Source organism: Aegilops tauschii, chromosome 1 (genome assembly GCF_002575655.3).
Source record: "Aegilops tauschii subsp. strangulata cultivar AL8/78 chromosome 1, Aet v6.0, whole genome shotgun sequence".
Taxonomy (NCBI): domain Eukaryota; kingdom Viridiplantae; phylum Streptophyta; class Magnoliopsida; order Poales; family Poaceae; genus Aegilops; species Aegilops tauschii.
This window is the reverse complement of record NC_053035.3, coordinates 7,436,798-7,508,886: the sequence shown is the minus strand read 5'-3', so window position 1 is coordinate 7,508,886 and position 72,089 is coordinate 7,436,798. Positions and strand designations below refer to the sequence as shown.

The 72,089-nt window shown below is 45.1% G+C and overlaps 3 protein-coding genes and 1 non-coding gene across 4 annotated transcripts in view; 3 read left to right on the top strand and 1 right to left on the bottom strand.

The window, feature by feature from the left end:
* The first annotated feature begins 27,814 nt into the window (after window positions 1–27,814).
* On the top strand, window positions 27,815–28,589 carry LOC109757808 (defensin Tk-AMP-D2). The gene is made up of 2 exons (XM_020316641.2): window positions 27,815–27,978; window positions 28,075–28,589. Exons 1-2 carry the CDS (start codon window positions 27,909–27,911, stop codon window positions 28,251–28,253), a joined length of 249 nt encoding a protein of 82 aa, XP_020172230.1. The 5' UTR covers window positions 27,815–27,908; the 3' UTR covers window positions 28,254–28,589.
* A 10,711-nt stretch (window positions 28,590–39,300) lies between these two features.
* LOC109757814 (multiple C2 domain and transmembrane region protein 6) lies at window positions 39,301–42,067 on the top strand. Its single transcript, XM_020316648.4, has one exon. It carries the CDS (start codon window positions 39,419–39,421, stop codon window positions 41,789–41,791), a length of 2,373 nt encoding a protein of 790 aa, XP_020172237.1. The 5' UTR covers window positions 39,301–39,418; the 3' UTR covers window positions 41,792–42,067.
* Window positions 42,068–47,902: 5,835 nt separating this feature from the next.
* Window positions 47,903–48,041, top strand: LOC120973011 (small nucleolar RNA Z247). The gene has a single exon (XR_005767139.1). It is a non-coding gene; the product is annotated as a small nucleolar RNA Z247 (small nucleolar RNA).
* Window positions 48,042–70,432: 22,391 nt separating this feature from the next.
* Window positions 70,433–72,089, bottom strand: part of LOC109757809 (arginine decarboxylase) — a 2,938-nt gene continuing 1,281 nt past the window's right edge. The window contains exon 2 of the mRNA XM_020316643.4: window positions 70,433–72,089. This exon is cut by the window's right edge and continues 505 nt beyond it. Within this exon, the coding sequence (XP_020172232.1) occupies window positions 70,751–72,089 (1,339 nt within the window). The 3' untranslated portion in view covers window positions 70,433–70,750.

Genomic DNA, 72,089 nt, shown 5'->3' with positions numbered 1-72,089 from the left:
CAACCAATAACAATATAGCAGCAGCAACCAAGTATTACCTTTGCCTCGGTCCATAAAGCAAGTTTTTTAGACAGATCAGCCTTCCTCCAATCATCAAATTCAACCGGAAAACCCTTGGTTCTTATTTGTGTTCCAACAAAGTTGGCGAACCGTGTAGCAGATTTACCACAAGGCTGACCATACTCATTGATTTCCAACTTGAGTTTAGGCTTGTTTTGCCTTCCCCATATGCTTTTCATAGCAGTAACTTTCCTAACCTCCCTTTCCTGGACTGATATCCAATAAATGCAGAAAATAGGTTTAGTACTACGAATGCATTATCATTCAATTGCTAATCTTGAAGGTACACACATCAAAGTAAAAAAGCATACCTTCAGGTTCATTCAATACAACCTCAGGTTCAGTTGAAATTTCAGTATTTAATCTTGAAGAAGACCGCAATTGCCGGTCTGGAGCTTGAGTTTGTGAAACATGAGTTCTCTTTTGTCTCTACAATTAACCACATAAATCAGTGTTAACTATGCAAAAAGGGATAGCAAATAGTGTGCTGGAAATAGTGTATATGTATGTGTGGATGATGTAATAGTTTTAGTAGTATATGATGCAAAGCTATAATCGAACACAAAGAAATTGAAGACATGTGTTTTCTTTTAGTTATATCATGTCTAGCAGCAATACCTTTTTCTTCTTTTGGGGAGCAGGTTGGCCTTCCGCCTCAAATGCATCTGCTAGACCTTTAAGATTCAAAGTTCTCTTCATGTTCTCATTTTGTCTTCTACGTACATCAAGTACAGTTCTGTTCCTTTCGAGTTCATATTCAGGAGTTCTTTCTGCGCTTCTTGCTGCAGCTGCCATTTTTGCTCCTGCTCCTGTAAGTGCTTACAGATGAGTTAGCAATCCATAGAACATGCAAGTATTTCAACTGAAGTAACAACCAAATTTTACACATCTACCAAATAAAATGCGAAAAATCATTATCACACTTACTTCCTCTTTGGTGCAGCAACAATTATTCCATCTATATCAGTCCTTACATGAGAAAATTTGGTATAATCAATGTCGGGATCAACATTTGTGTGTAGATCTATTAATAACCCCTTATTAGCATTCTCAAGATCTACATTTTCATCATCCACATTTTCATCATCCACAGCGGCCATAGAATAGGTGCCATGTGGTTTCGTGTTCTGGACAACTGCACACCAGCCTTTATCATCAACCTATGGAACATAGAAAATTTGTGCGGCTTGTGATGCTAAGATGAAAGGTTCATCTGATAACTTGTCTAACCCCTGCAGATACTCATTTGTGTGCCTACATGTAATTGTTATTTTTAGATATCAGAACAGTTCATGACAAAATTATACCGTTTATGAGTTTGCAAAAAAGAAACTTGATGTACCTAGGCTTAGACAACCAGGTTTTGTCCATGATGCAACCTTAACATCAAAGTTGCCAAGTATCTGAATATGGCCAGTGCGGTAGTGTTAGCTTTGCATCGGTGAAGCGACAATCATTATTCAAGCAATAGAAGTACAAAACAATAACCATTCAAGCAACAAATACACATTCTTGTCCAGTTGTCTACTGTCACAAACAACTGCATATGATTCAGATACAGAGAAGGTAATCTAGGGAGGAGTTGATGCTTACTCGGGGCACAGAGACGGAGCTGCTGGAGTGGAGCAGAGATGGAGCTTGGCCGGAGTGGAGCCTGACAGCAACAGAGCAGAGATCCGGCAGCCGCACTGCAGAGGTCCGGCAGTAGCAGGCCCGGAGATGGAGCTCCAGCAGCAGCAGAGCAGAGGTCCGGCAGCAACAGGCCCGGAGATGGAGCTCCGGCAGCAGCAGAGCAGAGGTCCGGCAGCAGCAAAGCAGAGGTCTGGCAGCAGCAGAGCAGAGGTCTGGCGGCAGCAGGAGCCCAGAGATAGAGCTCCGGCGGCGGCAGGAGCCTGGCAATGGAACCCCGCTGGCAGCAGGGAGCCCAGCTATGGAACCCCGGCGGCAGCAGGGAGACGGATCCCCGGCGATAGCAGGGAGCCCGAAGATGGGTCCCCGACAGCAGCAGGGACGGGTATGGGATTGGCGAGGACGGCGGCTACATGTCAGGGGGGAGGGGGCAGCGGCGGTTGGATGTGAAGCCCGACGACGGTGAGTCGATCTAGGGCTGGAGCTTGGGGGGAGGGGGTGCGAGGACGACGATGGAGCTGGGGAGGAGGGGCGCGAGGACGGGGTGGAGCGCGAGGGAGGCGGTGATGGCGGCAGCCGATGGAGTGGATCGAACGCGAGGGCGGCGGCGGCGGCAGGCACGGGTTAGCGTTGGGGTCGATTTGGGGTATTTTGCGGGGGAGGGGAGTATTTTGCGGGGGATACTTTGCACGAACAGGCAAAAATTTCGCTCGCGCGCCGAAATTGCGCGCCAAGGCAGTCGATTGACACGTGTCCCTCTATGCCGACACTTACTCTGAGTCTATACACCCTATATACGCCGACACATTTTATATCGCTAAATACGTACCTACACCGACTGATAAACTGTCAAAGATCATACATATGCCGACACATAACATGTTATTAAGCGATTACTGACAAATACATAGTTATTTAGTGGTTGCCGACACATAATGTGTCTACAGTGATGTACCTTTGCCTACACATGTTCCGAAGACAAAACTTAAAAGCTACGGTGACAGATATTTTGTGAAGATTAGTGGACCTTTGCCCACATAAATATGTCACGTAAGCTCTACCGTGGTGTAGTGTAAGTTTGAATTTTTTTGAATTTTTTTGCCTCTAGATCTTGAAAGCCCCGTATCTTTTTTTCTGTTAGGTTTTTGAGGATTTTGAAAATGTTTAACGGGGTTCCCCCGGTTAAATTCGGATGTAACTTTTCGAGTAGATGATTTTTCATATAAAAAACTTTTAATCCGAGTTCGTATGCAAAAGTTATGCCCATTTTACAAATTCCAGAGAGATTTTGCAAATAAAGTCGAAATTCATATTTGTAAATTTTTCCAACAACTAGACGACATATCACATGGGAAACTTATTTTATTTTATTTTTTTGACATTTCCATAATTTTCTTTTGTTTTTTCTAAAACTAAAAAGGCGGTCTAGGGGGGGTAGAGTTTGAAAATGGGACCTTTAGTACCGGTTCGTGCCATGAACCGGTACTAATGCCTCAAAGCCCATTAGTACCGGTTGGTGGCACCAACCGGGACTAAAGGTCGAACCTTTAGTCCCGGTTGGTGCCACCAACCGGTACTAATGGGCATCGCACCCTTTAGTCCCGGTTCGTGGCACCAACCGGGACTAAAGGGCCCAGGTGAACGGGACTAATGCCTTAGCCGCACGAACCGGGACCAATGCTCACATTAGTCCCGGTTCATGACTGAACCGGGACTAATGTGAATATTGCTGTGTGACCAAAGCCCTGTTTTCTACTAGTGGACGTGCTCGTCCTCCTCCCTGACACGACGACGCAACACCTCCGACGGGGCCGGCTCCCTCTGCACCGAATGTGGCCCACGCGAACGCCACCAAAGGAGATCAGGGTCGACGACGGGACCCGAGGCCGGGTTCCTCACCAAGCGGCGCGCCCCTCCAGGTAGCACCTCCGAGTGCCAGCCCGGCGGAGCCCAATCCCGGACATGGGTCAGCCGGACGTCGTCGCGAACGGGTCGACGGCGAGGATGCGGGCCGGGCATCGTCGAGAACAAATACTATATGCCCGCAAAAAGTAACATTTTTTAAATGATTGGATTGTGATAACTAAAATTATAAGAAACTGAAAAAAAACATCGATCATCGTCTAACAATTTGACATTAATCTAATTCATCTAGCTAAAACTAATTCTAAAATTTCTAACATTTCTACATATATAACTAACATTTCTAATATTTCTATAACCAAAAAATAGAAAAATTGCTAACATTTCTATAACTAAAATTATAAGAAACTAAAAACTACCATTTCTATAACATTTCTAACATTTCTATAACAATTTGAAATTAATCGAATTCATCTAGATAAAACTAACATTTCTAAAATTTCTAACATTTCTATATACTATTTGACATTAATCTAATCTAATTAATTAATTCATCTAAAACATTTGTATAAAAACAGAATCGTGTGTGTGTTTCTGTGTGCGTGTGTGTGTGTGTGCGTGTGTGTGTGTGCGTGTGTGTGTGCGCGCGCGTGTGCACCCTATGGCGCCGGCGGCACGGTGGCTTCGATTGGAGGGAGGAGAGGGGCCGGGGAGAGGGGCTCACAGCGCGGGCGACGGCGACGGCGACGGCGAGGCAACGGGACGGCGAGGCAGAGGGGACGGCGACGGGGACGGCGACTGGGGCGGTGGCGACGACGACGGGGACGGCGACGGGGGCGGCGACGAGGGGCAGCGACGGGGGGCGGCGGCGACGGGGCAGAGGAGAAGAAGCAGAGGGAGAACGAACTGCCGAATTTTTTTGAAGTGTTTTCTTATATAGAACCCACCTTTAGTTACACACCTTTAGTACCGGGTGGTGGCTCCAACCGGTACTAAAGACCCCCCTTTAGTACCGGTTGGAGCCACGACCCGGTACTAAAGGGGTGCGGTGGCGCAGGTGCGGTGCGGGCAAGTTTAGTCCCACCTCGCTAGCCGAAGGGCGCCCGCACCTGCTTATAAGCCCCGCTGCGGCAGCTGTCTCGAGCTCCTCTCATTGCAGGCCTTCTGGGCCTACCTGTTCTATGCTGCCCTGTGGGCCTATTGGGCCTTTGCGGGCCTGCATCCTGGCCCAACAACAGGTCGGGTTTCTAGTCGTATGCAGGTCGCTGTGGCGCAGTAGGCGGGCTTTTTTATTTTCTTATTTTTTCGCTTTATTTATTTTTGAGTTGTTTTTTGCTGTATTTAGAGTTTCTTTGTGAATATTTTTGCTTTAGGTACAAAAAATTACAAACTTTCTATAAGTGCCGGTAGTTTACAAATTTGAATAGTTTACATTTTGAATTATTTGAAATTTGTGTGAATCACTAGTTTGTGAATAACTTAACTTTGAAAATAGATTTTCAGTGATTCTTTTTTCTTATGTTTAATATTAGTGTGTTTTATCATTATATTCAATTTGGTAATGCTTAGGTTATTTAAAAAATGAAATGCCTTTGTAACGGATGAGTTTTCGTCCGAAACCCTGATACTTCGAAAGAGATTGTCCATTTTATACACGAAGTGCATCCAGTTTTTGCGGTAACCCTCTCTACTTTTTTGCACATGCTATGTGGGTGAAATTATGATACCATGCCAACTTTCAACCTTTTTTGAGTTCATTTGAAATGCTTTTCAATTTCAGGGTCATTTAGCTGAAAAAATCAGTAAATGCATGAAAGAATTTGTTTGCACATAAAATTTCTTCGCGTTTCAAATGCCAAAACACATAACTACCCTAACTATTACAGAGATTCCCTCCTGGGTGTGAAACACAGAAGAAATTGATGATAGTGAAGCTGATCACATCCCAGATCTTTGGGTGTGAAACTTTTTCTTCGCGTATGTCCCTTTGCGCCGTAGCCATGGAAAATTTTCATCATTTAACTGGATGCTCGGGTCAATATTCACTGTGAATGGAGCAATTTCATCAAACTTTTCATAATCTTCTGACATGTCTGTCTTGTCATCCACTCCCACGATGTTTCTCTTCCCAGAAAGAACTATGTGGCGCTTTGGCTCATCGTATGATGCATTCGCTTCCTTATCTTTTCTTTTTCTCGGCTTGGTAGACATATCCTTCACATAGAAAACCTGTGCCACATCATTAGCTAGGACGAATGGTTCGTCTGCGTACGCAAGATTGTTGAGATCCACTGTTGTCATTCCATACTGCGGGTCTTCCGTTGCCCCATATCGTGTCATATTGACCCATTTGCACCGAAACAAAGGGACCTTCAAATCACGTCCATAGTCAAGTTCCCATATCTCCTCTATGTAACCATAATATGTTTCCTTTCCCGTCTTGGTTGTTGCATCAAAGCGGACACCACTGTTTTGGTTGGTGCTCTTCTTATCTTGGGCGATCGTGTAAAATGTATTACCATTTATCTCGTACCCTTTGGAAGTCATTATATTCGAAGATGGTAACTGGGACAGCGAGTACAGGTCATCTTCAATAGAGGCATCATGCATGGTACGTGTCTGCAACCAGCCGGCGAAACTCCTGGTTTGTTCACGTATAATCCAGTCATCAGACCGCTCCGGGTGTTTGGAGCGTAGAAAATTCTTGTGTTCGTCCATATACGGAGCCACCAAGGCGGAATTCTGTATAACGTGTAGTGTGCTTCAGTGAGAGAATGTCCGTCCATACATATTTTTTGATTCCCTCCTAGCGTGCCTTTTCCATCCAGTCTGCCCTTATGCCGCGATTCAGGAACACCAATCGGCTTAAGGTCAGGAATAAAGTCAATACAAAACTCAATGACCTCCTCATTTTCATGGCCCTTGGAGATGCTTCCTTCTGGCCTAGCACGGTTATGAACATATTTCTTTAAGACTCCCATGAACCTCTCAAAGGGGAACATATTGTGTAGAAATACAGGACCCAAAACGCTAATCTCTTCGCATAGGTGAACTAGGACGTGCGTCATGATGTTGAAGAAGGATGGTGGGAACACCAACTCGAAACTGACAAGACATTGCACCAAATCATTCTCTAACCTTGGTATGATTTCTGGATCGATTACCTTCTGAGAGATTGCATTGAGGAATGCACATAGCTTCACAATGGCTAATCGAACGTTATCCGGTACAAGCCCCCTCAATGCAACCGGAAGCAGTTGCGTCATAATCAAGTGGCAGTCATGAGACTTTAGGTTCTGGAACTTTTTCTCTGCCATGTTTATTATTCCCTTTATATTCGATGAGAAGCCAGACGGTACCTTAATACTGAGCAGGCATTCAAAGAATATTTCCTTCTCTTCTTTGGTAATAGCGTAGCTGGCATGACCCTGATGTATGCCGTCTTTTCCATGCACACGTTGCTGGTCCTCCCGTGCCTTAGGTGTATCTTTTGTGTTCCCATACACGCCCAAGAAGCCAAGCAGGGTCACGCAAAGATTCTTCGTCACGTGCATCACGTCGATTGCAGAGCGGACCTCTAGATCTTTCCAATAGGGCAGGTCCCAAAATATAGATTTCTTCTTCCACATGGGTGCGCGTCCGTCAGCGTCATTTGGAACAGGTTGTCCGCCAGGACCCTTTCCAAAGACTACCTTCAAATCCTTGACCATATCATGTACATCAGCACCAGTACGGTGGCGAGGCTTCGTCCGGTGATCCGCCTCACCTTTGAAATGCTTGCCTTTCTTTCTTACGGGATGCCTGCTCGAAAGAAATCGATGATGTCCCAGGTACACATTCTTCCTACAATTGTCCCAGGTACACATTCTTCCTACAATCATCCAAACATTGCGTGCATGCGCGGTATCCCTTGTTTGTCTGTCCCGAAAGGTTACTGAGAGCAAGCCAATCATTGATGGTCACGAACAGCAAGGCCTTTAGGTCAAATTCTTCCCCCATGTGCTCATCCCACGCACGTACACCTGTTCCATTCCACAGCTGTAAGAGTTCTTCAACTAATGGCCTTAGGTACACATCAATGTCGTTGCCGGGTTGCTTAGGGCCTTGGATGAGCACTGGCATCATAATGAACTTCCGCTTCATGCACAACCAAGGAGGAAGGTTATACAAACATAGAGTCACAGGCCAGGTGCTATGGTTGCTGCTCTGCTCCCCAAAAGGATTAATGCCATCTGCGCTTAGACCAAACCATACGTTCCTTGCGTCATCTGCAAACTCCTTCCCGTACTTTCTCTCAATTTTTCTCCACTGCGACCCGTCAGCGGGTACTCTCAACTTTCCGTCTTCCTTACGGTCTTCTCTAAGCCATCACATCGCCTTGGCATGCTCTTTGTTTTGGAACAAACGTTTCAACCGTGGTATTATAGGAGCATACCACATCACCTTGGCAGGAATCTTCTTCCTGGGGCGCTCGCCCTCGACATCACCAGGGTCATCGCGCCTGATCTTATAGCGCAATGCACCGCATACCGGGCAAGCGTTCAAATCCTCGTACTCACCGCGGTAGAGGATGCAGTCATTAGGGCATGCATGTATCTTCTGCACCTCTAACCCTATTGGGCAGACAGCCTTCTTTGCTTTGTACGTACTCTCGGGCAATTCGTTGTCCTTTGGAAGCATATTCTTTATCATTACCAGCAACTTTCCAAATCCCTTGTCAGATACACCATTCTCTGCCTTCCATTGCAGCAATTCCAGTGTGGTGCCCAACTTTTTCTTGCCAGCTTCGCAATTCGGGTACAACAATTTCTTGTGATTCTCTAACATGCGCTGCAACTTCTTCTTCTCCAAATCACTTGCGCAGTTTCTCTTTGCATCGGCAATGGCCCGACCTAGATCATCAGCGGGCTCATCTGATGCCTCTTCTTCAGCTTCTTCCCGCATTGCCGGCTCAGCTTCTTCCCCCATTGTTGTATCATCGTATTCAGGGAACCCATGGCCAGGATAGTTGTCGTCGTCCTCTTCTTCTTCATTGTCTTCCATCATAACCCCTCTTTCTCCGTGCTTGGTCCAAACATTACAGTGGGGCATGAAACCGGACTTAAACAGGTGGACGTGAATGGTTCTTGACGTAGAGTAATTGTGATCATTCTTACAGACTAAACATGGACAGGGCATAAAACCATCCGCCCGCTTGTTTGCCTCAGCCGCAAGCAGAAAAGTTTGCACGCCATTAATGAACTCGGGAGAGCATCGGTCATCGTACATCCATTGTCGGCTCATCTTCATTACACAACACCGAATAGACCAAATTAATACAAGTTCATACATAAATTTCATACAAGACTTAAATGCAACAAACAAATAACTCTCTAACTAAAGAATTTAAATGCAACAACAAATGCGATCAAGATCGCAACTAAGGTAACAATTGATCCAACAGCATAATGATACCAAGCCTCACTATCAATGGCATATTTTCTAATCTTTCTAATCTTCAAGCGCATTTTCTCCATCTTGATCTTGTGATCATCGACGACATCGGCAACATGCAACTCCAATTCTATCTTCTCCCCCTCAATTCTTTTCAATTTTTCTTTCAAATACTCGTTTTCTCTTTCAACTAAATTTAACCTCTCGACAATAGGGTCGGTTGGAATTTCCGGTTCACAAACCTCCTAGACAAAAATATCTATGTCAACTTGATGGGCATAATTTGTCATAAACACGAAATGCAACAACTAGTTTCAAAAGAGAATATACCACATCCGAATCATAACAAGGACGAGGGCCGACGGGGACGGATATCAAAACCATGGCACTATGTATAACAAACAACGTACGGGTAAGATAATTATACGAGTAACTATATATCCAAATCACACAAACATCAATTTGGTAATGTAAAACATTCATGAACAAAAGGCTCACCACAAGGTGGTGCCGGCGACGGAACGGTGCGGGCGATCGACTGTGGTTACGACGGAGATTTAGAAGGCACTAAGTAAACCACACCTACATATGCAAACTAGGTGTTAGTTTTGACCACAAATTGCATATAAATCAAATACTAGCACATATATTTTCTACCAAATTACTAAACTCATAAATTAATCACTATACAAAGCATTGCAAGAGCTAATCTAGCAATGAGAGTTGAAAGGACAAAGTTGCTAACCTTTGTGATCATTTGAATGGATGGGGGCCTTCAAATCTTGACAAATTTTGGGCAAAATGTGTGATGAGCTCGAGAGGAAGAGGGGAAGAACAGAGAGGAGAGGGGAAACGGGAAGAACAGAGCGAGCTCGGGTGGACGAAGGGTTTATGTAGGACGACCTTTAGCACCGGTTCGTGCCATGAACCGGTACTAAAGGTGCTGGACGGGCCCCGAACTGACAACATCCTGCCACCACTCACTTTAGTACCGGTCCGTGGCACGAACCGGTGCTAAAGGTCGGCCACGAACCGGTACTAATGAAAGCGGCTGGCTAGCCGTTGGAACCGACATGTAGTGTAGGTTTGGTTTTAGTTGATTTATGTAGTATGTAGGTTTTTTCTTTTACATGTTTTTTATGGATTTAAGGTTCAAAATATATGGTACTCATATGTAGAGAAGAAAATTTGAGGATTGCCCAATCAATCTCCGCAAAGCGTCCGGACACGCCCATTGGAGTTTGAGGGGCTGGATTTGATGTCTATAGTTGTAGATATTCTTAGCTTATATATGTTCGGTAGCCATATAAATTTAAAACGAAACGTGTCATGTTGATACGTCTCCAACGTATCTATAATTTTTTATTGTTCCATGCTATTATATTATTCATCTTGAATGTTTTCCTTGCATTTGTATGCTATTTTATATGATTTTTGGGACTAACCTATTAACCTAGAGCCTAGTGCCAGTTTCTGTTTCTTTCTTGTTTTTGAGTTTTACAGAAAAGGAATATCAAACGGAGTCCAAATGACCTGAAAATTTATGGTGATTTTTTATGGACCAGAAGAAGCCCCCGAAGCAAAAGAGTTGGTCCAGAAGAGTCCCGAGCCAACCACAAGGTTGGACGGCGTGCCCTACCCCCCGGGTGCGTCCTCCGTCCTTGTCGTTGACTCGTGGTCCCCGTGACTTGTTCTCGACGCCAAAAACTCCTATAAATATAGAAACCCATAGAAATAAACCTAGATCGGGAGTTCCGCCGCCGCAAGCCTCTGTAGCCACGAAAAACCAATCGGGAGCCCGTTCCGGCACCCTGCCGGAGGGGGAAACCATCACCGGTGGCCATCTTCATCATCCAGGCTGTCTCCATGGTGAGGAGGGAGTAGTTCATTCTCGGGGCTGAGGGTATGTACCAGTAGCTATGTGTTTGATCTCTCTCTCTCTCTCTCTCTCTCTCTCTCTCTCTCTCTCTCTCTCTCTCTCTCTCTCTCTCTCTCTCTCTCTCGTCTTCTTGATATGGCACGATCTTGATGTACCGCGAGCTTTGCTATTATAGTTGAATCATATGGTGTTTTCCACCCTCTACCTTCTTGTAATGGATTGAGTTTTCCCTTTGAAGTTATCTTATCGGATTGAGTCTTTGAGGATTTGAGAACACTTGATGTATGTCTTGTATGTGCTTATCTGTGGTGACAATGGGATATTCACGTGATCTACTTGATGTATGTTTTGTTGATCAACTTGTGGGTTATGTGACCTTGTGAACTTATGCATAGGGGTTGGCACACGTTTTCTCTTGACTCTCCGGTAGAAACTTTGGGGCACTCTTTAAAGTTCTTTGTGTTGGTTTGAATAGATGAATCTGAGATTTTGTGATGTATATCGTATAATCAAACCCATGGATACTTGTGGTCACATTGGAGTATCTATGTGACATTAGGGTTTTTGTAGATGTGTATCTTAACGTGTTATTTTAATATGAACTCTAGGGCTGTTTGTGACACATATAGTGATAGCCCAATAGATCCATCAGAAAGAATAACCTTGAGGTGGCTTCGTACCCTACAATAATCTCTTCGTTTGTTCTCCGCTATTAGTGACTTTGGAGTGACTCTTTGTTGCACGTTGAGGGATTGTTATATGATTCAATTATGTTATCATTGTTGAGAGAACTTGCACTAGTGAAAGTATGAACCCTAGGCCTTGTTTCCAAGCATTGGAATACCATTTTTTCTCACTATTGTTACTTGCTACCTTGCTGTTTTTATATTTTCAGATTACAAAAACCTATATCTACCATTCATATTGCACTTGTATCACCATCTCTTCGCCGAACTAGTGCACCTATACAATTTACCATTGTATTGGGTGTGTTGGGGACACAAAAGACTCTTTGTTATTTGGTTGCAGGGTTGTTTGAGAGAGACCATCTTCATCCTACGCCTCCCACAGATTGGTAAAGCTTAGGTCATCTACTTGAGGGAAATTTGCTACTGTCCTACAAAACTCTGCGCTTGGAGGCCCAACACGAGTCTACAAGAAGAAGGTTGCATAGTAGACATCAAACTTTTTTCTCGTGCCGTTGCCGGGGAGGTGAGTGCTTGAAGGTATATCTTTAGATCTTGCAATCGAATCTTTAATTTCTTGTTTTATCACTAGTTTAGTCTATAAAAGAAAACTATAAAAAAATGGAATTGAGGTTGCCTCATATGCTTCATCTTTTCAATGTCTTTCGTGAAAATAAGAATTCCGATAATTGTGCTCAATTGCTAGAGAAAGAATGCAATAAAATGTTTGACATACAATCTTTGAATGATGAGCATGATTGCAATGTTGTTAGTATGAATTCTTCGAATATCCATGATGCTAATGATATGCAAAGCTATAAGCTTGGGGATGCTATGTTTGATGAAGATGATAGTTTTTGTCCCCCAAATTATGTTGAGAAAATTTATTATGATGATAGCATGCCTCTTATTTATGATGATTATATTGATGAAAGTGGGTTTGGAAGAGTGTCAACTCTAGGTACTAATGATCCCACTATTTTGGAGGGTGTTGAATCTTTTTATAATATTGATAAAGTTGATTTGGAGAGGTCATGACTTTATTTAGTGATGACACTATTTTGGAAGAGGTCCCAATTGATTATTGGAAGAAAGTTGCTATCTATGATGATTATTGTGATGACATGTATGCTATAAAGAATAATGATAACCATGAAACTTGTCATCATGATTTTAATTTTCAATTGGATTATGCCTCACATGATAGTTATTTTGTTGAGTTTGCTCCCACTACTCCGAATGAGAAGAATTTTGCTTATGTGGAGAGTAGTAAAAAATTTATGCTTGTGCATCATGAGAATAATGCTTTAGGTGATGGTTATATTATTCAATTTTCATTCATGATGCTACTGAAAATTATTATGAGAGAAGAACATGTGCTTTTACATATATTAATAATATCAAGTTTCCTATCTATATGTTGAAAGTTTTGAAGTCATTCTTGTTTTTCCTTCTTATGCTAGTTGATTCTTGTTCCCGTAAGTTGTTTGCTCACAAAACCCCTATGCATAGGAAGTGGATTAGACTTAAATGTTCTTGTCATATGCTTCATGATGCTCTCTTTGTGTTTCAATTCTTATCTTTTATGTGAGCATCATTGAAATCATCATGCCTAGCTAGAAAGGCATTAAAGAAAAGCGCTTGTTGGGAGACAACCTAAAACCCAATATTTACCCCTACTGTTTTCGCACGTTCACATGATTAAGCTATTGTAGTAATCATGTTTTATAGGTTTTGTTTCAATAAAGTGCCAAGTAAAGCCTTTGGGATAGTGTGGATGATAGCTGATTCAATTCTGTCCAAAAACAGAAACTTTTGCGCCCAGTCACAGAATTGTTAAAACTCACTAGAGCGTCTAAAATTTCTGCATTGTTTACAGTATATTTATATACAAATTGTCCAGGTTGTCCTAATTTTTCAGAATTTTTGGAGTTACATAAGTATGATTTCAATTTAGATCTTTACAGACTGTTCTGTTTTTTACAGATTCTGTTTTCGGTGCATACTTTGCTTGTTTTCTAGTTTCTATGGCTTATATTGCTTAATATAAATTGTAGAAATGATAGGGTACAGTAGGCATCATGTGAGAAAAATTATGAATCTTGTCTTGACAGTACCAAAGTGAATGATTTTTTTATTATATTAACGGAGCTTACGAGTTTCTATGGCTTATATTGCTTAATATAAACGGATTCTTCACATAGTTACATAATTATTCGACTACTCATTGATCTTCACTTATATCTTTTGGAGTAGTTTTCAGTTGCTCTAGTACTTCACTTATATCTTTTTAGAGCACGACCGTAGTTTTATTTTGAAGAAATTGTTGAACTCTCATGCTTGACTTATATTATTTTGAGAGTCTCTCGAAATAGCGTGGTAATTTGCTTTGCTTATGAATTTAGTCCTAATACGATAGGCATCCAAGAGGGATATAATAAAAACTTTCATATAAAGTGCATTGAATACTATGAGAAGTTTGATCCCTTATGATTGTTTTGAGATATAAAGATGGTAATATTAGAGTCATGGTAGTGAGTAATTGTGGATTGGATAAATACTTGTGTTAAAGTTTGTGATTTCCGTAGCATGCACGTATGGTGAACCGTTATGTAACGAAGTCGGAGCATGATTTATTTATTGATTGTCTTCCTTATGTGTGGCGGTCGGGGACGAGCGATGGTCTTTTCCTACCAATCTATCCCCCTAGGAGCATATGTGTAGTACTTTGTTTTGATTACTAATAGATTTTTGCAATAAGTATGTGAGTTCTTTATGACTATTGTTGAGTCCATGGATTATACGCACTCTCACCCTTCCACCATTGCTAGCCTCTCTAGTACCACACCACTTTCGTTGGTACCATACACCCACCATATACCTTCCTCAAAACAGCCATCATACCTACCTATTATGGCATTTCCATAGCCATTCCGAGATATATTGTCATGGAACTTTCCACCGTCCTGTTTATTATGACACGCTTCATCATTGTCATATTGCTTTGCATGATCATGTAGTTGACATCATATTTATGGCAAAGCCAGCGTTCATAATTCTTTCATACATGTCACTCTTGACTCATTGCACATCCCGGTACACCGCCGGAGGCATTCATATAGAGTCATATTTTGTTCTAAGTATCGAGTTGTAATTCTTGAGTTGTAAGTAAATAAAAGTGTCATGATCATCATTATTAGAGCATTGTCCCAGTGAGGAAAGGATGATGGAGACTATGATTCCCCCACAAGTCGGGTGAGACTCCGGACAAAAAAAAAGAGGCAAAAAAATGAGAGAAGGCCCAAAAAACAAAAAAAAATGAGAGAAAAAGAGAGAAGGGGCAATGTTACTATCCTTTTACCACACTTGTGCTTCAAAGTAGCACCATGATCTCCATGATAGAGATTCTCCTATGTTGACATTTTCATATACTAGTAGGAATTTTTTCATTATAGAACTTGGCTTGTATATTCCAATGATGGGCTTCCTCAAATTGCCCTAGGTCTTCGTGAGCAAGCGAGTTGGATGCACACCCACTTAGTTTCTTTTTGAGCTTTCATAAATTTATAGCTCTAGTGCATCCGTTGCATGGCAATCCCTACTCACTCACATTGATATCTATTGATGGGCATCTCCATAGACCGTTGATACGCCTAGTTGATGTGAGACTATCTTCTTCTTTTTGTCTTCTCCACAACCACCATATTCTATTCCACCTATGGTGCTATGTCCATGGCTCACGCTCATGTATTGCGTGAAAGTTGAAAAGATTTGAGAACATCAAATGTATGAAACAATTGCTTGGCTTGTCATCGGGGTTGTGCATGATTTGAATAGTTTGTGTGATGAAGATGGAGCATAGCCAGACTATATGATTTTGTAGGGATAAACTTTCTTTGGCCATGTTATTTCGAGAAGACATAATTGCCTTGTTAGTATGCTTGAAGTATTATTGTTTTTATGTCAATATTAAAATTTTGTTTTGAATCTTATGGATCTGAATATTCATGCCACAATAAAGAAAATTACATGGATAAATATGTTAGATAGCATTCAACATCAAAAATTATGTTTTTATCATTTACCTACTCGAGGACGAGCAGGAATTAAGCTTGGGGATGCTTGATACGTCTCCAACGTATCTATAATTTTTTATTGTTCCATGCTACTATATTATCCATCTTGGATGTTTTACATGCATTTGTATGTTATTTTATATGATTTTTAGGACTAACCTATTAACCTAGAGCCCAGTGCTAGTTTCTGTTTTTTCCTTCTTTGTGAGTTTTACAGAAAAGGAATATCAAACGGAATCCAAATGACCTGAAAATTTACGGCGATTTTTGATGGACCAGAAGAAGCCCTCGAAGCAAAAGAGTTGGGCCAGAAGAGTCCCGAGCCAACCACAAGGTTGGAGAGCGCGCCCTATCCCCCGGGCGCTTCCTCCATCCTTGTCGTTGACTCATGGACCCCACTCACTTGTTCTCGACGCGAAAAATTCCTATAAATATAGAAACCCCCAGAAATAAACCTAGATCGGGAGTTCCGCCGCCGCAAGTCTCTGTAGCCACGAAAACCAATCGGGAGCCCGTTCCGGCACCCTGCCGGAGGGGAAACCATCATCGGTGGCCATCTTCATCATCCCGTCGGTCTCCATGACGAGGAGGGAGTAGTTCACCCTCGGGGCTGAGGGTATGTACCCTCGGTGACAATGGGATATTCACGTGATCTACTTGATGCATGTTTTGGTGATCAACTTGCGTGTTATGTGACCTTGTGAACTTATGCATAGGGGTTGGCACGCGTTTTCGTCTTGGCTCTCCGGTAGAAACTTTGGGCACTCTTTGAAGTTCTTTGTGTTGGTTTGAATAGATGAATCTGAGATTGTGTGATGCATATCATATAATCAAACCTATGGATACTTGTGGTGACATCGGAGTATCTATGTGATATTAGGGTTTTGGTTGATGTGTATCTTAAGGTGTTATTTTAGTACGAACTCTAGGGCTGTTTGTGACACTTATAGGGATAGCCCAATAGATCGATCAGAAAGAATAATTTTGAGGTGGTTTCCTACCCTACAATAATCTCTTCATTTGTTCTCCGTTATTAGTGACTTTAGATTGACTCTTTGTTGCACGTTGAGGGATTGTTATATGATTCAATTATATTATCATTGTTGAGAGAACTTGCACTAGTGGAAGTATGAACCCTAGGCCTTGTTTCCAAGCATTGTAATACCGTTTTTGCTCACTTTTGTTATTTGCTACCTTGCTGTTTTTATATTTTCAGATTACAAACACCTATATCTACTATCCATATTGCACTTGTATCACCATCTCTTCGCCGAACTAGTGCACATATACAATTTACCATTGTATTGGGTGTATTGGGGACACAAAAGACTCTTTATTATTTGGTTGCAGGGTTGTTTGAGAGAGACCATCTTCATCCTATGCCTCTCACGGATTGATAAATCTTAGGTCACCCACTTCAGGAAAATTTGGTACTGTCTTACAAAACTCCGCACTTGAAGGCCTAATACGAGTCTACAAGAAAAAGATAGCATAGTAGACATCACATATAAACTGAAAATAATTGTTTTTGAAAATGATGCAAAGTTATACGCACCACCAAATCCAGTTTTTACCCATCTAAAAAACAAATAATCTAGCTTCTATTGTAATTCTCGTTTGCAAGTAACCTGAGTTTCTCCGAGAGACGATCGATCCTATCGTCTAGAGCTAGCTAGCTTCACGGCAAGCAGTAAAAATCGATCAGCCTACTTGCTAGCTAGCTTTGCAAGCCGTGCGTAGGTCATCAAGAGTAATCTATATCTATATCTATCTATCTATCTATCTATCTATACCTATATTAATTAGGCACTTCTTAGAAATTCCCACATTAATTAGATTTTACGAGCTGTTAATCTGGTGGGACTGAATTATTACGGTGTAGATCAATTCATAGATAGAACAAAAAAAAACTCATGTGTCTAGATTTCAATAAAAAAAACTCTCTCAATCTAATCTCTCACGTACCTAAAGGACTCTCTCACGTTGAAAATCCTTTTGTTTACATGTTAACGGAAGAATCATGAGCAGATGCTATACGCAGCCTGTCTCTCTAAAAAAATATGCTAAAGAATCCTGACTAAATGCTACACGCACGCAGCTTCTCTCTCAAAGAAAAAATAACACGCTAGCGGTGCTTCTCGCCTTCTTCTCATCGTCATCCTCGCCAATCCCCATGGCATCCTAGACTCTAAACAGAACTGCCCAAACCAGTCTCTCCCGAATCCCCTTCTCTCAAACCTTTCAATTTTCTGTGCGCAACCCTGCTGCAATCCGTTTAGCTTAGGTTATTTGTTTTGTTTCTCATAGGAAAGAAATTTCGTATGTAGATCATCTTTGGGCGTATAATTAGGGGATTTTATATGTTCATTCATTATATATATTTTTATTTCAGGCATATATGGTGCACTCTGACCATGACGTTAACTTTTTTGCTCTTAATAAGCAGGTTTATTTAGGTACTATCTATTCAGCTGATTCCCATGAAAATGAATTTGTTCGGAACGTCTCTTGAATGCATCGCCGGGAAAATTCAAAGTGTTCAGAGTTGTTACGCCTACAAAAAAGAGATGTATTGTGCAAGGCACATAAATTGAACCTGAATGCTAAGGTGAAGCCATACCAGCTTTATTGAAATTGCTAAGGTGAAGCCGTATATACCAGAATGCCATGCATGTGGATGTATCACAAAGAGCCCGATCCTAGTGATGGGGCTGATGATCTAGTCCCGAAATCTGGAGACAAGATGGAACTGAAGACAGAGTTGTGGCCATGTGCTTTTGTATGTTCAGGTACTACTTTGTATCCCTACTATTCCTGTTCATCTACTATGATTGTAATTGTTGTTTTGGGTTTTTATGCACATTATATTTTATTTTAAGCACTAAAGAATGCAATAAGAAGGGAAAAAATTGCAGTCACAGACCAAAACTAAACACAAGATGACATTTTTCCCAAGCAATGCTAGAGAAAATACTACTCCCTCCGTCCCAAAAAAAAGGCTCAACTTTGTACTAACTTTAGTACAAGATGGAGGGAGTACACGGTAAGCTGAAATGACAGTAGTTCAGTATCGCGGTCCACTTGCTGCTGCTTATGCAGGGTCCGCTGTATCTACGTAGCGCTTCCCTGATGCTGCAGCCGTCGAGGTCGCCTTCGAAACCGTCCACCCTGAACGATGTGCCGATGTACACCATCAGTTTCGACAGCATCTAAATACCACCGTGGCTTCCAGCGACATTCCAGCCATAGCTCTCGAGTTTGTTCATCGCATGTCACACATGTCAAACACTAAATTTCTCTGAATTACGAACCTTTATCTCTGAACTAAGCTTTGAGAGGTATGTCAGAGGCTAACCTTTCATCGGTTTGTATACTAGTTTACAGAGGTAGTATGTCAGAGGCTAACCCTCGTCAGTTTGTTGGCATGATTTTTAGCGTCTCCTTTTGGCGTGATTCTTCAGAACCAACAGTTATCTATAAGTGCATTTCAATGTGCGATGTGGTCAGACTCTGGCTTGTCAAAATATCCTCCCCTTCGAACAAAAAATACTTGGGAAAAAATGTTCGATCAAGGAAGGATCATATAAACAAATGTTATAAGAAAACCTGTCCATTACACAATGTGGTTTTCCATAGGTCGAGCTACATGGTACCCCTTATCTTAGCCATCCATTTCTGCATCGCGATTCGTGCATGCACATTTGTCTTTTTTGTTTCTCTCAAACAAAACGACATATAAACTTCAAATTTTGCAGAACAACAAAACATTCTAACTACAATGTGGGAAAAACTTTCGGATTTTTTCATGCATTTAAATACTTAAAAAATTAATCAAACAAAATCTCATTTTGTATATTTATGTCGGACCAAAAAATCTGAAAGTTTTTCACGCATCAAAGTTCTAAAGTTTGTTTGATCTGCAAAGTTTGAAGTTCATATGTTATTTCATTTTTGAGAGAAACAAAAAAGTGAAATTTTAGTATAGTAAATTAGTTGGACAACACACATCTGAAAGCAATGTTGGAGGGTTTCTAATCTTGAATAAGAGGTCCCATGTAGCTCAAGCTACACATGAACTTTCTAATCTTGAAGCCCGGATCCACATTTGTTGGAAGGAATCGTCAATGTTTTCGCGTTCTTGGCGGCGATGGAGAAAAGAAAGGGAAAGGCGCCTTGTTCCCACATAAAGATATGGACTAGCTTGTTGGATATACTTGAGCACAACATTGGCATTGGAGCTTGTCAGCCAAGACCATTCCAGTTGCTCTGAAAATACTCCCTGTTTTTTGGAATTATCCACAATGTTTATTCATAGCTAATAGATCGAAAAGAGCAAACGCGAACAGATCAACAATCAGTTGATGCCGACACAATCTAGATACAGCTGGGAGCGATGAGCTACGGATGCTAATATTCCTATAAATTTGATTAAAATTTAAGTTAAAAAGAAGCAAATGCACGCTATACTGTGAGATGGAGGGTGTATTTGGTTACTGTATAAAGTATAAACAAAGTAACAAACACATAAGCGTAAGATCAACATTCGGCAATTGGCGATCAAGAATAAGCACAGTACATACGTAGATCTGCAGATCCACAACGTTCATTGAAGCTAATATTACAAAAAGAGCAAACAAAGTTTGGGACGCCATAGAAACGAGCTCAGCTCACGACGACAAATGGCTATTTTGCAAAAGAAGACACGCCATCGGCGCGATGCTTGTCGACATTGTTGTTGATCTGTTTGGTGACGTGGGGGTTTTCCTCACACCAAACCATGCAGCCGCTGTATTTGCCTGGAAATCTCCAGGCGTTCCTCACGCAGAACTCGGAGCACGTCATCTCACGCGTCACGCGCCGCGCCTCCTCCGCTGCCGCCTGAGCCAGGACGGCGGCGGCTACTCTTGCTTCCCCAAGTTGGACGTGGACCGCGGTGGCCTCTTGTCGACGCTTCTGGTTGAGGAGGCGGCCTTGACACTTTCGCATGCAGGCATCGTGGTCCTTGCTGTTATGACAGACCTTGAAGCAGTCAGGGACCACACCTGCCACCGTCATCGCCCCAAGCTGGACCTCGACGGCGGCAGCGTCCTGGCGATGCTTGTCATTGATGAGACGGGCAGGCTCGCTGTCCCTGCCCGCCGCCGTGGCCAGGAGGAGCCCGACGACGAGCAGGCCTACGCACCACGCAACGCTACGCTTGTTGGAACCCATCCCCATGACCACCATTGCTTGGTAGCTATACTAGTACTGCTGGCTATGAACAACTTAACAACACTGTTTTGGTATTTATAGTAGTACAACCATGGAGTGTCCTGACCACCATCGATGGAGGATGAGGACATGCTCACATGCATGCATGTATGCATCTCCCCGATCCGATATTTGCGGGTGAGCACGAGCAAGCTTAGTAATAATCTCAAGTTTGTTCAAATCGATGCATATGGAGGTGGAGGTGGATGCATGGCCTTGTTATTAGGCCTTGTATACAATGCAAGGCGCTTAGAAGAGGTGCTTGGATAAATAGACCAGATTTTTCTTAAGCATCGGTGCTTATTTGTACAGGATAAACGCTTAATTAGACGTCTCTCCTGTAATAATAGGCACTGGTGCTTTAGAAAAATCCGGTTTGTTTTTCTAAGCAACTCCCTAAGCATCTAACATTGTACATGGCCTTAGTATATCTCTACTCCATACTCCTATGTACATCCACTTGTTGTGGCGCAACTACTATAGTTTAGACGCCTGTTCCATACATATATATACAGGGGCGGCCAAGTGGCTCTGCACACAGAAAAAGAACAAATCAAGTTGCTCCATCTGCACATGCATGCATGTGATCTACCTACCATTTGAGTAGTGCAGGCCATGAGGTGTTTGGACGCTTCCAATATAGCATATCCTCCATATCAGAATATAGTATGTTAGCATTCATGCTGTTTGACCAAGTTTATAGGAACAAACATAAACATCTATAACACCACATAAATATAATATAAAGGTATATTTTATAATGAATCCAGTGTTATTATTTTGGTATTGCAAATATTTATAGTCTTTGAGAAAATACATACTCGCTTCTTTTAGTTGCTGTAAACTTAAAGATTGTAGCACATAACATGGTAAATATTTATTTTTCATATATAAGTACAGATTAAAATGAGTATCAAATACATGAACATTTTATTCTTGTGTACGTGCACAATTTTTGGCAACACACATCAATAGTTTACTTTATTCACGTACAAGAATATTTAAAAAAATATTAAAGCACTTGACATGACTACAATCATGTCAAATATTTTATTTGTAATACATAAATTCTTATCTTATCGTTAAATCAATTAAGTAAATAGGTAAAATAAATAAATAGTTGTTAAAATTTAGGGAAGTTTAATGGGCCACACCAAATGTCAGGGCATGTATAAATATCTAGGGAAGTTTGGACTACTGGCCCGGCCCATCATGCTGAGCTATACGTCGGCCCCTGCATGGGCTCTTCAATAGTGCTAGTTGGCACTACCACCATTCCATTTTCACTTCCCTTATTCTCATTTTCAATTATATTTTTCTTTCCTATTTTCAATAACACTCCTTAAATAATAACACAAATGTGTAAATACATTCTTTAAATTACATGAACTTTTCTAAATACACAAAAACTTTACAAAAATACCTAAACTTTTTTCAAATGTGTGAAAGATTTTTGGAAATACATGAGAATTTTTTTAATACATGATGAAGTACTTTCTAATAGTGAAAAAATATTTACACAAGAACATTTTTCAATATGACATGAATATTTGTAAAATAGATTATGAACATTTTCTAATAATACATGGTTAATATTTTTAATGCACCACAAACATTTTCTGAATGCACGGTGAACATTTCTAAAATACATGATGAGCAATTGTTTATGCACATTGAATAGTTTTTAAATAGACGATAAAATTTTCTTAAATACATGTTGAATATTTTTTAACATACATGATGAATTTTTTATGCACGATATAACTTTTTTAAAAGACAACGGCATTTTCTATATGCGTCATAATTTTCTCAAATACCCGGTGAAATATTTTTCTAAACAATGAACATTTTGTAGACATATGATGGATAATTTTATAAACACCAAACATTATTAAAATACATGATGCAAATTGCTCATATACACTGAGCATTTTAAAATACATGATAAACATTTTCTAAGAACATATTGAAAATTTTATTAAGTGCATGATATTTTTTGATTAAATATGCGATAACTATATATACGCTTTGAATATTTTAAAAATACCAGATGTAGGATTTTGTTTAAGTACACAATGAAAATTTCCTATAAAACATGATGAGAATTTTAGAAATACATGAGGAACGTTTTTAAATTACACATTGCTCATTTTAAATGCACTATACACATTTTTTAATTACATGATAAAAATGAAACATAAACCATGAAAATAAAATATGAAATCAGAATAAAAATATAAAAGCGAAAATAGGATATAGGAAAATCAGAATCATGTTAGGCTAAGACCTTCGTATTGCGGTACTGTAGAGACAAGATGCCACATAATTACTGTTATGGACCAACAGCGCAAGGAGGATTACTCACACATGATCAGCGGATCATCAAAGTTGATGACGAAGGCTCTTTGCCCCCTCCGACAGATTAAAGGGAAAGAACTACAGACTGAACCACTTCGGACCATGACGGAAAAAAAAAAAGCGATAAATGCCCTTGAAGGTATTGAGGCTATATAAAACTAGGGGCAAAAAGGTTACAAAGGGGAAGGACAAGGGGCCCACACGCTGATCCTTGAGGTGGGCATGTGGGGCCTACCTAACCGACCCCTCCCCCTCTGGCCCATCTTTTTCTTCACTGGCCATCTGGTGATAAAACTTCATGACGGGATTTTTCTTTATTTTTTGGTCCTCGGAAAATACTTTTTTCCGGATGCACAAAACAGCAAAAAAGAAAAACACCAAGTGACACTTGGCACTGAATTCATATATTAGTCCCGGAAAAAATGGTAATATATGCCAGAACTATGTATTGATATGATATAGCATGAACATAACAACAAATTATAGATACGTTTGAGACATACCAAGTACCGTAAGATTGGTGAATCTATGCCCTTGCAAGTTGCTGCAGGTAATGGTGACCATCCTTGAAGTGTCGTCAGGGGTTCGCTTCTCGTGATGGCCTTTTCTTCTCTTTGTTTGCTTGTTCCCTTAGTTCTCTCTGAACACATGGGTCTATGTCATCTGTTGGTGTCCTTGGCCACAAATCAGGGCCACAACGAAGGAAAATTATTTCATAATAGGCTGCCAGGTACACTTGAATAAAATCATGGAGAGAGTCATCGTGGTGTTGTTTTGCCTTGTGTATTGTCGAGATGGTGTGGTTGCAATGAATTCTTGTCATATCCGATTGTTAAACCACAAGTCCTAGCATTCAAGTTGACACAATATGTAGAATTTCCACTTGTCACTTGCCGGAGCTCAGGATTAGACATTAATTAATTACAGTGCCTAGAAACCTCTGCCTTTGTCTGAGTAGGTAGGTGTGATCTGCTATCTAGAAACCTCTGCCTTTGTCCTATTCCCATTGAACTTTTCCTGATAGCTAACGTCCCTCGACATTTTATTCATTAGGCGAAATCTTCTCTGATTGCACAATGTCATCCAGAACGCCATGGATTACAACCCCTAAAAATTACTAGCAAGCACCTTCATCTCACATAAAAATATGGAAGCTAACATTTTTGTGGAAGCTAACAAACCTCACGCCCATCTTTGACTCCCACATACTCGATTATGACCAGTCGAAATCCATTTTATTGAGCAGGTATAAGACCAACTCTGCATGCAATCAACTCTATGGACTTCGGTTCGGTGACGCCAGCATAGCGAGTGCACCTTCCTATTATGAAAGCACCAATTTGATCCCTTGCCACAATGCATGCACCTCCCCCCTCCCTCGGCCCGTTAGGTGATGAACTGTACCATCAGAGTTTAGCGTGACCCAACCTACATCTGGCATCCTCCTCTTCGTAACATGGACGGTAGGTTGTGTCAACACACGGGCTGGGATCTCCAGAGCTCGAACAATGTCTCCATTACCGAAAAAGGGTTTCCCCCAGCTTTGTATACAAAGCAACCAACCGAACCATACAGGGATAGGTACTGGGGCGGAAGCAGCACAAGCACGCCCAAAAGAAACGACAGAGAAAGAGCAAAAGAAATAAATGCCGACAACGGCGGATCAACAAAAACATAGAAGCCTCGCGATCGCTGTGCCCACCGGGATCTTCCACTAGGCTCCAAGACTCCCAAGCGCCGGCACCTATCGACACCTCCAAGAAGGATCACGACGATGACGACGCTGCTGCCAAGGGTTTCCCCCGGTACACGATGAGGCGAGAGGAAGAGTAGCCCCCGACGCCCTCCCGGAAGGTCAGGTGGCACCCGCAGGCGCCACCGCGCCGGTGTCGGCCATGCCGACAGGGGTTTCCCACGATCCCAACCCGCACCTCGGGCGCTCCGGAGCCTGCCATCAAACCAACCACCACCCTGCGCCAACGCGGTCATGAGGCCCCCACGCCGTCTCACCACGGCACCGCGAAGTGAGGACAGCACGGCGAAGAATCAGAGCCGGGACTCGGGGATCAGCACTGTCGGCACGCGGGAGGGCCCCACCTCCACTATCAGCGACGGTAGCCGTCCGGACGCAATAGCAGGAGCACACCAGGCCCGGCCGAGCCCTCATGGGCCCGTAAAGCTCCCGCCCTCACACTGCTGCCGGCACGCCGTCGGCGCCACCGCCCCATATCCGAGCCGCTCCTCCTCACCACGCCGCAGACAACGAGGCCACGCCGGGGGCGGCCCGCTAGGACCCAGATGGGGCCCGCCTGGCCCAGATCTGGGCCGGGGGCGTGACGTCGGCCTCCCAGCACCACCATGCCGCCCCGCCGCCAAGGAGCGGCGCCGACACCACTCCTGCCGCCGCAGGGTCGCCGGACCGCAGCCAAGCCGGGCTGCACTACCGCCGCCTCCCTGCCCCAGGAAGGGAGCACGCGCGCGCGTGGAGGAGAAGGCCCGCCGCCGCCGGCACCACCTGGGCCAGCGCTGGGGGCGACCGCCGGTGGCGGCGGGGGGAGACGGGGGAGGAGGGGGGCCCGCGGGAGAGGAGCTCGAACTCCGCCCCGGCCACCTCCCGGGGAGGCGGCCCCGAGGTGGATCTGGACAGGGAAAGGGGGAAGGCGGAAGGGGGCGGAGGCGGGGCGCGAGGCCGGCGGCCGGCGGCGGCGGGAGGGAAGGAGGGGAACCCTAGCCGCCTAGTCGTGGGAGGGGGGACAGTTGTGAGACCTCTGTTTCAACTTTCCAACAATGTCTCCATTCAAGATCACGTTACGTCTAATACTTTTCCTCCCCTTGTGTATAACTATTCCTGTTGTGCAAAACTATCCACATCGCCGTGATCATCGCTACAACATCATCCTTGGAAAAAAATGTCGGGTCCGGTAGATGAAATGACCACGTCATTGGATGCAGCCTATGTGGCTTCAGGTTGAAAGACTTCTGTTGAATCCCAACAATTCTTGGCATAATGACACAATACCAAGGTATCAGATCAATTTGCCTCCTCATGGCCGGGCAAAGAGTAAAATACCGTTTGCATAATATGTCTTATGTGGTGTTCTTGAAGGTCCCAAATTTCTGAAACGTAACCCTAGGTGCAGTAGAACTCACGCCATCATTCATGGCGTCATCCAGCAAAGTCGTTGGTCTCCGCATCGCTCCACGAGACCATGGCGGAGCCGGGCGGCGGAGCGCGGGGAGAGTGAGGAGATAGTGGGAGAGATGCGCGCACGGGGCCGCTTTAACCGACGTGTCGTTAAAGGCTGTCAGGTGCCGCACATTCTGCCTATTGGGAATAAGCCACAGTGAGCGCAGCCTGCGTGCGTGGGGGCACGAGCTGGCCGCGTCGGGTCCGTGGCGGTTGTCTCTGGGCATAGTCTGACCTTTGTATGGACATGGTCCGACTAGCTAGGTTATAGGCATAGTCTGGGATGTGTCCAACTAGTGTACATGCTGTGTGCGTGCGTGCTTGAGTGTGTGTGTCTGCTAGCAAGATAGACCGCGTCGCCGCACTGGAAACGGCCGCAATGATCGTGTTGGAGCGCGACGGGTGTGCTGGCTGGGAGTGCGGAGCGTGGCGAATGCAGCGGAGGAGCGAGGCGTGGAGACCGAGTCCCCTGGTGGAACTCCTGGCTCCATGCACGAGGGCGGATGACTCGGCAAGAAAACGCTTACGTGCGCGTAGAGCTCGCTGGAGCTCGTTTCGTGGGGCGCTGCGTCGCTGAGAGGCTTTTAGTCACGATGTACTTCTCGTGTGTGTAGTGTGGGTTGAGTTCGTGCTCAAGGGAAACGCCGTTGTCGCGGCGGGCGTTCGTGCGCCAGGAAAAACCATCCTATCCTATGCCTTCTTCTTCCCTCCTTCCTCCCTGGTTTGAGCTAGAGAGAGAACTGTGCAGGGAGACAGAGAGAGGTAGTGGTAGAGCTAGGGCCAGCTACGGCAAGGGCTCGGTTCCAACACTGCCCATTTTTAGCGTCTGAAAATGGTCCTTTTCTGTCAACTTCGAGGACAAACGGACCAAACAAGCGATCGACATTATTTGCAAAAAAGAAAAAAGATTAATATTTCATGGTGTACGATTTACAATTGAATTTTCTTGGATGTTTTTTGCAATGTACTAAACCATAAATGTGGTGGTTTAATTCTTGTTTTTTTACTCCGACGACAAGGTACTGATTCGGTGACCACATTTGATCGGGCCCACCAATTGATCGTATCCATGTCTATCCGCTTGTCGTCTTGTCAATGCATCAAAGAGAAATTGAGTAGGCCGGCAAAATAAGTAAAGTTGGCAGAAAGCAATGAATCCCAGCTCTGAGCGTCGCAGGCAAAAGCATCGGCATTCAGTGCTCTGCCGACGAGCTCCACTCACTCAGCCGTGGCCCTGGCCTGAGCTGAGCAGCACATGTCGGCAGGCATGCATGCAATCGACTGAATTATTGGACACCCCTGGCCCTGCTGCCATGGCAAGGTGGAATTAATATATCCCACCAACCACCACTAATCTCTACTGTACATCTCTCTCTGGCTATATAAACCCCTGCCTCGTCTTGTAGTTGTATCCACAGTTCCACAACACCTTGGCTTTGCTAGACAAGACAGACTCCAACTCTCCCGTGAAGCGAGCAAGCAGAGAGATGGCGTCCCCAAGTCGCACGGCCGCCACGCCCGCCGTCCTCCTCCTCCTGCTCCTGCTCGTCGCCACAGGTACGTCGACAGCGTGCTTCTTTCTTGCCGGTGAGAAGATGCATGGATAGACGGTGACCGATGCATAATTACTATGGTTCGTACGTGTGCATGCAGAGATGGGGACGACCAAGGTGGTGGAGGCCCGGACGTGCCTGTCGCAGAGCCACAAGTTCAAGGGCACCTGCCTCAGCGACAGCAACTGCGCCGGCGTGTGCCGCACCGAGAACTTCCCCGACGGCGAGTGCAACTCCCACCGCCTCGAGCGCAAGTGCTTCTGCAAGCGGACCTGCTAAGCAAGAAGTCATCCGATGGATGCTACGTATCAGAGCATCCATGCGTGTGCCGGCCAGTTAGATCTGATCGTCCCTGCATTTGTTTCACGTCCGTCAGTAGTTTCTTCGTGTGTTTCGTTTACAATAATGGTTCATCTCCATGCATCCGGAGGTACGCACTTTAGGTGACAATCGGTCGGCGTTTCGGTAGTGTAGTTAGTTCGCCGGCCGCCGTGTGGTGATGTAATATGGTCATGGGATCCCTATGGTCATTGCGTTGTTTCAGCCTTTCAGCATGGACGGACACCCATATGCAATGAATCCGTTCGTGGCTTTAATTTGAAAAATATTTGTGAATTTCCAAAAGTATAGACGAATTGAAAAAAAGTTCTTGCATTTTAAAAATGCTCACAAGTTTAATAACCGAAAGGAAGAAATGAAAACCGACAAAACGAAACATAGACTAAGCGGCCTCAATATGGTCATTGCGTTGTTGGAAATATGGATAGGCTACATGGCTAGTCTATGACAACGATGAAGATAAAGGTTGGCCAATTTTATAAAAGAGTGGAAAGACAACCCATAAAACTATCTCACATATTTAATTTAGTCAAACTCCAATACTTGTTCAGCAGTATAAGTTCGGTCAAACATTAGTAATTGAGCATCGCAATGCATTCAAATTGTAAGTTTTTGCACTGTAGGTTGTATCTTCTATGTATCAGCAGTACAACGCATCAATTATTTATGTGTCTGAAAATCATATGAAATTAAACCATAGGTGTGTATATAGCCCTTCCTCGTGTATATAGCCCTTCCTCTTAATCAGATGTTTCAGTGGTGCAAGTGCAAGCACTTTTCTTTTGTTCTAGCGATGAATTAACCAATGTATTTAATCTGTATGTGAAGATCAAGCAAGTTTTCTATTCACAGGTTAGTGCAAAATAGATCTCTACTTAGGGACATGGAGTATTTGATCCCGAGCTCATATGCTTCCGCATGAACAGTAAAATCGAAAAAATAGTAAAAAATTCTGAATTTTTTTGTGATAAACATTGATGAATGTTCTAACTGCGTGTAAAATTTCAGGTCGAAATGACATTCGTGGAGGTCTGAAAAAAAAAATCGATGCTCCAAAAAGACTTGTTTGTAAATCCACAAGGACTCATTAATTACCTTGGTAACAATGCCTTTTCTCTTTATTGCAGACTACGTCAGTTGTAGTGTTTTCTTTATTGAAAACATGTTTGAGTCTTTAGGCAGCAGCAAAAATGCAAATGCATGTGAATGTAGTTAACCAATTGGTAGGTAGAATTTACATGTTAAAGTAGCACATGATACAAAATGCTTAGGTGTTTGATCAAAACACAAAACATTGAGACTAAGAATCCATATGCTTACGAAGTAGCACACGCTCGGTAGTTTAGTTAGTTTGTCTGCCTCCGTGTTCGTGGCTCTTAAATCTGCGTGGTGATGTAATATGGTCATGGCGTTGCTTCAGGCTTTAAGCATGGATGGGCATCCGTATGCAATGCCTCTGTTGGTGGCTTCAATTTGAAAAATATGTATGAATTTTAAAAAATACTGTATACATGAATTTTAGAAAATGTTCGTGAATTAGAAAAAAATGTTCAGAAATTAAAAAATGCTCATGAATTAAAAAGGAGTATAAAAATAAAAGGAGAAATATTAAAAAAATCTCAAAAAGAAAAGCAGTAAACCAGAAAGTAACAAAGAAAAAAAAAGCAACCGGTTGCAAGGTTCCCATAAAGGGTGAAAGGGAGCCAACATGGGCGAGCCCACTTACCGAACATACCTGATTTGGGAGGGATGTGCGCTTTCTACGAAATGATATTATTTCCCCTAAAAAAATAGAACTGATATTATTCTATTATAAAAAAGAAAACAAAATGTATATTATGTAACGCGTTCCACATCAAATATTATATTCCGCGCATGTATCCCTTGCTTGTAGCGAGTCGGCAATCTGCCTCGTCCAAAGACTTGACCGTCCACATATATAATATATCCAGTACATCACGGGACACTCTTTGGCAAGTTATGGTTCCGGCAAAGCTGAAAGTGTTCTTGTGGAGGTTTGCACGACATTCTCTCCCCACTGAGGATGTACGCAAGCATAGGAACATGTCCACCGGTGACAGCTGCAGTGTGTGTGGTATGCTAGATTTTTGGAGGTATGATCTGATTGAATGCACAATGGCAAGATGTGTGTGGGCACTGGTTGACAATTTGCTGCTAGAACACATGATTGCTACCACTGAACCAATGGCGAGGATTTGGTTATTTTAAATGTTGAATGTGCTATCTCATCACGAGATCACGCGACTAACCTTGTGTGGGCAATTTCAACTGCTAGAGGAAACTCATTCATGAAGGGATCCACCAAAGTCCGCTTTCCACTCATCTTTTTATTACCAGATATCTCAGAGCTGCATCAAATAAAAGAACCCACCCTACAGGCTGGAACACCTTCGGTTCGGAGGAAGCAGACCTGGATCCCCCTCCGGAGGGATTCCTTAAAATTATTGTTGATGCTGGTGTCTCCATACACCACAACATGGGGGGAACGTCATTTATTTGTCGAGATCGAGATTTTGCATATCTGGGCTCTTCAGTCTTGGTTATTCAGGGGATGTTGGACCCCTCACTAGAAGCACTTGCTTGTAGAGAAGCTTTATAATTGGCAGAGGACCTGAATCTACAACGCCTACACATAGCTTCAGATTGCAAAGTGGTAGTGAATGGTATTCAAGGTGGAGCTGGTGGATCCAATGGAGGAATCAATAGGGAGATACAGCAGAGTAGAAGGTCTATTATTTCATGTGATTTTGTTCATGAATTTCAAGCTACTAATCATGAAGCTCATGATAGCTTGGCTGGGTATTTATCTTCCTCGGTAAAGACATATGTGGTTGGGTATGCCCCACGATGATTTTGTAATACCCATGAACATTACAATAGATCAATAATGCCCGGTTGTCTTTGCTCAATTTTCTTTGGCTTGCATGGTCATTGAGAATATTTAGTATACTTCTAGTCATATCTGAACTAATTTATCATGGGTCTGTAGCAGCACACGCTCCTTGCTAGTGTTTGTGTGAAAAAAGAAATCGAAAAGGGGAAAGTTGTACCGGCCTTGCATCTTACGATGAACACAATCATTTTTGTTAATAACAACTGCTGGTCTTTTGGTGCATTATTATTGTTGCGGTTTCAGTAAAAATCAATGCTTCAAAAGAAAAAAGGGACATCGTGGGTTATCCATGTGACTACGGGCTCCCTCCATATGTGTTGTCCTGCATACAATCAGCAAACCACGAATACGCCGACGGGGAAAGCCGTCAGCAAAGGCCTGATCCCCGTCGGCATAGCCTATGCCGGCGGTGGCCGCCGGCACAGGTAGCGTCGGTAAACCTCCAGCACCCATCGGCGTAGCAGAACCGTCGGCATAGAGGAACTATGCCGACGATGGCCGTAGGCATAGTGGGACTTGTGTTGCCACTAGTAGAAAATTGGGCTTTGGTCACAGGGCAATATTCACATTAGTCCCGGTTCAGTCACGAACCGGGACTAATGTGAGCATTGGTCCCGATTCGTGCGGCCAGGGGCCTGCCGGGCCCTTGGTGGCATTGGTCCCGGTTCGTCCGGCCTCTTTGGTCCCGGTTGGTGGGACAAACCGGGACCAATGGGCCTCGCTCCTGTCCCACCACCATTGGTCCCGGTTGGTGGCTTGAACCGGGACCAGAGGGTTGGTCCTAGTTGCGGTCAGAGTTTAGTCCCACCTGGCCACCCGAAGGGCGCTCACACCGGTTTATAAGCCCATCCCTCTCTGCCTTGTTGAGCTCCTCTTAAATTGAAAATAGATGCCCTTATACAGGAAATTTGACCTAAATTCAGAGTAAATTTCTTTGAATTTCATAGAAATTTATTATGAATTTAGGTTGAATTTTCTCTATAGGCGCATCTATGTTCATTTTTTAATAGTAAATAAAATAAATAAACCTTAATAAAATAAATAAAAATAAATAAACCTTAATAAAATAAAATAAAATAAACTATAGTAAATAAAATAAATAAACCTTAATAAAAATAAATAAAAATAGCAGCAGTAAAATAAATAAAAATAGCAGCAGTAAAATAAATAAAAATAGCAGCAGTAAAATAAATAAAAATAAAATAAATAAAGTAAAATACATAAGTAATTCGAAACAAATTGGAATAAAATAAATAAGTTTTTTGTTTTAAGCAGAAACAAAACAAAATAAATAAAGCAAAAGAGAAAACAAAAAGCAGGGAAAAAATTATGCCACCTACTGGGCCACCACAGCCTGAATACGACTTGAAACCCATCCATGGGCCAGGATTCAGGCCCGCAGAAGGCCCAATAGGCCCCACAGGCAAAGGGAACGGTTAGGCCCGAAAGCCTGCAGTTGAGAGGAGCTCGAGAGGGTGGGCGCAGCAGCGCTTATAAACCACTCTCGAGCTCTCTCAACTAGCGAGGTGGGACTAAACTTTTGACGCGGGACAGCACAAGGCCTTTGGTCCCGGTTGGTGCAACCAACCGGGACTAAAGGGGGGCATGCGTACCAGTTCGTGGCACCAACCGGGACCAATGCCCCCCTTTAGTCCCGGTTGGTGCCACGAACCGGGACCAATGAGTTGCCTATATATACCCCATCACCACAGCAGAGCACTCCACAGTGCTCTGTTTTTTCTGGCCGGCGAGGGGAGGGCATTTGGGTGCTCTAGCCCCCTGTGTTCGATGAAATGTCGGAGCCACACTAGTTAATCTTTCTCCTCTCGAAACTCGACCTCCGAGCTCCATTTTCCCCGAGATTTGTCTAGGTTTAGCGGTCCATCACGTCCCGTCCCCGTCTTCACCGCCGTCGATCGCCCGCGCCGATCTCGTCGCCAGCACCACCGTGGTGAGCCTCTTGTTCTTATCTTCTTTCTGAAAGAAAAAAATTCTTACTTTAGATAGATACTAGTCTAATTTTGTTACTTTTATTATTCCTTCTTATTACATAGTGCGATGGTTTTGGTATCCGCCCCCGTCGGCCCTCGTCCTGTCTATGATTCGGATGTGGTATATATTATCTTTTTATAACTATTTGGTTCATTTATTGTTTATGACAACACTAGTAGGAAAAGGGGCTTTTACCCCGGTTTGTAAGGGCCTTTTGTCTCGGTTTTCGAACCGGGACTAAAGGGTCGTTACTAAAGCCCTAACCCTTTAGTCCCGGTTCTTACACGAACCGGGACAGAAGGTCCTCCACGTGGCCGCTGCTGCCAGCCCAGGCAGGGGGGCCATTGGTCCCGGTTGGTGCCACCAACCGGGACCAATAGGCAGGGCCTTTTGTCCCGGTTGGTGCCACCAACCGGGACCAATAGGCAGGGCCTTTTGTCCCGGTTGGTGTCACCAACCGGGACCAATAGGCATCCACGCGTCAGCATTTCAGGGGCTGGGGTTTTTGTTTTTTTTGAAAGGGGGGGGGGGGGGGGTTGGGGGGTTAATTTAGGTGTTTCATATATTGTGTTAGCTAACTAATTAATAGAGAGAAGTGTCCTCTCTTATCTCCGTGCTTGGTCGACGCTACATACTATATACGTATGGAGAGGACTAGACACGCTAGCTAGTAATCAAATGAAGGAAACAGAAGATCGTCATGAACATATGCATACAGAGAGAAGTGATATCGACCACCTCTCCTTCTCCGAGAGATTGGTCGAACAACAAGTTCTCGTATATCTATCCGACACTACCGGCTACATATATACAATAATTATCTCTTACAATACAATCTCCTAATTAAATTGTAAGAACACAGGGTCCACATAGTATTCTCCGTTTTCAGTGATCACGTGGTCAAGGAAGAATGCCGCCAATTCCTCTTGAATTCCTCGCATACGATCTGGTGCTAGGAATTCATCCCGCTTCCGAAACATCTAATTTGAAGAAGGGGGTCAATACATATATATATGAATAAATGAAACTCAACACAAATGATGGTAATAAAATAAAATTGTGAATATTATTGCTTACGCACTTCATATTGTTCTTCAGTGTAGCCCCGCTCACAGGTCGTGTAGCGGATGGACTCGCAAACTTAGTATCCACAGTAATTATTCCCGGTTCCTGCCACAACCACTTTACAAGAAATAGAGGTCAATCAAACTGATAAGCAAGCATGCTAAATGGTATTGATGAAACTAGCGCTTGAATCACTAGGAGATGCGCGGAACATGCTACTATAGTACTTACTTTCGGGTGTTTAAATTGCAGCTTCTTCGGCAGTCCCGGAGCTTTTGTGGTGAATTTTCTCCAAACCCTGCCAGACAAAGAAAACAATTACTTGATATCAGGAAATGAACAAAGTTGCTGATATGATGGATAATGATCGATTTAACTTACTTCTCGAGCATTTGAGTCATGTTCGCATAGTCCTGGGGATCTTTTCGTCTCGAGTCTAAGACGGTTACTACTCCCTGCTCAAGCTTAATCTCTAGGAGAATATAGTGGAAGCTGCGCATGCATGCATAAGTCATCAATTACATTACCATAACCTGGACTAATAAGGGAAACCGAATATGCACAAGACAGTAACACTCACTTGAAGTTGTAAGGAAAGAGTATTATATCTTTGTTTTGATTTAATACCAACGATTGTAGCAAGTTGGCCTCGGCTTCTTTGGGATGTTTTTCAACCGTATATGCATCTATGAGATTTGTGTTAATGAACCCAATATCACCGATTTGTCTTTTCTTCAATTCGGCGATCTTCAATCTGCATAATATAGTGAGGATAATTATAAATACATGCAATGAAAGAATTGACCTATATAGAGAGACTTAATGACAGAAGTAGTACTACTTAGAGACAGTAGCAAGTGATTTTTGTTTTATCGAGGGCCTTTTGATTGTAAAACTGGAAGAAATCCTCAAATGGAACATTCAGCAGTTCAATTCCAACGAGGTCATGCTCCGGCTTAACTCTCAGCGTCAAAGTACTCGTACCATCAGACTCTCTGCAGGTTTTCATGTACCAATCATTTAATCTTCGCATCATCGTTGTTAGAGATCTTTCATCTTTGACGAGAGGCTTCCCGTAATGGTATTTGTGTTCGTTCACCTCCATGATTTCATAATGTACATCGTCGGGCAGGTAATCTCCAAGATTGCTATAACCGGGCACCATCCTCGGATCATTAGCGACGATGTCTTTTGACACCTTGAGCGGGGCGCACGATTGGTTCGCTTGTTCGCCGAGCTGGGCAATTTTTTTCCCAGCTCGTCGTTTTTTTAACCTTTGATCACTGACAGTACTTCCCGACCGCTCCGCTTCGGCATATGTCTTTGCAAGAATGCGCTCATAGTTGCCTCTCGGCGGAGACTTTGGTGGTTTTGTCAGGGCAGCCAGAGTGCGCTTTGCTTTCACCGGATCTACCTTCTCCTCCGGAGGTGGATGTGTCTTTGCTTTCACCCCTTCAAAGAAGTTTGTCACTTCGGCTCGCACGATCTTCCTAATTTCCTCCTCGGTCCTCTCGTATGGTAACTTCTCTGCAGTCTTCAGAGAAGGACCGAATCTGTATTGCCTCAACCATGTACCTTCGCCAAAATAGAACACCGGGATGTATTGTATCTGTCGGTAGAAACTAGTAAAAACTATAATTAAATGCGTACACTATATGGAGTTCAAATGCACATATATAGCGTGTGTGCCCACATGTATATCCGTGACATAGGACTTGGGATGGCCGCCGACGGCACGTACATGGTGCCAAAATAAAATCGTCATGTTCTGTTATTCTATTTTGGCACAGTGATCATTTCATTTTACTTCCAGGCATTGTGTTTTGGTATAGTTAAAATATTTTCTGCATGTAAGTATCACCTAGAAATTCATAAGATCAACTTATTTGATGCTTCACACTTATGCTTCATGTGACACTCCTTTTCTTTCCTGTTGCACCATGACATTGTCGTGTTTCATTTTGTTATGTTGCAATAGAAAATGATCTTCCATTGTTCTCACCGGGGGCTTGCAATTGTCGATGAATCAATGTTCATGGGGTGTAACAAATCCATTTCTCGCAAGCAAACTTGTTTTTCTTAATGAAGTTTCAGCAATATATATTGGAATTGTCTTCAAAAATAAGAGTCCGAATGGATTTGTCTAAACAAGAACAAGCTTGAACTAACACCCCCCCCCCCCCCCCCCCCCCCCTATCTAGGAATTAGGCAGCACAGATGGCGAAGAACCATGTCCTATCTTGGAGCTCTATGTTTCTGGGAAGAATTGACCATTCTCCACCATGGTCCACTAGCAGATACCGAATTGGCTCATTACTACTACTCGCTCAGTTTCTTTTTGGATCTCATATTACCATTTTCACATGTCAAACTTTATAAAGTTTGACCATGGTTGTAACAGAATCAACAATCGCACACACTGGCACATGTATTGAAGATAGGCTACGCAATGAATTAAACTCATACTGCTTGCACCTTGAGATTTTCTTTGAAAGCAGTGAAGTTCTGGTCGAGTTTATTTAAGCTGGCTGTACTGCAAGTACTAATTCTAAGAATGCAAACTGTTACTGTGTTCTGCACGTACCCACGTACTAGTATATACAGAGTTGCACGGCCCAACAGATGAAACTACGTACCTCGATTCAAGGGGTAGGGGGCAACGCCTCTTCCCTGTTGAGAAATCTAAAATGGTGTATTTACCAAACCAATTAACAATTGCTAGACAGAACAACAACAATGGCCGGTGGTCCATCCCTCAGCTCTCCTTCTTCAATGGTGTGTGCCCAGCTATCTGCCGTAATGGAGCCGGTGGCCACATTGTTGCTCTGCAGGCAGCACTCTGCCTCGGCTACCGCCAGGATGTAGAATACAAGTCTGCATTGTGGGTAATGTTCATGGCGAGGCCCATCCAGAAGGTGGCGAGGTTGAGTGTGCGCATCAGATCGCGGCTTGTTGAAGCTGATGGCCCAACCAACGTCCGACACCTCGTGGTAATTGCCGGTGAATTACACCTGAGAAGAAATATAAAGACTCGAGCAGAAAAGCAAAGCGCATTTGATGTGGCCATCAGGTTAAACTGAGTTCCTTTTTGGCTTTATCCATCTTCTATTCAGAATACGTTTTGTTAAGCAATGTGAACTTTGTATCGTAAAAAAGTGTCCTTACAGTTAATATACTAGGAGGGGGGGGAGGGGGGGGGGGGCACGGCCTCCTACCCCTCACTGGGGTGTGATCCTTTGTTCAAACTCAAACGTCTGTACCTAGCCTTGACAAAAACTACTTTTGATGATTGATGTGCCCTATTTTCTCAGTTCAACTGCCATTTGTTGCTTCATGTCAACTATTGTTCAATACTCTTGCCCCAAACGACACAATTCGGGCCTCTAAAACCATTGCTACCACACCGCTTTATTCACTGTTAACAAAACATGAATGCGTTGAGCTAGTTGGTAGGAGAGCGACCTCACCAGGGTAACTATAGGATATAGTACATTATTGCAAGAAGCATAACTATAGACACTGTCAAGGATATTGTAATCAAAAGTGAGAATGTAAAGTTATCTATATTTGTTGGTTACTATAATTAGTTATCTACTAGTTTGATACTCCCGCCATTTTTATATACAGGGCCACAAACTCAAATTATAGGTATCAATATAAAATTTAATACTCCCTCCGTTCCAAAATATAGCGCGCCCGCGCTTTCGAGGTTCAACTTTGACCATAAATTTAACCAACGAGACCGACTGCGGCGGGAGCAAAAATTATATAATTGAAAACTTCTTTTGAATAAGAATTCACCGGTATAATTTTTGCTCCGCCGCAGCCGGTCTCGTTGGTTAACCTTATGGTCAAAGTTGAAACGCAGAAACCGAGGACGCGCTATATTTTGAAACGGAGGGACACCACATGCATGCAAGAAAACTGAGTTGAGGAAGCAGCTAAGTGTCATTATGACTACATGCATGCAAGTATTAAACATGTTGCTAGTATGAAAAAACATCATTAATTTTGCCTCGATTATTGTTGGTGGCCTTGTATAGATGCAAAAAATATATTCCATAGTGGCCTTGTATAAGTAAATGGAGGGAGTAAGCCAAATGTTATGCCCCTTCGATCCAAAATATAAGGTGGATTGGTTTTTCAGAAGTCAAATTTGTGCATCTTTGACCAAGTTTATAGAAAATGTATTAATATCGATAATGTCAAATTTGTATCATTTCGATGCATTATGGAAAGTATTTTCATATTTAACTTATTTCGTATTGCGGATGCTGATATTTTATTTATGATCCTCATCAAACATACATATGTTTAGGAAACGATGGTCAGATTTATTTACTAGTGGGAACAAGCTAGCTAACCTTACTGTCAACAAAACCACTCGATATGATCTCTCCCGTCAGCGTCGTCATCGAGTACTACTGTACGTACTAAACAATAATGTTTCAACCATATGCGGTTGGTCGATCGATTTCTGGTCCATTCCAACAATTTATGATGGGATGGTCCAATGAAACGAGCATGAGAGATTCATAATGATAAAATTCAAATGAATGGATGGATCGATGGGGGATGACATACGTACGTACAAATGGGGAGGGCACTATCGTTTTAACATTGAGTAATACGTACATCGAATGCAGGCTAGCTAGTTGGTGCTAGTAACGATGGGATACTATCGTTTGATCTGTTATTTAGAAATAAAAGCTAGTCAGTTAAACAACCGTACAAATATGAGATAATGTACAGTACTATATATAGAACAACATTTGTTCATTCAGATTTGATTGTGTCATAGTCCTATAACTGGAATTTGGTTTATCGTTGGATGAACCGCATTGCCGATGTTGATCCCAAGAAAAAAACAGTAGTTACAGCTAGTCCATGAATAGTCAGCCATCGCACTGTAAAGATAGGATAGATTCCATCTATGGTTATTGAGGGCCTTCTAAAAGAATCTACTCAATTCTATATATATATATATATCAGGATAGACGCGCCCAAAACAGAGCACACCTACGGAACTACCTAGCGAACCATAGAAGCATGGCCGGCCGGCCGTCCTGCTAAACCCCGCCCATCCTACAACGCCTAGGCAGCCAGCTCTCGACCTCCACCGCAGACGGTGGCCATGGCGAAGCCCCCGGCGCAGGCGGCCCCTGGATCAGCGTACAATCTCGTGGAAACGAAGCCGCCCCTGCCCGCGAAGCTTGGCCCACGCGGCGCGGCGTTGGCGGCAACGAAAATGGCCTCGACGTACGACATGGTGGAGCCAATGAAGTACCTGTACGTAAGCGTGGTGAAGGCGCGCGATTTGCCCACCATGGACGTCACCGGCGCGCTGGACCCGTACGTGGAGGTGAAGCTGGGCAACTTCAAAGGCGTGACCAAGCACCTGGTAAAGAACCACAACCCCGTGTGGCACCAGACGTTCGCCTTCTCCTTCGCCAACCTTCAGTCCAACCAGCTGGAGGTCATCGTCAAGGACAAGGACACGATCCGCGACGACTTCGTAGGCCGCGTCGTGTTGGACGTGTCCGACATCCCCGAGTGCATCCCGCCCGACAGCCCGCTGGCCCCACAGTGGTACAACCTCTCTGACGCCCATGGGGAGAGATTCCACCACGGCCACAGCCTCGGCGAGATCATGCTCGCCGTCTGGATTGGCACCCAGGCCGACGAAGCATTCCCAGAAGCGTACCACTCGGGCGCTCACCCGCTATCGACGGCGGGGCTCACTAACACGCGCTCCAAGGTGTACTACTCCCCGAAGCTCATCTACCTCAAGGTCTCTGTCATCGCGGCCAAGGACCTAATCGGTGCCGAGAATTCAAAAGACCCGCCGGTGAAGCCCACTGTCGCCAAGATCCAGATGGGCAGCCAGATTCGCCGGACGCGGCCAGGGCAGCCACCGGCGAACCCGGTGTGGAACGACGACTTCATGTTGGTGGCCTGCGAGCCGTTTGAGGACCCGCTGGTGGTGACGGTTGAGGAGAAGGTCGCCACCGGGGATGAGCCCATCGGCCGCGTCATCATTCCCGTGGCGTCAAACGTGCCGCGCAACGACCTGGCTAAGTCGGTGCCGTCCAAATGGTTCAACCTGTCGCGTGGGATGACGGTGGAACAGGCGGCGGCGGATGTTACGACGGGGACCAAGCACCGGGAGCATTCCAAGACGTTCGCCAGCAAGATCCACCTCAAGATGAGCCTAGAGACGGCGTACCATGTGCTGGACGAGTCGACGCACTACACCAGCGACCTGCAGCCGGCGGCGAAGAAGCTGCGGAAGAGCGCCATCGGCATGCTCGAGGTGGGCATCCTCAGCGCGCGCGGCCTCGGCGGCAACAAGAACCCCTACTGCGTCGCCAAGTACGGCGCCAAGTGGGTGCGCACACGCACGCTGCTCGGTACCGCGGCACACGCTTGGAACGAGCAGTACATCTGGGAGGTGTTTGACCTCGGCACCGTCATCACCATCGCCGTCTTCAACAACAAAAATCTCGAGGGCCATGGCGACACCAAGGACGAGAGGATCGGCAAGGTGCGCGTCCGCCTCTCGGCGTTGGAGTCAGACCGGGTGTACACGCACTACTACCCGCTCATGGCACTGACCCCGGGTGGGCTGAAGAAGACGGGGGAGCTCCACTTGGCAGTCCGGTTCACTTGCACGGCGTGGGCCAACATGCTGGCACAGTACGGGCGACCGTTGTTGCCCAAGATGCACTACACGAGCCCCATCTCCGTGCTGCAGCTGAACTCCCTACGATTCCTGGCGATGCAGATGGTGGCGACGCGACTAGGCAAAGCGGAGCCGCCGCTGCGGCGGGAGGTGGTGGAGTACATACTAGACGCGGACTCGCACATGTTCAGCCTGCGCCGGAGCAAGGCCAACTTCAACCGCATCATCTCGCTCTTCTCCGGCGCCTTAGCGGCTGGCAAGTGGTTCGACAACATCTGCAAGTGGAAGAACCCGCTGACCACCAGCCTCGTCCACGTCTTGTTCCTCATCCTCGTGTGCTACCCGGAGCTGATCTTGTCGACGGTGTTCCTGTACATATTCCTGATCGGGGTGTGGAACTACCGGCGGCGGCCGCGAAACCCGCCGCACATGGACACGGCGCTGTCGCACGCGGAGCTGGCGCAGCCGGACGAGCTGGACGAGGAGTTCGACACGTTCCCGACGTCTAGGCCGGGCGATGTGGTGCGTATGAGGTACGACCGGCTGAGAAGTGTCGCCGGCAGGGTGCAGACGGTGGTCGGCGACCTGGCCATGCAGGGGGAGCGCGCCCAGTCCCTGCTCAGCTGGCGCGACCCTAGGGCCACTGCTATGTTCATCACGCTCTCCTTCATCATCGCCATCGTGCTCTATGTGACGCCATTTCGGGTGGTGGCCGTCCTCGCCGGCTTGTACATGCTCCGGCACCCCCGGCTCCGGAGCAAGCAGCCGTCGGCGCCCTTCAACTTCTACAGGCGCCTCCCAGCCAAGGGCGATATGCTCCTATGACCATGCCATTGTTTTTCTTGCATGAAGTTTACAATTGTATTAGTATATACGTTCACTACTACACTACTCTATGAGATCACGCGGTGGATATCAATCACTTTCTCTCTTGCCTCCGTTCCAAAATAGATGATCCAACTTTGTACTAACTTGTACCAAAGTTAATACAAAGTTGGGTCATCTATGTTGGAACGGAGGGAGTATAAGAAAGAGGGAACCTATGTAATTAAGGTTGGATGAACCATTCTGACCGGCAGGAAAGGGAAGCTTATGTCATTTTTAGGTGCTCTCTCCGATCCATATCACTTGTCACTCAAACGTATGTATCTAGACGTATTTTAATTCAAGGTACATCCATTTGAGCGACAAGTAATATGGATCGATGGGAGTAACAAAGATAAGTAAAAAACATAGGCGGTGGGAGGAAAAAGATTAAAAATGAAGATAGGAAGAGGGGAACGTACGTAAGATTGCATGAAACGTTATGTGTGACAGAAAGGAGAACCTTACAATCTACTCCCTCCGTTCCTAAATATAATTTTTTTTAGAGATTCCACTATAAACTATATATAAATGTATATAGACATATTTTAGAGTGTAGATTCACTTATTTTGCTCCGTATCTAGTCCGTAGTGAAATATCTAGAAAGACTTATATTTAGGAACGGAGGGAGTATTGTGGTGGTAGTAATGTAGAGAAGGCATGCCAAGGTGAAGTATATATACTACTCACTCCATCTGAAAATACTTTATTCATTTCCTCGATAAATATTTTCGGACGGATGGAGTATTTGTCTTCCTATCTCACACCGGCAATAAGCAAGGTAGCATGCATATCTAGGCAGGGTACGTACGTAGGTGGTTGCAGTGCGTGGTAGACCATCCCCTCGTCGATGGATCCTCACTTTGAATTATGAATCATGCTTGGATGGCCATCGTCTTCTTCGTTACTACGCAGGCAGGACCGTCGAGCGGCATCCATCTCGCTCGTCTCATAAATACCTGGAATGGACCAGAAATTGATCGATCAACCCACCCTTTGTCCAAAGTCGAAACACACACCCACACAGAGTTGAGCATTGCATTTGTAGACAAGGCGGATGTGTAAGAAAGCTACTTACAGCAGGAATTGAACCTAGCTTCGGACATGCAAATTACTGCTACCGTGTACGTGCATGGCATGCATGCCATGCATCGATCAGTGACTAATCGCTCGCCTAGATTTTGTTATTTTAGGGACTCGCTCGTCTTTTTTTGAAAAAGGACGCTTTATTACTTAAAAGGTTTAAGTATTACACCCGGCCTCTGCATAATTAAGATGCACACAGCCGACAAAGTTCTCACGACAAATGAAAATAAAATAGGAAAACGAAATACAAAGAAAAATGTATATCTATATAGCGCCTAAACTGTTGGTGGCCCAATCCTAAGATCATGTTGCCACAATGTCCCGTGGCCTGGGTGTGGCCCGTGGCTGTGAGTGATCGGTCAACCACCCTTTGTCCAAAACACGCACGCTGCACACAGAGTGGGTATTGCATTTGTAGACAAGGATGGCTTTTAAGAAAGCTTACTGGGCCAGACCGGCACGGTGTCGATACAGCAAGAACCGAGCTTCGGGCATTCAAATTGTTGCTACTGCGTACGTGCATGCATGCCATGCATCGGTCAGGTAATTGATCGATCGCGTACATGATTAGCTTATTGGACGGCCAGGCTAAGAATTAGTAGTAACTTGTGGCGCAATTGACTGTAAAAAAAAAAAGGTTCGACCTCAGGAGAAAAGATACAACTCGCAACTGCGCCGCTCTCACGGGCGGTGCAGGTGGAAACCCTAGTGCCGGCACTACCATCTTTCCACCTCCACCTCCCACCTTAGGCTGGTCATAGTGGAAAGTAAATATACTAGTATCATGCATATAGTATTAGTGTATGATACTACATCCATAGTGCATAGTATTATAAAGTAGTATCATAGGTGGTCTCATTTATTGCCATGCATGACACATACTCCCTCCGTTAATCCTAAATATTTGTCTTTCTACAGATTTCAACAAGTGACTACATACGGAGCAAAATGAGTGAATCTACGCTCTAAAATATGTCTATATATATCCGTATGTGGTAGTCCATTTGAAATCTCTAAAAAGACAAATATTTAGGAACGGAGGGAGTAGTAGCATAACATTTATTATGTTATGGTATCTACCTATGTTACCATGACCGTCTCTCTCTTCTTTAATTATCTGCCACATAAGCATGTTTGCGAGTCCCAAGTACATGATACTAGTTATGTTACCCCCACTATGGTCAGCCTTAGCATTGCCGGAGGAGGCCAACAGGCAAAGCCCGTGGGGCAGACGGCGGTGATGGGCCTTCTCCAGTGATTTGCGTTGAGTTTTCGAGGTGTAGGCAATGAAATTCTTTGATCCCAAAATCACGTATTTAAATATGTGGGTCGCCAAGGTTTTGTTGGAAACTACACCATTGTTTCTTTCTTATTATGGGTCAAACTTAAAACGAGGACACTAGCTAGGGAAATAAGGATTAGGCAAGGAACTAGGGAGTAGGGCCTATGCATAACTAACGAACTGCAAACTACACCAACATTTCACTGAAATTTCGTGACTTCCATGTAGGTTTGGCGCTTGTTCATAGCAGAGGAGGTCTTGAGTTGTTTCAGAGGATGTTGCCAGCTGTTTAAGCCCAATCTTGGCCCAGATTGTATCTTTTTTTTAGAAATGGAGGAGGACCTCCGGCCTCTGCATCTGGACGATGCATGCAGCCATTTTATTAATTATTCACACAAGACCTTACAAAGTCATACAACAGTAAGACTCAAGCCACCGTCTAGGCAATAAAAATGTCGCTGCTCCTATCCAATTGATGAAGCGATGCTGATAGTCTAGGCCTAGCACCAAACAGACCTCGCAACCAAACCTAACATCTAAGACCTGAGGTCCCAACCAGGACGCCTGCCGGGTATGGGCACCCACCAGTCCGGCGTGCTCCTCAACCAGGACGCCTGCCGGGTATGAGGCCGCCGCGGCCACCTGCCACCAATCCATCTTCAGGGCTGTACTGCTGCATGAACCTTGCCCGGTCTAGCTGCCGCCGACGCCACCACGATGCCAGACAGCGTCGACCACGTGCGCGAGTCCATCATCGCACATCAGACGCCTAATCTCCAGAGCGCCATGCCATCGAGATGCGACACCATCAATGTGTGTGATGAAGCACCGCTCCTCCTCTTGTCACCTCCAGCCATCACTTGCTCCAAAATGATGCCCCCATGAGGGAAAGCGGTACTAAGAACGCCATCGTCGTCCGATCCGGGAGACCCAGATCTAGGGTTTCCCCCGGAGCATCCCGAGCCTGATGACGCCAGCTGCAACAACGATGCCTCGATAAGGAAACGACATCAAAGACGCCGCCATCGTCCGCCATGACAGTAGTCGCCGCGATTTTCATCGGCAGTTGCGCCACCGGGCGTACGCCACCGGCCTCGCTGGTCCCTTCGACCGTAGCAAACTACAAAACGATGCCCTAAAGAGGGACTACAGCGCAAGAGCACCGCCATCGCTCGATCCCATGGAGATCTAGGGTTTTCCCCGGAGTTGCCCGGTTTGTCAAGGACTCCGTCCAGCTGCCGACGTGTCGCATTTGCCATCGCGCCGACCGTGACCCGGAGACCAAGCTCACGCCTGAGCCCAGATCCGGCCGCGCCGCCGCCGTCCCTGGCGACCGTGGCGCCCCAGATCTTGAAGCCGCCTGCCATGGGGAATGGGATCGCCGGAGCGCCGCCAGCCCCCGTCGTGACGTCCGGCCGCGCGCCACGCTCCGGCCCGCGCCAGATCCTCACGAGCGGGAGGGCACCTAGTCCCCGCCGCCGCCGGCGACGGCAAGGCTTTGCCTGGCCGCGCCCTCGGGCGGCGGTGAGGGAGGAGGAGGATGATAGGTGGAGTCGGGGACGACGGGATCTGGGGGCCTCCCAGCCGCCGCACGGGGGCGACTCGGGAGGACGAGTGGGCAGCCCTTAGTATGATGTGTGGACCCAGACTGTATCTGGTAGTCGGCATCTTAAAAAGATGTGGTTCATCGTTTCTGAAGCTGGGCATATATCACAACCGTTGTGGGTGGCTATTTTATCCCAGTGCATGGCAAGCATGTTATCCCTCGTGTTGTGTTTGTCTCTTAAAGCGATCCATAGGAAGATACGGTGTTTGTGTGGGATAATCTTCTCCCAACTGTATGGAGCTAGGGGGCACTCCTTACCCCGAAAGGTTAGAAGCTTAGCTTTGTCTCCGTTGTGATAGGCACTCTTGCATCATGTTGCTGAGCATGTTCATCAAGGCATCAAACTCTTGTGTTGCAGTGAAGGAGATGTTGGGGTGCAACTGGATATTCCAAAGGCCGTTGCTATGCTGGGACGCGACAGTGCAGAACTTGCGGGTATAGAAGGAGAAGCGGGTTGGGTATACCAGGTAAAGTCGGCCACAGTCCAACCACAGGTCATACCAAAAAGAGGTGCCGCGTCCATCTCAAGTGTTGCATTTAGTTCCTTCCAGGACGAGTTTTAAGGTGGATTTGAGGCAGCGCCAAGTAGTCGTGTCTCCATTGTGAACAGTCCAAGAAATCTCTCTCTGATAGTAACTAGTGGCAAACCATGTATAGCATGGGACCTCTGTATGTTGCAAAACCTTAGCCATGAGCTTACTTACCATGGCCTTAATGTGTGCCCTCAAGTCTCTTATCCCCAAACCCCCAACGTTCTGTGATAGTGTGACTGTATCCCAGGCCACCCTTGCCTTGCCATAGGAATCCCCTAAGAATCTTTTCTAGCTTCTTAAGTGACTCCTCTGGCCATAAAAAGCATCGTATCCCATGTAATAATTCGGTATCGCTGACAGAACGGAGTTGATCAAAGTAAGTTGGCCTCCCCATGACAGGAAGGTGGCGATCCACCCGGACAGCCTCTTGTCGACCTTACAGATCACAGGCATCAGAGAGCCATGGGTAATCTTGTGTATTGAAAGCGGGAGGCCTAGATACATGCAGGGGAAGGACTCAGTCTGGCATTGCAGGAGGGTATATAATAATCAGAGGGGATTTGAGGGATCGAATCGTCGGCCGGGAAGAAGGGGATTGGGGAAGGAAAGGAGGACGTTTTGGGGTTGGGGGTGGGGGGTGCGCGCGCTCGGCTTGTTAGAATACGTAGAATAGAAGAAGTAGTTGTCTGTTTAAATCTGTTTCTATCTCTACCGGTATTCTTTCTTCTCATATAAGTTGTAATCTCTCTCTCGTTGTAATCTGGAAGAATCCTAGCGATATTCCAATCTTGTAAGCCACGGCAAACTTCCTATAAATAGAGATGCGGCCCGAGACAAAGGGTTCAACGCTTCCCACACAATCTCATATGGTCATCAGAGCCCTTCCTCTCGTACATCTAGCTACCCCCTGAGATCGATCTGTTGATCGAGAGAGAACACAGAAACCGACCAAGAGAGAACCATCGAGAGAGAATCCATGGCAGGCACCAACGCCAGCACCGCTGCTTCCACCATCGCCTCCACCTCCACTGCCCTGATCGGCTCCACCATGAGCACCCTGTCCACCCAAAACTCACCCTCCACTTTTGCATCCTCGTCTACCTTCAACAGCAGCACCTCCCTTGGTTCACCTCCATCAGAGAAGCTCACGAGGACGAATTTCCTCCTCTGGAAGGCCACCGTGCTACCCCAAATCAAGGGGGCACAGATGGAACACTTCCTTGAAGCCACAAGCCCGGCGCCCCCTGCTACCATCACCGTCACTAATGACGGGAAGGAGGAGCAGGTCTTCAACTATGCCCGGCCGATCTGGTACGCCCAGCAGCAACAGGTACAAGGATACCTTATGGGATCTCTGTCACGTGAGGTTCTTGCGCAGGCCGCTACTCTTCAGATGCCGGCCGAGGTGTGGAGTGCCATCCACGCCTCTTTTGCTGCCCAGACGCAAGCTCAGATCGTCAACACCCGCATCGCCCTTGCCAACCTGCACAAAGGAAACTTTGGCATGTCCGAGTACCTTGCGAAGATCAAGGCTTTTGCTGATGAGATCGCTTGCACTGGTGATCCTCTCTCTGAAGGGGAGATAACCTCCTATGTGCTCAAAGGGCTGGACATCGATTACAATCCGGTGATTTCAGCCCTGGCTGCACGCGTTGAGCCAGTGACTGTCCAAGAACTCTACAATCAGCTGCTGAGTTTTGAAGCCCGTATGAATCTGCTGCAAGGTACCAATACTCGTCATTCTTCAGTTAATAATCTCACCCGTGGTCGTGGCAATGGAGGCCGAGGCCGCGGTCACCGTGGTCACCAGCAAGGGCGTGGCCGCGGCAACAGCAACAGCAGTGGGCGTGGGGGCGCCAACAACTCTGGCCCACGCCCCTCGGGTGCCTCCTACTCCAACACCAGGCCAAGATGTCAGCTCTGCAAGAAATCAGGGCATGAAGTGAAGGACTGCTGGCATCGTTATGATGAGGATTTCATGCCTGAAGAACGCCACGTCGCTGCTGCAATCAGAGAGCAAGAAGAAGGAGGAGACACCATATGGTATGCTGACTCCGGAGCCACAGATCACGTCACCAGCGAGCTAGAGAAGCTTGCAAACAGAGAAAGATACTATGGCAATGATCAAATAAACACTGCTGCAAGTGGAGGAGGTATGGACATACTTCATATTGGTCAATCATCCATTAACCTCCCTACTTCTAAACGTGGTCTTCTTTTAAAAGATGTGCTTCATGTCCCTCAAGCAAACAAAAATCTTGCTTCCATGTCTCGTTTGACAACCGATAATAATGTTTTCTTTGAAACTCACCCCAACTATTTTTTCATTAAGGATCGGGCAACGAGGGAGCTCCTTCATCGCGGTAGATGCGTTGGCGGCCTATATCCCATTACATCAAGGGTTTTTAGTCGCAAGCGTCGTCATCAAGTCTACTCCATCGTCAAACCATCCTTAGAGAGGTGGCATCAAAGATTAGGACACCCTTCATCCAAAATAGTTGATCAAGTAGTGAATAAAAGCAATCTTCAATTGTCTCGTAGTGAGAATAAAGAGTCAGTTTGTGATGCTTGTCAATGTGCTAAGAGTCACCAAATTCCCTATCCCAAGTCATATAGTGTGTCTCATGCTCCTTTAGAACTAATATTCAGTGATGTATGGGGCCATGCCCGAGATTCTTTTGGACGAAAGAAATATTATGTTAGTTTCATCGATGACTATAGCAAGTTTACTTGGATATACTTGCTCAAGTTCAAATCTGAAGTTTTTACTCTCTTCCAAGAATTCCAAAAACTTGTTGAGCGTCAATTTGACAGGAAAATTCTTACAGTCCAAAGTGACTGGGGAGGAGAGTATGAAAAACTTAACTCCTTCTTCCGAAACATAGGCATTGAACATCATGTTTCTTGTCCACATGCACATCAACAGAACGGGTCAGCCGAGCGTAAACACCGTCATATTGTTGAAGTAGGGCTTTCTCTTCTTGCTCACGCATCCATGCCTCTCAAATATTGGGATGAGGCGTTCATTACTGCCACCTATCTCATCAATCGTTTACCTAGCAAAGTCATTGGGTACACTACTCCTCTAGAACGATTGTTCCACCAAAAACCTGATTATAATTCCCTCAAAGTCTTCGGATGTGCATGTTATCCCAATCTTTCGTCCATACAATCATCACAAACTTGTGTTTCGCTCTACTCAATGTGTGTTTATCGGCTATAGTAATCTTCATAAAGGCTACAAGTGTCTAGAAATCTCAACTGGACGTATCTATATATCTCGGGATGTCCTCTTCGATGAAAATATCTTTACTTTTGCCAAGTTGCATCCCAATGCGGGAGCACTTCTTCGTGCAGAAATCTCTCTCTTATCTGATCCTTTGACACATCCTGATCATGGGGGAGAGTTAATAGAAAATGATCAAGTGACTAGTCCAGGAGAAAATATGGATACTAATAAAAAAATGCAAAGGTTTGCTGTGATTTTATGTGTGCAGAAAAGGACAGAGAAAGCAGCAGCGGATCCCAGGTCGATTCCCTGTCCAGGAGGGGCGCGCGATCCGATGTTGATCCTGGACGTGCAGCGCCGAGTGGCAGGGCCAGCACGGAGCCCGTGGCCGACCGCAGCCCCAGTACAGAGCCCACAGGGCCGGATGGTGTGGAGCGCAGCCGTTCCCCACGCGCCACATGGGAGCAGGCCGAGCCAGTGGCCGACAGCCCGACCGCCGAAGGGCCCGCCAACAGTGCGCCGGCCCGCACGCCTGACCGCGGGTCTCCAGGAGGTGCCACGCGGAGCCCTCTGCCTGGTGCGCCGGATGCGAGACGGATCTTGCTGGAAGTCTCGGATCAAGAGCCGTCAAGCACAGAAATAGAGGCAGATTTGTTGGGATCTTCTGCGGATGATTCTGGTGCTACAGAAATTGGTACTACTCCTTCACACATGACATCTGAAATTCCTCAGCGCAATACCAGATCAAAATCTGGAGTGTTTAAACCCAAGGAGTACAAAGATGGTATAGTAAGGTATGATCTTCATAAACGTGCTTTTCTTGCTAGTACTGGGGAACCCACTCATTTAACTGAAGCTCTTGCTCATAAAGAATGGAGAAGGGCTATGGATAATGAGTATCAAGCACTCATGAAAAATAAAACATGGCACCTAGTTCCACCAGAAAAAGGAAAGAATGTGATTGACTGCAAGTGGGTCTATAAAATCAAAAGAAAGTCTGGTGGAAGTATAGATAGATACAAGGCTAGATTAGTTGCAAAAGGTTTTAAGCAAAGGTTTGGAATTGATTATGAAGATACCTTTAGCCCTGTAGTTAAAGCAGCTACCATTAGACTTGTATTGTCTATTGCTATTTCCAGAGGATGGAGCTTACGTCAGTTAGACATTCAGAACGCGTTTCTTCATAGTGTTCTTGAGGAAGAAGTGTTCATGCGGCAACCACTAGGGTATGAGATCAAAAGCACACCTCATTATGTCTGTAAATTGGATAAAGCTTTGTATGGTTTGAAACAGGCCCCAAGAGCCTGGTACTCCAAGTTGAGCACTCAGTTACAACAACTTGGTTTTACTTCAAGCAAGGCAGATATCTCATTATTCTTTTATAACAAAAGAAACATTTCTATGATTGTTTTGGTCTATGTTGATGATATAATTGTTGCTAGTTCCAGCTCAGAAGCCACTACTTGTTTACTTCGTGATCTTAACATGGAGTTTGCACTCAAGGACTTGGGTGATCTTCACTATTTTCTTGGTATAGAGGTAAAACCAATCAAGGATGGGATACTTCTGACACAAGAGAAATATGCTAAGGATGTTTTAAGAAGGGTAGGTCTGGAACATTGCAAACCGGTGAGTACACCTCTTTCCACTTCGGAAAAACTTACGGTTGAAGGGGGAGAGTTACTTGGGGCAGATGATGCAACTAATTATAGAAGTGTTGTTGGTGCATTGCAATATCTAACTTTGACTAGACCGGATATATCATACTCTGTCAATAAGGTATGTCAGTTTCTGCATGCACCAAGTACAGTTCATTGGACAGCAGTAAAACGAATTTTGAGGTATCTAAAATTTACAATGGGACTTGGAATCAAGATTAATAAGTCACCAGCTATGCTTGTTAGTGCATACTCTGATGCAGACTGGGCAGGGTGTGCTGATGATAGAAGGTCCACTGGTGGATTTGCTGTGTTTCTGGGATCAAACCTTGTGTCATGGAGTGCAGGAAAACAGGCTACTGTGTCACGATCTAGTACTGAAGCGGAATATAAGGCTCTTGCTAATGCAACTGCTGAAATTATGTGGATCCAGACTCTTTTATATGAACTACGGATCAAGGCTCCACAAGCTGCAAGATTATGGTGTGACAACATTGGTGCAACATATTTGTCAGCAAATCCTGTTTTTCATGCACGTACAAAACACATAGAGGTCGACTTTCACTTTGTAAGAGAAAGAGTAGCACGTAAGCTACTTGATATCAAGTTTATTCGAGTAAATAGCATAAAACTACCACTTTTCGTGCTAGGGTTCCAAAAAACCACCACTTTTTTGTTTGTGACTGATACCTACCACTTTTCTCGTCGGCTGTCTCAAAAAACCCAAATCACCTGTTGCTAGCATTTTAAACCATTTTCTGACGGACCGGGCCCGCCTGTCAGGCCACGTCATCGCCGCGCGTGACGGAGCGGCCGGTAACGGCCGTTACTCGGACTGACCGGTGCGGTCGGGCCGCACCCGCTCGTGCGCTCATTAAGTCATCTCCCTCCCTCTCACTCTGCTCCCCTGCCCGCACACATCTCTGCTCTCACTCCTCTCCTCTCTGCTCTTCGACGCCGGCGGCGACTTGCACTGTGGAAGCTCCACCGCCGCCATGCCTTCCTGGAATGACGGGGATACGAGCTCAGAGGATGAGTGCGACATCACAAGCATGAACATGGCTCTTTGGGTAAGTTTTTCGATCTGCTGAGCTAGGGTTAGGGTTCATCTAGGAGCTAGATTAGGTTAGTGTTCATCTTGGTGAGCTAGGGTAAGCTTTGGTTACTGTTATTTAGTAGGCAGGGTTATGGTTGTTGTTTGAGCTATGTTTATGTATGCTTGAAAACTAGGGTTTGGGTTAGGGTTCTTGCTGGATTGGGGAATTAATTTGTGATCTATGTCTGGTTCTGTGAGCTAAGGTGATTTTGTTGATGTGTTCATGCAGGAGACCCCTGACACCACCGTGGAGCCTCTTTTCTGTGGCCAGTTGGAGCTTTCTGAAACCACATGCATGATGCACCACATGAGGCCAATTAAGTGTGTGGCATTTGAAGGAACCTTAACTGGAAGGCGTTTCTATGGTTGTCCAGTGCAGCAGGTATAGTACCTTAATTGGAATCATTTTCTTCTGAACCCACACATGTATTTACAAGGATGACAAGTTGCTGTTCTGAACCCACACAATATTATGTTGACAAGTTGCTCTTCTGAACCTACACTGTATTATTTAGGATGAACTGCAATATGCCTTGTATTAAGGTATTGAAGGATATGGTTACTATCAAAAATGCTTATGTATAGGAAGCATATATCTGTGAATGTACTTGTACAAGCAGGTTGGGTTTCAGTTATAGTTTGAGTTATATTAAACAACATATTTAGTTTACTTAAGCCTCACCTTTAGTTTCTTAGTCTGATATGATTTGTTGTTATGAAATTGAGTGCACTTAGTGATGTATATTTCAATTTACAAATGCAGAGTGAAGGTGTTAACTGTGGTGTTACTGAGTGGGTTGACAAGCCCTGGCATCCAATTCTTCAGAATTGCTTATCCAGGCTATGGGACATGTACCATGAACAGAATTGTGGCAGGGTAGTTGATAAGCAGAAGTATGAGAAGCATTTGGCCAAGATTAAGACTGAAAATGACAAGCTGTGCATTGCGTACACAAAGCTTGTCCAAGATGTATCCAAGATGTTTGATTGGCAGGATGGTAGGGTAGGCCACATGGATAACCAGAAGGCAGTTGAGGAGGAAGAATTTGAGAAGAAGAAGAAAGAGGTAGAAGAGAGTCCTAGGTTGGAGGTTCAGATGGAGAAGCTCAAACTTGCCAAGGAACAAAGGTGCATTTTATAGAGTCAAGCTGACATTATCAAGAATACCAGGAAGGCAAAGAAGGAGGTTGAACAGGAGAGAGATTTGCTTAAGATAGAGAAGGCCAAGCTTGAGCATGTGGTGAATGAGCTGCTGAGTGATGGGCATGCAAGCAAGGAGAAACTTGAGAAAATCAAGGCCATCCTTGATTCATGAAGTGTGTTCTGCAGATGGTGAAGTACATCGAAGGCCTTTATAAGTATGTGGCCTAACAATCTGATGTGAAGATATGGGGTGTACATTTTGGGGAATGTGAAGCTAATCTAGTCTATGTCTATGCCAATGTTAAGAACTGTAGTTTATGCTGCTAGAACCTTTAATGCTAAGTTATGAACTAAGTTGTAATGAATGTTCTGCCTGTATTTGAACCTCTTATGCTATGTTATGGAGTCAATGATAAGCACTGCTGGAGTATGCTATGTGTTTTTTTATGTTTAAAAGGTAGTTATGTTTATTAGTGCTTTGTACCTGGGCTTTGTGGCCTAGTTATATTTACAAACCTAGGCCTACTCCACCCACCCTCCACTGCTCATAAATAGCCTACTCCACCCACCCTCCTCCCTCCAGAACACAGCTGCCACACCCCACCTCTAGAAACCCTAGATGGATCCAGAGCTTGGGGGGTGACAGATGAGGAAGAGGAGGCAGTGGATGTGAGGAGGCAAAGGGCTCGCCCTGCAGTGCAGGCAGTGGAGTGGGAGCTGGAGTTCAAGAGGAGGCTGGCAAAGAAGATCTTGGAGAAGTGCAACTCAGATGAGTTCACAGTTCTTGTCCCTGGCGGCAGGTGCAAGAGCTCAGGGAAGATCATCAGGTGGGCTAGGAGACAGGCAGTACTCGCTCCTCACCCTTCTACCAGAGCAAAGTGGCGTCGTTTCTTCGATCGTTACGATTGAGAGTTGTTGATAGTAGTTTTTTTAAGTATGAATGAGAGTCTGAGCTATGTATCCCTTCCATTTCTGTACAACTCTTTGTATGAAAGAATGTTTGGATGGTGGAATCTATGAATGTTTGAATAAATGAATCATTGTTTGCATCAGTGTTGTCTGAATCCACCCAGAAGTCACAAACACTCAGGTTTCATAATGCAACCACTTAGGTTTCAGCAAGCAAATACATAGGTTTCATAAATGCAAACACTCAGGTTTCAGGAAGCAAATACATAGGTTTCATAATGCTAACACTCAAGTTTCAGCAAGCAAATACATAGGTTTAAGAATGCAAACACTTAGGTTTCAGCACTCATACAACAAGACAACTTTCTCAAATGTTGGAATCTTCAGTAGTTACCACTAGCAGTGAAATATGCCTTCCACTTTCCAGTTGGCTTCCTAACCCTCTTGGACCCAATCTCCATCTCAGAGTTGGCAGCTTGCCTTGGAGCATTGAAAACTGTGTACCCTCTGCTAGCTGTTGATGCTCTAGTGTTCTTTGCTGGAGAAGCAATGGATGACCTTGTGTTCTTGGCTGGTGAAGATGTGCTAGGAGCCCCTGTCTTCTTGGTTGCTTTGGTCTTCTTGGCAGGTGCTGATGTGGCAGGTGCTGGAGTAGCAGAAGCAGCTCCCTTGTTCCTCTTTGCTGGTCCTGGAGTAGTTGTGGCTGTTGCAGGCCTCTTCCTAGCTATGGCTGGTGCTGATGGTGCTGATGGTGGTGGTGGGGGTGGGGGTGGGGGTGCAACCACACCTGTAGTAGCTCTGGTAGATGAAGGGTAGTCTGACCTATTCTTCTGCACATTTAACAAAGCAAATTATAATTAAACCACCTAGCCTATGAAACAGAAGTTTCTTTATCAATAAGTATACCTGGTGATTATTCTTTCTCTTCTGCAGTTTGGGTTTCAGTGGAACACCACATGTGATATATCTGTGACCTTGCATATTGCAATTGCTACAGGTCACTGTCCCAATTCTTGATGTATCCTTCTTGGCAGGCACCTCAAAATGTCCTTTCCTCCTAGTTGTCTGCTTTTTACCCTTCTTTTCTTTGAATACTGGAGGAGATATGTCATCCCCCATGGTGTGTGGCCAACAATCAGGGCCTGGAACAGGGTATATAATATGCTTGTAGGTTTCACAGTAGAGGGGCTTCTTGAAGAACTCATGGACAAAATCTTCAGGGTGTAGCTTCACCTTCTGCATTGCTGCTATAGCATGACTACATGGAACAGCTGTGATATCCCACCTCCTGCAGTCACAAGTGTAGTTGTTTAGGTTTACACAGTAGGTCTTTTCTGAACTACTTGTAACTTGCCAAATGCCTGGTCCAGCCATATATGCATCACAATATTTTGCCCACTTCTTGGCCTCCTCCAATATCTCAGAGTAAGTGGGTGTGATATCCCACCTACATGTCTCTGTCTTCTCCCTAATCTTCTGAAACTTGATCATGAGTTTTGTCCTAATTCCTTCAAGCATTGTCCTTATGGGCTTGTTCCTAACATCCAGAATAATCCTGTTGAAAACTTCACTAAGATTCTTTACAACAAGGTCTGTCTTGCATACAGTATCCATTCTATGCCTGGCCCAAGTATGGACTGGTATGTTGGACAACCACTTCCATGCCTCCTCACTCTCTTTCTTCAATGCTTCCATGCCCAGATCATGCCCATGCTTAGTGAAAGAATATGCAGCCTGGTCTAGATGTTTTTTCAATTCATCCCCTCTAAACCCAGCTGATTGGAAGTTGGCATATATGTGTCTTAAACAAAATCTTTGAGGGGAATCAGGAAATACATCCTCTATTGCATTGAGCAGACCCTGTTCATTGATTTTGTATTAATAACTAGTGAAGTAAGTAGAGAAAGGAAAAGCAGTACATAGTGCAAGGAAAAGCAGTACATAGTGAAAGGAAAAGCAGTTAAATCATGAAGAGTAGTTGTACCTTTTGCCTGTCTGACATAATTGTGTAGGGCCCAAACTTGTTGCCACTACCAATTACTGTCCTTAACTGTGTAAGAAACCAAGTCCAACTATCTGTCTCCTCCTTGTCAACAACACCAAATGCAATAGGGAAGATGTTTTTGTTGCCATCCCTCCCTGTTGCTGCCAGAATTTGCTGCCCAGTGCTTAGTTTGATGAAGCATCCATCAAGACCTGCATTTTAAGCCATTAGTAAGCAGCAACATGTAATGCAATCCCTATTTAAGCACTATACAACTAGATTTACCTATGAAAGGCCTGCAACCATTTAGGAACCCCTCCTTACAAGCAAACAGACAGTAAAACATGTAATGAAACCTTGGGGTAGGTGCTGGGTGGAGTTCAAATTCCTTTGTTGTCACAACACACCTACTACCAGGGTTTGTGTCCAAAACACACTGCAGATAGTCTCTTAACCTGTAGTATTGTGTCTTGTGATCCCCTTGCACAACATCAACTGCTTTCCTCCTTGCCCTGTAGGCCAAACTTTTTGGAACATGTACTCCAAATTTCTTTTTTGTATAACTCAGTATAGTCTCAACACCTGCACCTGGATTGGATCTTACAGTATCCTCAACAGCCTTTGCAACCCACTTCATGGTAACCTTTGTGTTCTCTCCACTTGCTCCACAGGTGTGATCAAGATCCATCTTCTTGATGCTAAAGGTTGACTCATGGCCAATCTTAGAAGCAGTAATATAAAACTGACAACCATGCTTTCTATCTGAGCACCAGGCTATGATCCTACTTGGATCATTCCTATGTTACTCAAAGTTCCTAAGTGTCCTAACATGGTAGTTTCTCAATGCTTCTCTGAACTCTACCACATTCAGAAAGCACAAATGAATCCTAAATTGTTCATGTGCATCAGGCCTAGAGGAATCATACCATATTCTCTCCTTCTTCTTCTTCTTCAATTTTCTCTTCCTGCCACAAGGCAACCTAGGTGCATCATCTTCTTCATCAGAAATGCCTTCATCACCTGGAAAGCAGAACTCATCAGCTTCTGGCACGAAATCTTCAAACTTTATGTGATCTGGCTCACTGTGTGATCTGCTTGTTGGGCCTTTTTTCCTCACAGGTATCTTCTGTGCCACAGTTTTCACATGATCTGAAGCTTCTTCTTCATCATCTTCTTCAGAACCATTTGGCTCCTGCTAAAACTCTGAGGGTTCAGAAGCATCCCCAAAATAATGCTCAGCCATCTCTTCCTCTTCCCTGTAGTGCTGACTTGTTCCTTCACCACCTTCATCTTCTCCCCTAGCCCAAGACTTGTATGAAATTTTCTTCCCTCTGTAATCACCCCTGAAAAACTCAAAATCTTAAGAGGATTTGTCCAACTCATCTTCATCTTGATCTTCATCTTCTGCTTCAATGCCTTCAATTTCCACTACCTCTTTTCCCTTGTTGAAATTACAGCTCTGCTGTGTGTTAAAATATGGATCAACAGGCACAACTGGAGGCTGTGAAGAATTTGAGACAGGGTAAAGGACACCTTCTTGGGAAACACAATAAACAATGGGATCACCAACTTGACTCATTGGAATCTGCTCTTCAAGCAAGGTGTGGTCCATGTTTGCATCTGCTGGATTTGGGTCACTAGCCTCTCTCACTGTTATGTTCAATACTTTCTTCTCAGCAAACAAATCTAGCATCTCCTCCACCTTCTCATCACTGTCCAAAACCTCAATCCCCTCCAGCCCCTTACCCTCATCCTTAACATATGACAGATAGGCATCCAACCCATAGCCCTCAAGTTCAATAAGTGCTAACAATAACAGGTAATTCATTTCTGATAAGGAAAACTTCCTTTCCATATTTTCTCTACCCTGAAAATGCAGCCTCAATTCCCATACTTCATCATCCAAACTATGCAAAAAAAGAAACAACACATTCAGATTTCTTCAGATTTTCAAATTAAAAAGTATGCAACAGTTCACTTGCACAACATATCATCCAAACCTAAACCCTAATTCATATATTGCTTACAATGTATACATAATAATATACCAAAGAAACTAATTCATTAACAATATAGAAACAAATCCTAACCCTAGTTCATAAATAAACTAAGAAAAATAATTAAAACAATTCATAACTTACTCCACGCCACCAAATGAGGAGGCCCACTGGTGCCCGCCTTCTGGATCCGCGTGGATGCATTTGGCCACTGCCCTGGCCGCGCGGAACGCCGGCGACATCTGGACCTCCTGCGTCGGTGGCCCAGACGAGCGCTGGGTCGGGAAACTTGCGCTGCCTAGCCACTTGTTGACCTCGGAGTGAGCACCGCCCTCACCGCTGGCTGTCGCCCCAGGCTCGCCGTCGTCCTTCTTCTTCGCCGCTGCCATCATCGGGGGAGACAGAGAGCACGGGGGAAAGGAGGAGCGAGAGAGAGATGTTGCCGACAGAGAGAGAAAGGCAGCGAGCGGGTGCGGTCCGACCGCACCGGTCGGTCCGAGTAACGGCCGTTACCGGCCTCTCCGTCACGCGCGGCGATGACGTGGCCTGACAGGCGGGCCCAGTCCGTCAGAAACGGTTTAAAACGCTAGCAATGGGCAATTTGGGTTTTTTGAGACAGCCGACGAGAAAAGTGGTAGGTATCAGTCACAAACAAAAAAGTGGTGGTTTTTTGGAACCCTAGCACGAAAAGTGGTAGTTTTATGCTATTTACTCAGTTTATTCCCACAGGAGATCAACTTGCTGATGGCTTCACTAAACCACTGACTACAAGGAGACTGAATGAGTTCAAGGTACAATCTAAACCTAGACAAGGTGCCCTAGGTTTGGATTAAGGGAGGATGTTAGAATACGTAGAATAGAAGAAGTAGTTGTCTGTTTAAATCTGTTTCTATCTCTACCGGTATTCTTTCTTCTCCTATAAGTTGTAATCTCTCTCTCGTTGTAATCTGGAAGAATCCTAGCGATATTCCAATCTTGTAAGCCACGGCAAGCTTCCTATAAATAGAGATGCGGCCCGAGACAAAGGGTTCAACGCTTCCCACGCAATCTCATACGGCTCGGTGTAGCAGTAGCAGTCGATGGCGGCGCCCCTTGCAGAAGCACGCGTTGCCCTCGCTCTGCCTGCCGGGCCACGCATGAATACTCGACAAGAGAGGAGAGAGGGGTTTCGTGGCTGTGGATCCGATCCATCGATGCAACCTTGTACTGTACTACGAAGATTGCACGTGATCGTTTTGTACGACGGCCGGACTCCTCCTCCGCTAGCCCATGTCAGACTCCGAGTCGCTCAGGAGCTTCATCATATCAGTACATATACCCCGGCGAGGAAGGGGAGATGAAGCAAGAATTCAACCCATCAATATTCGGGACAGCAGGGGGAGGGAGCGATGGCATGGACGCGCTACCACGCCTCCTCGACGCATCCCCCGGCCATCCCTGCTTGTCGTCGTCCCGAATCTAGCCCCGACGACGCCCCCCTTCCTCCATGGGTCCTACTCGACGACCGCGCATACCTCGCCGGCGAATCCAACCACACCACAGCCGTCTCCCGCACAAGGCACGGCGACCAGATCCAAGCCACCTTCTTCCTCGCCGACCCGCCGCTCGTCTCCCACTTCGCCGTCTCCTGCGCCGCCGAGCTTGGCTGCGAGCCCAGGATCCTCTACACGGAGGCCAACCTCGTCCTCCTCGTCTCGGTGCCCGGCGACCCCCGCAACGCCATCGACCCCCGGAAGAACGACTTCTACGTCTACGAGGTGGACGACGACGCCGGCCCTCCCAAGGCCACACTGACGCTGCTTCCGCACCCCCCGCCCGACTTGTTCCCCTTCCCTCGGGACAGATGCTACTACTTCCATGACCGCCAGGTAGGACTCCTGCGCCACCGCAGGAACTCCGACGACGGCGGCGGTTATCTTCGCCAGCACCGTCCCAGAGCCTATGACGCCTACATCGTTGCCGCGCTCTGTACACGGCTAACCTTCCCGGAGACGTTAGGCCTTTACACCTACGTCTCCGACACCGAGGTGTGGAGCAGCAAACCAGCCTCATTCCCAGACGGCGGCAAACTGCCCCGAGCCGCCCTTCGATGTGACAAGGTTATCACCATCGGAGGAGAAGCCGGCACCATGGCCTGGGTCGATCTCATGCGGGGTATCATCCTATGTGATGTGCTCCCACTCGACGACGACGCCAAGACGCTTCGCTACATCCCTCTGCCGGACCCCATCCGGCCAGACGACACCATCGACGAATCTGGAGGCATGTACCGGGACGTCGCCGTCGTCGGCAGCCGCATCAAGTATGCTGAGGTGAAGAAGAACGTCAGGCCGGGCTCGGCCGGCCCGAAAGGCTCCTTCACCATCGATGGCTGGACCGCCGTCGTATGGAGCAGGCCGGCCAATTCCTTCAAGGAGTCAACCACCTGGCGCAAGGACCATGAGGTCCATGCTCACGAGGTCTCTTTCGTTGACGGCAAAAACAAGACGGCGCCAGGCTTTGAGTTGCTCCCGGCTGTGGTGGATCACCAAGGCAACCCGCAGCCGACCTTGGTGGGGATCCACGTTGGCCATCCCAAGCTCAGCCTGCACGTCGGTGACAACACCCTTTACTTGATGGCCAAGGTCAACCGCTGGTACGACAAAGCATGGGTGATCGCTGTCGACATGAAGAACAAGAGGCTGCGGGGAGTGGCCGAGTTTGGTGGAGCACCAAGGTGCATGGCGTTTCTCCATGCCTATAGGCAAAGCAGGATCTCGGAGCATCTCAATGTCTCCCAACCCCAAGGTAAAACTAAATCACTACTTGCCTTTATCTGTTCTACCATCACCTGCCTGCATTGCGTGCCTAGCTAGTTGTTGTTATTCAACCATCATCATGTGCGTGCATTGCATGCCTAGCTAGTTGTTGTCTGGTTTAAGATAGTGCTGCCCAGCGGAATGCTGGTACGTAGAATATATGATTTCAAAATAGGGATCAAAAGTTCCCTGTGCTGCTGCTGTAGTATAACAAAAGGAAGAAGAGAAATATCGACCAAGTTAAGTATGCCTGTTAAAGGAAGGATGACTGGCTGTCATTGCCCTTTTACAACTTGACTTGAATTCGTTGGTAGGTCTGATCTAATGCATTTTGCAGTCCGTCAGGTTTAATTATCACTAGCAATAATGGTTTTTCATAGAAAGGAAAGTAAAATTTCTTCCATGGGGAACGCTGTCGCTGGTCTTAATAGATTTTACTGTGTGTTGCAAAGATGCGCGCTCATCGGTTGATGTTTCTTATTTTGTTTTGTGTGTGTTGGCACTGCCAAAGCGTTGGATTTTGTTTAATAACTAGTTTAACACGCGTATGTTCCAACTTGATGTGGGTGATCCAAACCGGTACATGTCTTGAAACAGCAATCTACACCCCTTGTTCCTAAATCTAAGACGTTTTGGACTGCCAAAACGTCTTACATTTAGAAACAGAGGGTGTAGCAATTAGCTGTGATTGAAGCAACCAACAACCAATCTATAACCTGGGAATGGATTTTTTTGCTCGTCAGGTACAAAGAGTCACCTGAAACGACCAGGGATGCCACTGCCACATGGAAGCTCTCACAAGAAGCCAGAGATCCCTCCGCATCATGTGATGCATCACTGTCCCAGTGGACAAAACCCCAGGGCGACATGGCCCACATTTCCTGCACAGACTACTGATGATGAGGATTATGATGATGATGAACGGACAAGGATGGCAGACGACATGGACTTGGAATAACTTAACTTATGGTACCTAGCTAGCTTTTGTGTGCCGGCTGTCTCTTTTTACGTACCTCTTTAGTTAGTTAGTACTCAGGATGGATCAATTGAAAACATTCCAAACTTTGCTCCTTCAATTCGGTCTTGTGCTGTTTAGCTGTTCTGTTTGTGGCCAGGCCACTCTGTCATGTAGGTGTTGATTTATTTATTTTAAGATAAGAGGATTGATTTCCAATTTCTTGTCCGTTGAATGATCCTGTTTTGTGCTGGATGTTTTGAGATGGAATGCAGTCCTGCCTGTAAATCCTCAACCTTGTTGTTCCATTGATTCATCATGGAGGAATAAGGAGCTCTTTTTTTGGGGCAATAAGGACTTCTTTGATTTGTAGGATTCTCAAACTGTAGGAATAGGAAAATACCACTAGTAATAATAGTTGTATACGGAAAGGAAAGTAAAATTTCTTCCATCGCAAGCTTTCTTGTTGGTCTTAGAGACTAGTAAGCGTGCACGTGCAACGCACGTATAATAATAAAAGCAAATTTCCTCGGTCATTCTAATTAGGACACAATTATTTCAATAAAATGAACAAATGCAACAATGTAGCTCAAATCTAAATTTGAACTATATATAGCTTTGCAGATATTCTTTCCATATGCTACCATATCTCGTATCGAACATGCGCACACAATGGACTTCTCAGCTATTATATACAACAACCCACAGATTGACAGTCAAATAACACACATAGACAACAACTTGGTCATCGACTATGGATCCATACACAACAAAATGTGAAAGTTAGACATTAAACATAACTCCATCCTTCACAGAAGTGAAACACCATGTGTATTTAACTTAAATATATAACGGTTATTTCTCCTTATATCTTAAGCCTAATCATATCTTTGCTGATGGTATCACCTTCAGTGTAAGCCACTAAATCAGAAACTGTCAAAGCATCAATAAATTGGGTTCACAATTAATCTCACAAAGATGCATCACCATGTATCTCAAGATATACATACGCTGCCATGACTTTGTGTAACCAAATAATAAGAAGTAACCATAACAATGTTTTGATACATTCAGTATTGAGTTAACATAATTGTGAAGCTCCCCATGCCCTACAACCAACGAATCACCTCAAGTCCTTGTATGGTAGAAAAATGCATGAACAAAAATAAGATGAAAATGAAAAAAGAAGAGCTGGAAGTAGCCTTGAACATGTTGAGACCTTGCACCTGCTGCACAAAGAAGAGAGGTAAATCTGAAAGAAAAAGTGCCAAACACATTAGACGATAAGAAAACAAGGAATAAATGTTTGTATATTTCACATATACTCCCTCCGTCCGGAAATACTTGTCATCAAAATGAATAAAAGGGAATGTATCTAGACATATTTTAGTTCTAGATACATCCCTTTTTATCCATTTTGATGACAAGTATTTCCGGACGAAGGGAGTACTATAGTAGCCACAAACATTTTTATCGATCAGAAATTTAGTAGAATATTAAAGCCCAACACAAAAAAAAAGTATTGAAGCACATACGTCCAAAGCTAATGCAGTTGTGCACTATACTACTCATCTACTCCCTCCGTTCGGAATTACTCGTCCAAGAAATGAATGTATCTAGATGTATTTTAGTTATAGATACATCCATTTCTATCCATTTTTGTGGCAAGTAATTCCGAACGGAGGGAGTAGATGCTAGCAGCGGCAAAAAGCACACACGCCATCAACATCCCAACCAGCAGAAGTGGCATCCCCTGCAATTCATTCACACTCGAGCATGTGAAACAACTCACACGACTTTACAGGATAAAATCTATGAGATAGTCTGGAAGGCCCTATGTATAGTGCTGTTTGAGAAATCCTGCACCTCAAAAATGCCGGTATTAAAAGTAAAAGGCGTACGGTTGACACATGACCAGCGTAGCGGCAAGATCATCCTCCCAAAGCTCCCACACAGGGTCCACGGCTAACTTTGCAACACAAAATATTTCGCTCTCGGACACCAACAAAATAATCCTTCCAGCCTCATTTGCATTTCTAGGCTCTCATGATCTCCCACACCAGGAGGACCTCTGTGAAGCTCTCATTCTGGAAGGTGAAGAGATACATTGCCAATTTATCCCCGTGGTTTATCATCAGAAAGAAAAACGTCAGTAAGAACAGTACTGAATAATATATGCATCATGCATCTTTGCTAGCTACCTCGGCATCAACCTGACAGACATACACAATTGCAAATGAGGCTACCAAAGCTAATATTTAGATTACCCAAATGATGGTTTATGCTATGCACATGCCGTCATGTTGTGGTGTGAATTACAGAAAATGCTTGCTCACAAGAAAATAAAGAATCTTAGTCAAAACAGGAAACTATTGCTGACATTTTTTAAAATTCAGAGGCACTCATGTAACCCTTAAGTAAACTGTTTTGTTTTGCCATTCTCTTTTTCAAATGCATCAAGACATTAAGCTTCAATGTTTTCTCGAGAGGAAAAAAGAACGACTGCTCCAACCCATAACTAATAAAATGCTATATAGTTTCAGAAACCCAGTGAACAGATCCTGTGATGAGATTGGGATATACTAATATCCTGATCAATAACACATCACGACTTTTTTTGAACAAACACGACCATATATCAGCAACATCCTGCGATCCAACACAAAAAAAATCAGAAACAAAATCTCTAGGCAGTCGACAAGCAAGCATCTACAGTTCTTCACAACGGATCTCAAATTCTCAATTGACCTTTGCACTGCAACCAAACATGATTTCATAGCGAGGCATGATAAAAATCTATCTTGTTACTAAATCTGAGTTCTTGAATCTGTAGGAACAATAGCATTACAGCTTTTCATGGTAAGATATAAAATACTCTTGCTAACAGGAAAGTCCGAGCTTTTCAATCACGTACCCTCTCCAAAGTGGTCTCAAAAAATGATTAGAATGCCCGTCAAACACTACTAAATAAGTGAGAAAATCAAGAACAACAGTACAACACCCATTCTATCATTTAATCCAAAACAAGCACATCCAAACAAGTGTAATTACATTGCCAGCAGAAAAACTATCTGCCAGGTCTTTAACAGAATAATTTCTTCATCAGATCAGTCCCAGCTGCAAGTAACTGCACCGCAGCACACTATTTTTTCACTTGATTTAACTTCAGTGATATAATTTTGGTGAGAAGTTAACTTTTACAGATCATTTTACAATTTTTTATATAATTACAAATCAAGCTTCTTAATTATGCTCAATCGAACATGCTGAACTACCCAAAGTCCTCAACTAATGAAACGATATTGTTTCAGAAGCATTTCAAAATTTCTTCCTTAATCCAGTAAGTATCCCAAGTGAACATGATGTCCCGTAAGAACGTTCCCTATCCAGAATGGCTGACACATGCCAAGTAATTCAGGAGACCATAAGAAAGCAACTGAAATCAAGTGCAGAGAAAGATAACATTTGGATTGAAGGTCACTTACTTGCAAGATGTCTATACGACAGCACCAACGGAGAAGCACACCACGATTGCAAGGTGCTTGTTCCCAGCGGCGCGACTCTCCGGCGGTCGGGACTGCAAAAGCTGCGGATGGATGACGAGCGGGGGCGCGCGACGACGGGGAGAGGACGGCGGCGTGGCCGAGGTACTCATCATCTTCCTCAATGTGAATGCGTGAGCGGACAGGCGGGGGCGCACAATGATGGGGTGAGGACGGCGGGATGACAGAGGTACAATATGCAGTTCTATGTACCATTTGCAGTGGTGTTGAAGCTTTCCTGGCAGATTTGACAAGTAACCTCACCAATCAGGTTGTGCAGATGACTGAAGAGAAAAAGAAGGCCATTCACAATGTTGAATGGATAGATAGCCATCCATTATCAACCAACTAACAGGAAAACACATGAATATAGTACTAACATCCGGCATTCAATGCTACTCCCATGATTGCAGAATGGGCAGGAAAAGACTGAGTCGAGCTAGTCCATCCGCTTCCTAAGGGGGTGGCTTAGCGGACTTCTCTCCTTCCTTCAAAATCTACAAAGAGCGGCAGTTAGAATCTTTAGTTAGTTAGTATCTTCTAAAAAATACAGAAATTGTACACGCATGGGTATCCATGTGCAGAGTAGTTCTAATTATTTTACTAAGCTATCGCACACCATTCCTTGTAAAAACAACTAAAATTTGTAACCAGGCAAGATAAACATAGCACACCAATCATACACAAATCATCATCCACAAGATGGAATCCATGAACACAACAACATGCATGATCCTGCTATGGACACCAGGGGCGGATCTGACCCAGAAATTGTGAAGATCCCATCTCTACGGCCTGGTGGTATTGATTGATTATATTCAATAAGAAAGAGAACTGATGCTGCGGTGGATGAGAAGAAACAACCTAGCTTTTTCCCAACCGGGCTCTCACCCCTTTCCATTAATTTTGCAATAAACGGAAATACATCAGTGTGTAACCAAGTCTTTTGTCATCCAGCCACCTACCAAAACCTGATGGCTAGCTGCTCATGCATACCTTCTTTGAGGGGAAGGAAACCTGATGGCCGGATGAAGACTGGGACGGGGTGCAGATGACAGCAGGACGTCCTGGGGTCCGAGGAAGAAGGGAGAAGGCGACGGGGTCTGTCCCCGGGAAGCGGTGGGAAGGGGGTCGGGATCGAGGCGGTGGCGGCGGTGGCGGCGGCTGCAGCCCCCCGCACGTAGATCCACACCCCGGCGTTGGAGGAAAACAACTCATGAGGAAGTCCTACCTGCGCTCAATGCACCCGACCGCCGCTGCCATGCTCACCGACCTCGGCCTCGCCAGCGCCTCCAATGGCTTCCACGCCGCCGAGCTCAGGGCCATCGCGGCCGCGTCCCCTGCCTCCGTTGGCCATGGCGTCCTGTAGTTTGGGAACGGAGAGAGATTAGTGAGGAGAGGGGGAGAAAACAAAGGAGGGCGTTGGGCGCGGTTGACCGGCTGAGGAGGTCGGCGGCGGCTTGCAGGAGCGCGGGCGACGACCGGAGGCAGGGTGGATCTGGGGGAAGTGCACAGGAGGAGGAGAAGGGAGGAGCGGCGGTGCTGTTTTTCTTGATATCGGGAGAGAAAGAAGTATCGGGGCCCAAAAATTAGGGAGCTGCCAGCGGAATCTGAGGAGGCGGTTGTTTCCCTTGTGCGGGCATACGAATGCCAGAGTTTTCGTTTGCCAGAAATATGTTCTCTTGTTTAATAGTAGTGTAGATGTTACTGTTGTAGAGATGCACTCATCGGTTGATGTTTCTTTTTTGTGTTGGCACGGCCAAACTGTTGGATTTTTTTTTAGTTTAACGTGCATATGTCCCCAACACTACGTTATTCAAACCTGTACATTTCTTCATACAACAATCTACTACTGTAGTTTTTTGAACGAATAAACCAATCTATAACCTGGGAATGGTTTTTTGCTTGACAGGTACCAAGAGTCACCTGAAACGACCAGGGATGCTACTGCTACATGGAATCTCTCACAAGATGCCTGAGATCTCTCCGCATCACTGTCCCAGCGTGACAAAACCCAAGGGCGACGCGACCCATGTTTTTCAGACAAAATATTGATGATGATGATGATGATGATGAATGGGCAAGGCCAGGAGACGGCATGTAGTTGGGATATAACTTAACTTATGGTAGGTAGCTAGCTCTTGTGTTGCAGGACAGTGCCCAGTCAGGATGAATGACAACATTTCAAATTTTGCTCTGATGCCTTTGATTTGATCTTCTGTTTAGTTGTTGTGTTTGTGGCTGGGCACTCTGTTCTCTAGGTGTTGTTTAAAGATGATTGATTTCCAATTTTCTTGTCTGTCGAATGTTCTGTCTTGTCCTGGATGTTTTGAGATGGAATAGAACCCTGCCTGTAAAACCTCAACCTTGTTGTTCAATGGAAGGATAAGGAGATGGACTTCCTTCGACTGGTAAGCTGATTTTGTACAAACACACATCACAAGCTTGCTGCATCTCTTTTGGATAAAGTCTTTCATTGATCACAAGCACATTACATATGAGATTTTACAGTGCTTGATATTCAGATTGCCTAGATTTAGTTAAAAGCATAGGACATTTATCACCTAAGTGAAATTTTCTAGTACATCAAGCCATGCTAGGGCTTTCATTGAAATTTGAAGAATAAGATTTAGCTGCATTACTGTGAGCCCTGCTGTTAAAAACTTAAAAACTCCCTAGGAAAATTGCTGATATTAGTCTGAATGTGTCTGGTGGAAGCGAAAAAACTCGCTAAGTGGCACCTGATCTCCCAATGCCCAGATCTGTTACGAATATCTATGGATGCTGCAGCCCGGGCCAAGTTCTGATCATGGTGGAGGTGACATCTCCTGCTGTGATCGTGGTGACCACCTGGGCAGCCACCTGAAGCGCCAAATGCATATGCTTCAAGTGGAGAGCTAATTTGCATGGTCATTTGGCTTACATGGTCATTGAGAATATTTAACATACTTCTAGCCATATCTGAACTAATTTATCATGCTTGTGTAGTAGCACATGGGCTCCTTGCTAGTGTTTGTGCATCGAAAAATCGAAAAGGGGAAAGTTGTCTCGGCCTTGCATCTTATGATGAACATAATCATTTCTATTCATATCAGTAGCAGTCATCTAGTATGATGGAGATGGTTCGCAAAAAAAAGAGGAGGCCTCTTCATGTCAGTTGCTAGTCTCTTTGGCGTATCATTACTAATAGGTTTTTTTTCCTTTGAAAAACCAAAGTTTTCAAAAGAAAATGGGAACATCATAGTTTTTTCATATGACCACGGGCTCCCTCCATATGTACCGTCCTTCATAAATGGTAGGAGGATATGTCTTTTGGGTGCAGCCATTTTCAGACTGATATGATATTTGATGTTGAATAAGCCTTTATAAATTGAGCATATGTCTTTTGGGCGCTGGAGCTCAGGAGGCTAGGCGCAAGGGCAATGGAATGAGAGCGTGGGAAAGATGATATCGCTATCCCTTGCTTTTATGGGTCTGTGAAAGGCCAAGAGTCCCTCTTGTTGCGCCGTAAAAATCTCCACGCTCCGATAATAGATATCATTACATGCGTGGCATGAAACAAAATATTAATGATATTCCACAAAATATGGAGCACGATCTCTGCCTCGACGAGCCATGCCAATGAGAAAACCGCCTCGGGCCGCGATTCGAGTAACAGTTACTGAACCGCCTTGGTATAAGTGGAGACGCTTTGGAAAAAAACTGTCAGGCTATAAGCATAGTTCACACCTAGGCGGTTGGCCTTTGAGGCTAAGTTACCTCATGTTGAGGAATTTGGTTAAATCATGGTCGGAGGGCGGATTCCTTTAAGAATAGACCCGATTAAAGCCCGATTAACAGGAAAGGATCCCTGATCATAAAAAAAGAATCATCTAAGGGGAGATTTCATGTGGATTTGTTTGCCATTTCTTATTTTATTTTCCTTCTCGTGTTGGATTTTTTGTATTCTTGCTCGTGGTGGTTATGATCGGATTGATCCAATACCCCCTATGTAAACATGTTCATTCATTCATGCCACTACTCATAATATTGTTTTCTTGGTATTGCTTAGTCACTCTTTCCTTCTAACTCAACCCACATTATTCTTCCACACATGAAATAAACCCAACTCACGATGCAAATAAGGGGAACCATGTCTACAGAATGATTGTCTACTACAGCAAGGCTTGCCCGGCTCCAGCGAGGGAGAGAGTAATGACGGCGGTGCGCCGTCGACTCGCTTCAGTGCTTGTAGTCGTCGCAAGGTGGTCTACAGATCTGAATGTATTTTTTTATTATTTCTGATGTTCGTTGTACTGCCATGATTGAAGACGAATAAATCGAAAGTTTTCTTGAAAAAAAAAAAAGCGGAGGTAGCAAGGATCTCTTGTATCTCTACAAGCCTTGGTGTATAAGCTTGTAGTGGAATGGTTTCACAAAAGGTCTAAAAGAATGCATGCCAAATGTGTGCATCCATGGCGAATCACGTTGGAATGGACCGGCTACCAAACAAGCTTGTGTTCTCTTTCCTCATCTTTGTCAGCAAAATTTTTTAACTAAAACCTGCTTGTATCAGTCGTCCGACAAAAAATAAGAATCAGCCGACTTGCGCGTAGTCGATCCCGAGTGCGAGGCTCACACAACGTTTGTGCTGGTTCATTCCCACCATATAGAAGTATCAAAGCACACATCTTACAGTTGGGCCCACGATCACCCCCAGCCCCGAGCCACCATATAGAAACTGTAGGGTGGATGATAGATAGATGGATATAATAGAATATAATAGAATAGATGTGTTAGATCCTTTATTTATTCTTCTTAACTTAAATAAATATATAGAAGTACAAAGGTAAGATACAACTTTGAGACTGGGAGATGAACATTATTTAGTTGTTACAACCTTTATTTATTTTTCTTAACATAAATAGGACTTAAAAATGAGAACGGGAGATGAACTTTATTTAGTCGTCGTCGATAGAAAAGAGCAAAGCACGGTGTGGAATGGCGCAACCCAAAGCCTGTCCAACACGTACGAATCAGGCAGGCAGGCTACGCTTATTTGAAGCCAAAAAAGGTGTGGAGAAGAGGAATACTAGTGTGGGGAATAGGAGTGACGATGGAATTAGGCGGTTCGTGGGACCTTGTATTCGACGAGGTAGGGCATGGAGGTAAGCCCGGCGTGCACGAACGCCCCCACCTTCTCCCACACGCCCTTCTCCCTGGCGCGCTGTTCGATCACGCCGCGAATGTCCTCCTTGACGTCGTACCCCACGGTGCTGATGAGCTCCTCCGTCGTCGGGCCGCTATCGGCTGTGGCGATGTCGAAGCCACCACCGCCACCAACGATGCCGCCGCCGGTGCTATTCTTGACCCGCACTATGCTTGGGCCACCGAACAGGTTGTGCTTGCAAGAAAGGGCTTCCTGGTAGGCGCCGGAGAGGAGCACGGCCACGTAGTAGCCGCCACTCTCAGGGTCCAGCGGGTGCAACGGCAGCGTCTCGGCATTGCCTATGAACTTGTCAATCTTGCCGTCACTATCGCAGGTGATGTCGATGAGCGTGCCCATTTGAGTCGGCTTCTCGTTGAGCCGGCTCGCCGGCATCATCGGGAAGAGGTGCTTGATGCCCCAGAAGTCGGGAACCAGCGAGAAGATGGAGAGGTTCATGTGGTAGTTGTAGATGGTGTTGGCGTCGCCGGCGATCCGCTTGGCGAGCTTCTTGGCCAGCTTGTACATCTCCACCCCGTGCTTCTGGATGTCCGTGGCATGCTTCTGGAGGTCCGTGGCCATGAGTGCTCTCGGCGGCGGCGGATTGGAGGAGAGACGCTGGATCTTGCTGTGCAGCTGCTCGGGGGTCTCGTCGTCCTTGGGCTCTGGGATCGCCGAGAGGGCCTCGAGGATGATCATCGAGTGGTGCGACACCATGGCGCGGCCGCTCTCGGTGCACAACACAGGGTGGGGGATGCCGCCATTGTACTCGCACGTGAGCCGCACAGCCTGCACAATGCTGGACGCGTACTCCTCCAGTCCGTACGCCACCGACATGTCGGAGCTTCCTGATCGGGTGCCGTCGTAGTCGACGCCGAGCCCCCCGCCGCAGTCCAGCGTGGTCATATCCGCGCCATACTGCTTTACCAGGGTGCAGTAGATGCCGGAGGCCTCCCTGGCTGCACTAGACACTATGTCCGTGGTCGGGATCATGGAGCCGATGTGGAAATGCAGCAACTTGAGCCAGTGCAGCTTGTTGAGATCCTTGAGCTTCTTGGCCACCTCGTAGATCTTGTCGGCAAGCAGGCCGAACTTGCCGTGCTTGCCGGCCGTCGACCCGAAGTGGCCTGGTATCTTGGTGAGCAGCTTGGCACGCACGCCCACCACCGGCTCCACCCCGAGCTTGCTGCTTTGCTCGATGATGATGTCCAGCTCCTCCTCCATCTCCAACACGATGATGACATTCAGGCCCATT

Bases quoted from the DNA above. Each gene is read 5' to 3' on its own strand.
- LOC109757808 (XM_020316641.2), top strand. From the start codon at position 27,909: ATGGCGTCCCCAAGTCGCACGGCCGCCACGCCCGCCGTCCTCCTCCTC. The intron at 27,979-28,074 runs GTACGTCGACAG...GTGTGCATGCAG, and splicing joins GCTCCTGCTCGTCGCCACAG to AGATGGGGACGACCAAGGTG.
- LOC109757814 (XM_020316648.4), top strand. From the start codon at position 39,419: ATGGCGAAGCCCCCGGCGCAGGCGGCCCCTGGATCAGCGTACAATCTC.